General features: G+C 46.6%; 2 protein-coding genes across 2 annotated transcripts; both read right to left on the reverse strand.

Annotated features, from left to right (window-relative positions):
• Positions 1-23,907: 23,907 nt before the first annotated feature.
• Positions 23,908-54,429, reverse strand: NSG2 (neuronal vesicle trafficking associated 2). The gene is made up of 5 exons (XM_009099303.4): positions 54,296-54,429; positions 53,550-53,700; positions 41,431-41,550; positions 27,161-27,271; positions 23,908-25,715 (listed from the first exon to the last, which is right to left on the reverse strand). The coding sequence occupies exons 2-5, from the start codon at positions 53,676-53,678 to the stop codon at positions 25,524-25,526; spliced, it is 552 nt and encodes a 183-aa protein (XP_009097551.2). The 5' UTR covers positions 53,679-53,700; positions 54,296-54,429; the 3' UTR covers positions 23,908-25,523.
• A 9,798-nt stretch (positions 54,430-64,227) lies between these two features.
• On the reverse strand, positions 64,228-70,641 carry C13H5orf47 (chromosome 13 C5orf47 homolog). The gene is made up of 5 exons (XM_030229428.2): positions 69,923-70,641; positions 69,221-69,309; positions 67,624-67,726; positions 65,465-65,511; positions 64,228-65,087 (listed from the first exon to the last, which is right to left on the reverse strand). Exons 1-5 carry the CDS (start codon positions 70,194-70,196, stop codon positions 65,061-65,063), a joined length of 540 nt encoding a protein of 179 aa, XP_030085288.2. The 5' UTR covers positions 70,197-70,641; the 3' UTR covers positions 64,228-65,060.
• Positions 70,642-71,079: the final 438 nt, after the last annotated feature.

A 71,079-nucleotide genomic window follows, 5' to 3' on the forward strand; every position in this document is an offset into this window, starting at 1 on the left:
ATGAATAGAATTTCCCCCCGATCACACTGGCAGGTCAAGACTGACAGATTTGGCAGGATGAAGCCCCTGTGTGTCAGCCCAGCAGCAGGCAAGGAGGGAAGGGGGCTTCAGGAAGGCACTGCTGCATAAATCTGGCTGGGGAAGGCCAGGCAGGGTTTATCCCAACCAGCACTCCCTTGCCAGCCTGTGTTTAGCAGGAAGGAGTTTTGTTTTTCCTTCCATTCCCCATTGGAATCCCTCCCTTTTTCAACAATGAAAAGCCTTTTGCTGCTGTATCTGTGGCAGGATCTCAGTGCTTTGGTCCAGGAGCACCATTTGTTTCAGCTTCTCTTGTGTTTGCTCTGGCATCAGCTTGAGCACAACCTCGAGGCTCTCAGCTGACACAAATGCCCCCAAAATTCTCTCCATCTCCCTCATTTTGCCTTGCCAATTGTAATTCCTGTTTGAAAATAATTTTGTGCAGTCTCTAGCCCGGCTGCCTCCAGAGTACCAGTGAAGCACATCTGAGGTTTGCTGCCTGGTTCTGCTGCCTGCCCTGATCCCCATTTGGAGACTCTTCCAAAGCCTTGTTCCCCTCCCCATCCTCTCAGGAATGCTCTCATCCCTCCTGGAATCCACTTCCACTCCAGACCAAGATGCCAAGCAGGGGGAAAGAGCTGGGCCTGGGATGAGAGGATGATTTTGGAGCTCCAAACTCCAGCCCAGCATTGCCAATTCCCCTCAGCCAATAACTGGGGGAACTTTGTGGACTCTCTGGCTCTCACTGGAACTCTGTGGGCTCTCACTCTAGAAAGACACATCAGAAATACTGGGAATTCTTTCCCAGCTCAGTTTTTTACCCCTCTTAGCAGCTGATTATGAACAAGCAGGTTTAACTTGTGTGAGGGTCTCATTACAGACTCTTTTTAACCCTTTTTCCTTTGGGCTCTGCTGGGGAGACCCTTGATGTGGGATAGCTCAGGTGGAGCTTTGGAAGTCTAATAAACAGCTGCCCATTGCTGGAGGGAGGAACAGATCTGCAGGCATGGTATTTCCCTGCCTGAACAGAGTTTTGAGGGAGAATTGCCCCTCCTGGAGCTGCTCCAGGGAGTCTGTCCCAGCAGGAATGGACAGACAGACCCTGCCACACCAGCAGGACCCAGTGCAGGACAATGTTCTGGGAATGTGAGATGGGAGAAGGGTGTGGAAGGGCTTGACTTGGATGGAAATCATCACAATTTCCAGGGCATGAACCCAGCAGGGCAGAGAAGCTGAAAAGGCAGGAGGGGACTGAAAGGGAGGGAAGGAAGTCTGGGGGAAAAGGGCTGAGAAATGCAGGTCAGAGCAGGGGCATGCTGCTGCTGCAGGGGTCCCAGGAGGAGGGAAGAGATGAGAATCTTGACTCCATGTTTCACAAGGCTGATTTATTATTTTATGATATATATTATATTAAAGGAAAATTATATATTAAAACTACACTTATAGAATAGAAGAAAGGATTTCATCAGAAGGCTGGAAAGGAATAGAAAGAATAATAATAAAATCAGGTGACTGCTCACAGCCTCCACACAGGTGGCTGTCATTGGTCATCAAGTAAAAACAATTTCACGTGTTGGGTAAACAATTCTCCAAATCACATTCCAAAGCAGCAAAACATGGGGAAGCTGAAGCTTCCCAGCTTCTCAGGAGAAAAGATCCTATTGAAAGGATTTTTCATCAAATATGTCTGTGACATTCCCACAGGGACTCAGGGCTCAGCTGTGTGACAGGAAGGGACAGCAAACACCCTGTGTCCTGCCACTGTGCCCCTCCTTTGTGCAGAGGGGTCTGCACAGGAGCCCAAGCTCTGCACTCTGGGAGGAAATGACAGATGAGGTTGTGTGGAGCACACACAGTCCCTGCACACTCTGAGGAAGTGCAGAGTTTATCAGCTTGGCACTCTGTGATTCCTGGGTAAGGCCAGTGAAGTTTTCCCCACCATCACCCCTCTCACAAGTGCCATAAGTGCATAATAGACATCCTACAAGCACAGGAGCATCTCAGGAGCAATCTGCTCTGGAGCTTGCTTGAAAATTGCTGTTTGCTGTAACGGGGCCCAGGGGAGCACTGCTCTCTAATATTTGTTTAAAGCAGACTGGTAAAAGTAAAGTAATGCCCTGAGTCACTTCTCAAGGCAGGCTGCTCCCCGTGACATTGGGCAAAATTGAATTGCTGAGAGAGCAGCAGCAAATGGCTCTGCTCTGGAGTGAGGGCTCCTAATCCAATCCAAAGGTGCAGGTGGAGGAGCAGAGCCTCTGGAGGAGGCAAAGAACAGTTGGCATTTGCAGGATGCTGATAGCAGGGTTGCCTGCCTAAACATGAGCTCAGTCTGAGCTGGTTTTGTGCCTGGTTAGGATTTGGGGTTTCAAACACACTCGTGGGCTTATGAGAACCTCAGCAGAGGGGGAAGGTGAGCAGGGGAGCCTCAGGTTGTAAATGCCAGGGTGAGGCCACTGGGATTTCTGTGATGAAGCTGCAGGAGAAGCAGGAATGGGATTTCCTGAGAAGAGCCAGAGGCACCCAGCTCCCCATACCCAGAGCAGTGGGTTCCCACACTTCACTGAGAGGGTGAGGGGATGGCAGGGCTGCTCCACCACTCACACCTCCCAGGGAAGGGCTGGGAAAGCCTGGGCAGTCCCTGCTGCCCTTTACCCACCTCCCAGCTGCATCCAGAAAAGAATAAATAAATAAATAAATACACAACAACAACAACAACAACAACAACAACAACAACAACAACAACAACAACAACAACAACAACAACAACAACAACAACAACAATAATAATAATAATAGCAGCAATCCCCCATGCCTAAAGCACCCTGTGTCCTGCTGAGGCTGCTGCTGCTTTCCCACTTCCCAGCCCATCTGATGGATGTCCCAGCTCCTGGCACAGCAGTGGCTGCTCCTGGCCTTGAGTCAGCCTGTCCTTCTGTCCAGCTGCACACACTGATGCCTTTTGGGGCTACCTAAAAACACAGGCCAGACAAAATTAAGGGAATAAAAAGCATATTTATATTTATTGAAGGGTCTTCAGGTACATTTGAGGCAGACAAAGCCCCTCGGGTTTTCACACTTCTGTAAGTTTGGTCCATTTGCATATCAGGGTTTAATCTTCCAATTCCAGCTTCAGGTAATGAAGTCATTTACCCCAAGTTTGCTCCCCCAACTCACTTTTGTTTCCATCTCTGGGGCCTGAGGCAGTGAGGTGTCCTTGGTTCCCAGCCTGCAGAGCAATTGTTGTGTCTGCCCAAAATGGGAAAGCAGCAGCCCCCACTGAGTGTGGAGTTCAGAGTTACACACTAAAGAATAGATGGAAAATATAGAAGCTAAAATCCTGAGCCATCAGCAAACCTCTCACTGGGGCCTGGTGGGATTTCCCCTCTCTGATATCACATCCCCCTCTCTGATATCACATCCCCCCTCTCTGATATCACATCCCCCCTGTCTGATATCACATCCCTCTCTCTGATATCACATCCCCCTCTCTGATATCACATCCCCCCTGTCTGATATCACATCCCCCTGTCTGATATCACATCCCCTCTCTGATATCACATCCCCTTCTCTGATATCACATCCCCCCTCTCTGATATCACATCCCCCTCTCTGATATCACATCCCCCCTCTCTGATATCACATCCCCCTGTCTGATATCACATCCCCCTCTCTGATATCACATCCCCCTCTCTGATATCACATCCCCGTCTCTGATATCACATCCCCCTCTCTGATATCACATCCCCCTCTCTGATATCACATCCCCCTGTCTGATATCACATCCCCCCTCTCTGATATCACATCCCCCCTCTCTGATATCACATCCCCCTCTCTGATATCACATCCCCCTCTCTGATATCACATCCCCCCTGTCTGATATCACATCCCCCTGTCTGATATCACATCCCCCTCTCTCTGATATCACATCCCCCCTCTCTGATATCACATCCCCCTCTCTGATATCACATCCCCTCTGATATCACATCCCCCTCTCTGATATCACATCCCCCTCTCTGATATCACATCCCCCTCTCTGATATCACATCCCCCTCTCTGATATCACATCCCCCTCGTCTGATATCACATCCCCCTGTCTGATATCACATCCCCTCTCTGATATCACATCCCCCTGTCTGATATCACATCCCCCTGTCTGATATCACATCCCCCTCTCTGATATCACATCCCCCTCTCTGATATCACATCCCCCTCTCTGATATCACATCCCCCTCTCTGATATCACATCCCCCTCTCTGATATCACATCCCCCCTCTCTGATATCACATCCCCCTCTCTGATATCACATCCCCCCTCTCTGATATCACATCCCCCTGTCTGATATCACATCCCCCTGTCTGATATCACATCCCCCTCTCTGATATCACATCCCCCTCTCTGATATCACATCCCCCTGTCTGATATCACATCCCCCTGTCTGATATCACATCCCCCTCTCTGATATCACATCCCCCCTCTCTGATATCACATCCCCCTGTCTGATATCACATCCCCCTGTCTGATATCACATCCCCCTCTCTGATATCACATCCCCCCTCTCTGATATCACATCCCCCTCTCTGATATCACATCCCCTCTCTGATATCACATCCCCTCTCTGATATCACATCCCCCTCTCTGATATCACATCCCCCCTCTCTGATATCACATCCCCCTCTCTGATATCACATCCCCCTCTCTGATATCACATCCCCCTCTCTGATATCACATCCCCTCTCTGATATCACATCCCCCTCTCTGATATCACATCCCCCTGTCTGATATCACATCCCCCCTGTCTGATATCACATCCCCCCTGTCTGATATCACATCCCCCTGTCTGATATCACATCCCCCTGTCTGATATCACACCCCCCCTCTCTGACACCATGCCCAGCCTCTCTCCTGTCGTGTTCACCCTCTCTGGTCCCAAGTGCTGCCTCTCACAAGGTCCCTCAGTCCCTCCCTGCCTCTGGAACATCAGCAGAGCTCATCCCTGGCATTCCCCACAACCCTGTGTGCCTCTCAGCATTAATGTTTGCCAAGTGCTCAGAGATCCCAGCAGGGAAATTGCATTCCAGTGAAATATTAAACTACACAGATCCCTACAACCTTGCTGGTAATCGCTCAGTGACCTGAGAGGTTTTTGTCCCTCCCCAGCCTCCTGGTTTCTCTGTACAAGCCACGCTTCACTGGGCCCAGGATCATCTGCAGTTCAGGTGTAAGGAATATCTCCCTGCCACTTCCAGGCAGGGAGAGGGCAGATAATAGAATGTAATGCAAAATCTTTTCATTGCTCTGGTTGTATTTATCATCAATTCAACTCCTGATTGCAGATGCAAAGAGGGAACTCAAATAGCTCTCTTTAAAAAATAGATATTGGTGGAAACAATTCTGGGCATTGTTATTGCCATTGCTCTCTGCTGTGTTCCTTGTTCCCCAAATGTTTCTGTGGAACTGCTGTGGCTGTTCAGGGCCATTTCCATAATTCACTTTTGACACACTGCTGCTTTTGCAGTGGATTTTCCTCCTTTGGGTGGTGCATTGCTGTCTTGCTTTGAGCAGACAGGTGTCTGCTAAGGAAGGCAGGAGCCTCCCTTGAAATGGAGATTGTAAACCCCCTCCCTCTGAATTGTTATAATTTTGAAATTAAGGGGGGTTATCAGTCAAAGATATGGGAGCAGGAATAACAGTTCCTTATTAGGGAAAAAAAAAAAAAAAAAAACTAAAATAAAAATGCAGCAATACAGAATAACCCAGATAGTGTCAGAACAGGCCCTGGCAGCCTGTGGGTCAGGGTGGTGGCAGCAGAGCCATTAAATGGTGGCTGCAGCCCTCCTGCAGAATAGGAAAAACAGTTTTTTATTAGGAAAATTAAAAATACAAGTGCAATAGTACAAGAAAAGAAAACAAACCACTGCCAGAGTCAGAATACACCTGGCACCCTGTGGGTCAGGGTGGTGGCACAGTCCCATTGCAGGGTGGCTCAGCCCTCCTGCAGTGCCAGCTGTGGGCTCAGGAATTCTCAAGGAACACCGAGTCATCCCAAAAATGCTTCTTTCATGCATTTAGTGAGATGTGAAGGCTGTTTCTGTGCTGCCCTGAGGTCTCTGAGAGCTGAGGGTACCTGCTCAGGTAACCCTTGGGTTTTCCTGTGATCCCTGCAGAGCTGAGAGTTGTGTCCCCACAGCCAGAGTCAATCAGTGCTCTTTAATTCCAGAGCTGTTCCTTTTGTGTCCACCACTTCCTAACCTTCAATTATGTCTTCATGCTCCCTCTGTAATTGCCCACAAATTCAGTGGTGTGGCCCAAATCAAAGGCAAAGGCAGGGAGCTGTGGTAAGGTCAGTTATCTCCTGCAAAGTGAGCAGCTTCTGGTGAACTCTGTTATTAAACAGGAGCTTATTCCACACTCAGCTTGCCCTAGCTGTGCTTTCTCCTCCAAGGAGCACTGACAGGTCACCAGGATGCCAGAGGATTTCAGCCTTGGAGGGATCAGGGCAGCCCAACCCCATTGCTCAGGGCTGGGAGTTCATTAGAAAGGAAGAGCTGATGGTTTTATCTGCTTCACAGCCCCTTCTTCTGGAGGGTCTCACATCTGAGCCTATCAAAGGGCTGCAATATTAATTAAGCCATCTAATTCCCTGCCAAATTAGTGAGCGTTTCCCAAATGGAAATGGAGCTCTCCAAGTCCAGTTTGTCCAAAGCCACTCTGAACATCAGTGGGCAAAGATCATAAAAGCCAAGGGAGGGGAAAAGCCTGTGAGGACATGGAGTCACTCCCCTTTTCATGTAGGATTATCCTCCAAGAATAATGGGCTGCACTGCAGGCAGCAGAGGTTTTAAAACCCCTTTAAAAAAAAAAGCAAAACCCAAATTAAAAGCCTTTGGGTGATTTTTCTGTGCTGCCAAGTGAGAAATCAATCTGGACACTTATTTTATATCTAAAAAAATGCAAAACCTCCTCAGAAACTTGGGGGACTGTTGTGTGGTTAGGGAACTCCTAGATCTGTGAGTGACAAGTTCTCCCTTCTGGAGAGCAGCAGGGATTTCAGCAGGCAGCAGGGGATTCCTGCACTGCATCTCTGAATTGCACCAGGTTTCCATGAGATTCCCAAGGGAGACCCAAACTCGTGCTCCTCGTGTTGGACACAACACCCAACAACCCTAAACCCCCTGGGCTGGTGCTTTCCATCCCCAGCAAGCCCCAGGCAGGAGGAGGTTTGTGTGCACCCTGGATTTTGGGGCAATGAGTGGTCAGGGAGGTGCTGGAGCAGCCAAGTGATGGTTTCTGTCTGAGCTGGGATCAGTTTGCACCTATCACAGATATTCCTCATCTCTGCTGTGTTCCCAGCCTGGTATTTGGAGTTCCAGATGATTCTCCTGCATGTGAAAACCTCTTGCTGTGTGTGGCCAGGCAGTGGGGTTTATTTATCAGCTGGAAGCACCTGCAGGGAGCAGCTGCATTTCCCATTCTGCTGTGCTGGGAAGTGTCCCTCAGATTGATTCTTTTTAATAAACATCACACAGATGGGGGGAAATCCACATGGAAAACGCTGCTGTTTTCATTTACACAGCCCAGTGCAGCAACTTTTAAGAGGGAGATAAGGAAATTGTACCACTGTGTCAAAATCTACTTGGAAACGGAATCAGAAAATAATCACAGTTTAAGGGAGAACTGCATCAAATTCCAGGAATAAAGGGCACCTTGTTATGAGCTGGAGCTTTCTGAATAATCCATTATCTGGAATCTGCAGAGGATTCAATAGGAGAGCCATTGCTGTATTTCCTTTATACTTACTGGAATTCAATTTCAGTTTGTATTCTTCTTTGACATTAAAATATTGATGTTTACATCACTGCTACACCTCGGTGCCGAAGCTGGGAATGGGAAGACAGTGGGCTGCAGATAACATGGAAATTAGGGGGGAAATAAGTTCTCTTCTGGGAGATTTATGGCTCCCAGTGGTTTGCACTGCTCAGAAAAGGAATCTCCTGTTTTTACAGCTCAGGATGGGAATCTGGTTAGGATTTCAGACCTTGGCTGAAAGAGCCTTGCACTTTCTTTTTAATTTCCTTGCAGTCAATGTTTCTGGTCAGGATAATCCTTGAACTGACAGGGCTGGAGAATGTCATCTCTCTGACAGAATAATTCAGGTTCTGTGTGATACACATCAAACCTCCCCACCAGCTCCCCCAGGCTCTTCAGAGCGAGCCTGGATTCAGGATTCAGGTCCCATCATTCCAAAGCACAGCCTGGGAGAGTGGAAGGTGTCCCTGCCCAAGGGGGGATTTTTGGGGTCCCTCCCACCCAAACCACTCTGGGATTCCATGTCCCACAGTCAGCACTTCCCAACCCTAACCCTGAGCAACTCTGGGAAAGCAGCACACCAGCTCACCTCAGCCTGATCTAAATCAGGATTTCCTGACTGTCTTAATCACTTTTACAATGGGAAAGTGCCCTGGTTAAAAAAAAAAAAAAAAAATCTCATTTAATTTTGCTAAATTCAGCTGGTAACTCAATGCCTTTGCTTGTTAAAGACTGCTCTTGTATCAAATGTTCTCCCTGTGTAGCTACTCACAAACTGGGATTAAATTGTCTCTTAATCTTCTTTCAATGAGCTTAATTGAACATTGTAATATCAGTTGAATCTTGCCCAAAAAAGCCACCTCTTGATAACTGATTTTCCAAAGAACCTTAAAGCCACAAGAGCAAGGAAAGTGTCCCAATTCCTCCCTTTTCTCTTTTTTATTTCTGGCCTCTGCTAAATAAACCCAAAAGATTTGGCAAGGAATAGCTCTCATTTCCAAGGCAGGTTGATGATGTGAGGAGTCAAACATTTGGAAGTCCCCCATGGAGCCAAGGCTGGCACTGAATTCAGAATTAATAGGAATAATGAAAGGAATTGAATAAATTCGGAGAAATGTGGATAGGAGAGATCCTCAGAGATCTCTGGGAGGAGCCATTAAATGCTGGCTGGTTCTCTATTAGCACTTTCACACTTTGTAATTGCTTTTCCCTCTTTGGGGCTGTTTAGGGGATCTCTGGCTCCCATTCCTGCCAGGTTCCCTCTCCTGTCAGAGTGGGAAAATCCTTCCTGAGTGCCTCTGAGTCCCTCCCCTGGGATTCCCTGGGGCAGGAATTGCTCTGCTGGCTGTGCCAGAGCGGGGCTGAGTCTGGAATCACAGTTTAATCAGAGTTCTGTGGTGTGGCAGGAGCCTGGTCTTTCATGTTCCATTTCCTCTGGGACTCACAGGTGCTTTTGCTTCTTTTTATTTTTTCTCCCTCTTTTTCCCTCTGAGGTCTTTGCAATGTCTCTCTTTTTCTGTTTGCACTTGTAAGAGACTCCAAGGCATCAAGGCTGGGTGTTGCTGCCTCTGTAATTCCAGGTTAAACCCATGAAGGGATGGGATGTAAACATCAGGAGAGGTTTCATTCCCCAGGGAGGTTTCATTCCCCAAAGCTCAGCAGAGCTCAGCTCCCAGGCAGCTTGGTCAGGTGTTTTACTGGCACCTGGCAAAGAGGAGAGCCTGCTGGCCTCTTCCACTGCTCAAAGCACAGGATCCCAGCATCACTGAGGATGGAAAAGAGCTCCAAGGCCATCCAGTCCCTGCTGTGTCCAACCCACCTTGTCCCCAGCCCTTCCTTGGGCACCTCCAGGGATGGGCACTCCAAACCTCCCTGGGCAGCCCCTGCCAACCCTTTCCAGGGAGAAATTCTTCCTGAGGAAGAATGAACCCTTCAGGGAATCCCCAGCCTGGCTGCAGGGCTGGCAGCTCACTGGGCATGAACAGACATCTTCCTGCCCTCTTAGAAGAGGGGTTTAGTTTTAAATTTTCCCTGGTTTTGGGAGCTGGGAGGGCTCAGGTCAGCAGAACAGGGGTGAGTGGGCAGTGCCCTGTGGAAGGAGGCTCGTGGGGATGTTCCCTGTCCAGGCTGGAGCTGGGGCATGCAGGTGGTGGAGCAGCAGGGGAGCCAAGCCCATCCTGCCCTCCTGCAGGATCCTCTCAGGCTAAGGCAGGCAAGGACACAGGGACACAGGGACACAGGGACACAGGGACACAGCCATCACCAGGGACCTTCCCTCCACACCAACCTGATCCTCCTGGACACCAAAACCCAGCTGGGACAGCAGCAATCAAAGCATGAGGAGCTGATCCAGAAGTCTGAAGCCCCACTCAGGGCAGGCAAACTCCCACCAGGGCTCTTTGCCCCGGGGGAAGGAGCAGAGAAGGACAAGGAAAATGTTCCTCTCAGCCAAGAATTTAATTACCTGCCATCTTTTGAGCCTGTCCCGTGCCCTGCACCCTCAGGGGCTTTGCTGGTTTCTTTCCTCTTTGAAACCAATCCCAATCACTTTGTTTGCATGGTTGAACTCCTTGGCTGGCCCAGATGGCTCCTGCTCCTGCCAAGAGGCTGCTGCATCCTAAAATTCATGTTCATGGCAGGAGAATCCTGGTGGTGCAGATGATTTTTCTCAATAGACCAGGAGGAGCCAGCAACAGAAAGAGCAGTGCCAGATGGTTTGGAGGGTGGCCTGGCCATGGATGTCTCTTTTTCCAGAGGGCAAATACAGCTGTTAAACAGAAAGTGATGTTCAGGGTGTTTCCCTTCCTTTCCTGGGGATTTGTTCTCATCCTTGCACAGCTGAGCAGCTGCCAGCAGTGCCACCCTGCCCTGGCAGCACAGGGACACCAGGGATGTGGGTAAAGCTGCCCAGGTAACCTTTGGTGTGAGAGCAGGTCAGGGAGATCTTTGGTGCTGGCCCACAGGCTGGGATCTGGGGCTGGCCCCAGGGAAGGACAGGGAATTCCTGCTCCTGTGCTGCTGCTGTGGGGAGGCAGCTGATCCCAAGGGGCTCAGAGAGAATCACAGAATCACAGAGAATCACACAGAATCACACCCAGAATCACGCACAGAATCACACAGAATCACACAGAATCACACCCAGAATCACAGAGAATCACCCAGAATCACACACAGAATCACACCCAGAATCACACCCAGAATCACACCCAGAATCACGCACAGAATCACGCACAGAATCACACACAGAATCACACCCAGAATCACACAGAATCACACACAGAATCACACACAGAATCACACCCAGAATCACACTCAGAATCACACAGAATCACACAGAACACACCCAGAATCACACCCAGAATCACACCCAGAATCCACAGAATCACACCCAGAATCACACAGAATCACACCCAGAATCACACCCAGAATCACACCAGAACACAAGAATCACACCCAGAATCACACAGAATCACACACAGAATCACACCCAGAATCCACCCAGAATCACGCACAGAATCACCACAGAATCACACCAGAATCACACCCAGAATCACACACAGAATCACACACAGAATCACACCCAGAATCACACCCAGAATCACACCCAGAATCACACAGAATCACACCCAGAATCACCAGAATCACACCAGAATCACACACCAGAATCACACGCCCAGAATCACACCAGAATCACACAGAATCACCAGATCACACAGAATCACACACAGAATCACACACAGAATCACACCAGAATCACACACAGAATCACACCCAGAATCACACCCAGAATCACGCACAGAATCACGCACAGAATCACACACAGAATCACACCCAGAATCACACAGAATCACACAGAATCACACACAGAATCACACAGAATCACACCCAGAATCACACAGAATCACACACAGAATCACACACAGAATCACACCCAGAATCACACACAGAATCACACACAGAATCACACCCAGAATCACACCCAGAATAACACAGAATCACACACAGAATCACACTCAGAATCACACAGAATCACACACAGAATCACACAGAATCACACCCAGAATCACACAGAATCACACAGAATCACACCCAGAATAACACAGAATCACACCCAGAATCACACACAGAATCACACACAGAATCACAGCCAGAATCACACAGAATCACAGAGAATCACAGAGAATCACACACATGTTCATTATTGTGTGGCTTCCTCTGGCCCTCCCAGCTCTGTCCTGGCTGTCCCCACACTCATCCCCTGCTCAGCCAGAGCAGAGCTCTCATTACAGCTCTGGCCTGGGCTCCGGGTTTTGCTGGAATATGGGAAGGCAGACACCAAAACTGATATCCATGGGCCAGGGAATGTGTGTGACCTCTGCATTTGTCACAGCTGCTTGGAGAAGGGGCTGCAGTTTGCTCAGAGCTGTGGCAATCTCCTGCACAGGTGGCCAAAGCCTTCCACCAGCACAGGAAAGAATAATTGGATAGTCCCTTTTTTAAACTGTATGTAACCAACCATATCGAATTTATCACTAAATGTCACATTTTATCATAATCTAATCACCAGAGAGCAAGAAAAATGAGCAGACTTGTCTCCATCAATAAACAAATGATTACTCAGACAATAACCAGGTTTATTTTCTTTATTTCTGTAAATGTTTGAAGTCTTATGAAGATGCTCTGGAGAAAGGATTATTATTTATTTTGGCATCCAGACAGTTCAGTGATGGGAGGCTTAGAAAAGCTGAAGCTGTTGATTTAGAAAGGATCCTAAAAGTCTTGCTCATTTTCATTCTGCAGGAGGAATCTGGGACAGGAGATTATTTATCAGATTAAAAATGCACTGCCTGTTCCATCTTGCAGCACGCAAGTCCTGTGCAGAATGGCATCCCTGGAAAGCCAAATTTTCTACTTTTGCTTTAATTTTTAAGCTCACCCAGCTGTTCTCCTGCCAACTGGCCCCTCTTCCAGGGCCCATTTTTGGGACATCAGATGCTGATGTTGCAAAAGGCAACCCCTCCACTCACAATAGGAGAAATAGATTTGATCAGCATCAGGAAAAATAAAAACAATTATAAAATATAGCTGTGGGAAATGGATTTGTGGAGAATTTTTAAAGCTTGATAGAAGATTTACATGGTGTGTATTTGTATTTGTGAGCTTTCCATCCAGTTTGGAAATTCTCTACAAATCCATTTCCCACATTTGGCCCCAGGTCCTGAGGATGTTCTGGCAGGGGGGAAGGCCTGGCTGGTCCCCAGGGGGGTGACAAGGGGCAGCCCTGGTGGCAGAGCAGACCTGAGGCTCCTCTGCTGTGGGATTTCAGGTGTCCCACACTGTCCCCATCCAGGCTCTCTGAGCCTCTCCTGGAAATGGAGATGTCAGGGAAGGAAAAGCATTTCCCAGTGATCTGTGTGCCTTCAAAACCTAAAAAAGATCAATAAAATAACTAAAACCATAAAACCTCTCCAACCTAAACTTCCTTCTTTATCAGTAATCCCCAAATCCTCCAATTTTAACAATTCCCACACCCTCAGGGCCATTCCCCACACCCCAGGGAGCCCCTGAGGCCATCAGGAGGCTCTGGGGGTGTTTGAGGAGGGATTTTTGTGGCCAGAAGAGGAATTCTTTGCCCTTTGGCTGGGATGAGTGATGGAAGAGCAGGACTTGTTTTTCTGGCTCAGGTAGAGACAGCAGTGACAGCAGCCCAGGGAAAATTGGCCAAATTCAGCTCCCAGAGTGCTGGCAGGGCATTGCTGGTTAATCAGAGAGTCAGGGCATGGCTGGGCTTGGAATGACCTTAAATCTGAGAGCATTTCCCCTCCTTTTCCTGGGAAACCCAGGGGAAATCCCAGGGGCTGCCCAGCCCTCTCCACTGGGAGTTCAGGGGGACAGAGTGAAAACCCTTCAATGTTTCCCTCTCCCTCCACAATTCCCTCTCTCCTGCCCTGAAGTTTGAAGCCTCTCTAGGCACAAGATCCCAGCTCAGTGATGGGGAAGAGCCAAAATGGCTCCTCCCTGCCCCTGCTCCATTTTTTTCCTATTTCAAATCTAAGGAGTTCTTAACAACAACAACAGCACAAAAATGTTCTTTTCAGTGCTGCTCTGACATAACAAGACTGCTCTGTGTATCTCCTCCTAAGGTCTTCTGCAATTTTCTGTGACTCTGGTTTTCCTGGAAGCACTTGAGCTGGAAAATAGAGCCATTAGTCCTTAGAAAAAGTTAAATTAGGACTGAGGGAAGTTGAAATCTGGGTCTAGATTCATGGCTTGGGTCTGCAGCTGCTGGAGACCTTTGAAAATGACCTTTAATCCCTCTAAAACATTCATTTTAAAGCTTCTGCTACCTGACATTTCTGTGATACCATCACTGCAAAATTTCTTCTAAACAGCTGCTGGCTGCTCAGGGGGTCTTGGTGACCTAAAAGCTGTTTTTGAGCAGCACTGACCTGCAAACACCAAATGCTCTGGATTATTTTACACTTCCCACAGTAAAAGAAGGTAAAATAAGCAGTTGGGAAGAGGGGAAGGGGAACAGAAGAGGGGACAGGAGGCATTTCTGTCCCAAGAAGCAGAGTGTGCCCCTCACCTGGGCCAGCAGAACAAAGACCAAGAGGTTTCTGCTTTCTTCTTTTTAATTCTTCATGCAAAGTGAGCTGCATGTCCATTTGATCTTGCCAGGGAACAATGCTTTTTAAAAAGGCAGACACTGCTTTCTTCTTGCCTTTTTCAATTAAGTTTACAACTATTTTCTACTGCATTTACAATCTCCTTCAAAAGCTTGGAATTCATTCACCCCAGAGTCGTTTGGCTGTGGTACAAAACAAGAAAAAGAGAAAAAAAAAGTGCAGTGAAAAAATAATTAAAAAACCCTCGACAACTTGCAGGTTAATAAGATTTCAGATGGTAGAAAAAAGCAATAGCTCAGAGCTGCTGTGTGAGAGACTTTGGGCCTTTTTATTTCTGTTCTCTCCCTTATTTTAATGCAGCAGAGCTGAATTAGCCTGGGCAGAATTTAGAGCCCTTTTGGTTGGCTGGGTCTGTAATGGCCCAAGTGGTTCTGGTTCTGTTCCTTGAGCTCTCTGGGGCTGCTTCCCTCCAAGAGTTCTGTGTCAGGATCAGGGGAAAGGGGCTCAGCCTGGAGAAAAGGAGGCTCAGGGGGGACTCTGCACAACTCCCTGCCAGGAGGGGACAGCCAGGTGGGCATCCAGCATGAGAGGAACAGTGGGTTTGTCTTTCCAAAGCAGCTGTGGGGCTGCTGGGAGATAAAACCAGCTCTGGGAGAGAAAAGAAACAATGGGAAGGATTCCACTGAGTGATGAATGGGAAAAGAGATTTGCTTTTAGAAATAAACTTTAGGTTTGCTGATAAATGAAATTGGACATTGAGAGATGAAAGAAACAATGGGGAAGAAAAACCTTTAAATTCCATAGGAATTAACAATGAAAAGGGAGGGTTGTACATTAGAGGGGAATCTTTGGGATCAGGTGTTTGGGGAAGTCTGAACCTCTCAAGTACCTCAGAAATGGGGAAAGAGAGAAGGGAAATGTGGCTGGAAATTGGGATAAAAAGGAGGCTGAGTCCCCCAAAAATCTGAGAGCCCCCAGGGGATGCCCCATGGCCTCTGCCTTGATTGGAATAAAGCCAAAGGGCTCCTCTGTCTCCTTTTTGGACATCAACCTCTGGTGTTTGGGGATTGATTTTCCTAACAAGGATGAGAGGGAACAGCCTCAGGCTGGGCCAGGGCAGGCTCAGGGTGGGCACAGCAGGAATTTCCCCATGGAAAGGGAGCTCAGGCACTGGAACTGCCCAGGGAGGGTTGGATCCCCATCCCTGGATGTCCCAGGAAGGGCTCTCCCACCCCAGTCCAAGCCCAGGCTGTTCCTGCCCATCCCTGTCCATCAGGGGGGTTCAACAGGAGGGACCAGGGGGCATTTGGGGCATCCCCCATAAAAGAGAAGCACCGATGCTTTTCAAATCTCCTGGATCTCATCCTGGTATTTATCAGGGCTCACACAAGGCAGAACAGGCTGGAACAAAAGGCAACCACAAAAAAAAAAACCCTCAAAAAACCTCTCTTTTTCCTAACCCCCCGCTGGGAGTGGGTGGAAGCGCTAAACTTTCCGGCACTGGGAGAAAAGGGAGAAGGGTGATGTGAAAAGGAAAGTGTCAGAGAAACATCCTCCATCCCCAGCTCCTCCCCCGACTTTGTACCTCCTTCCACCCCACCGCCTCCTCCCGCTGTGGAATCGCGCAGAACTTTCAGACTTGAAAAATATTTTAAAATGAGCTGTTCTTCTGAAAAAGAACGGGGAAAAAATGTAGTGGGAGGTTTTCCCGCAGAATTTCCCAGAGTGCTGGGACTGCACATCCTGGTTTGCTATGGCAAAGAGGGAGAAATTCCATAAAATTCCATAAAGTTGGAATTTTCACAACTCAATTGGAGACTCCCGTGGCTGGAGCAAACAGAGCAAGGTCAGAGGAAATGTGTCATTTCAGGCCTCATCAGAAATCCCTTCAGCTTTTTCCCTCTGGAATGCCAGAGGTTTAACCTTGAGCATTAACTCAATTAATATGGGATCAAAGTGTTTGCTCTGCTACCTCGTGTTGGTGTTTTCACAAAATGCAGGTGCTGGGAGCAGAGAATAAAAAGACTTTAATGAACAGGAGGAATAATTGCTCTTTATTGAAAACCTCTCCAAGTTAAATCATTTCCTTTCAGTTTTCTCAGCTCTCGAGCAGGAAGATTGCAGAAAATGGACAAAACTATTACAGAGAGTTATGGCTGGCATAAAGGGACCTTGGAGGGCAGAAATGATGGGGCTGTATTAGGAAAATAGATCTGAGTGCAGCCCAGTTTGGGTTTACATTATAATTTGCAAAAGCTGCAGGTGACTGCAGGAATACAGACAGGGGGAAAAATCAATGGTGTGAATTATTAAAAACCAGAGGGCCTGTTCCTCTGTTAATGTGAATTCACTTGATCCTCAGCATTGCTAGGATACACAGGGAGCTACAAGGAGATTTAGCAAGCCAATTTTGAAGGGCAATACAGGAATGAGTAAAAAACCTGCCTGGTTGTATCTGGGATGAGCACAGAATTCATTAGCAGGGAAGCTGGGAGTAAATCACCCTGACTCTTACAAGAAGCTGAAAATTTCCTCCAGCCACTCTGCTTCATCACAGACATTGTGAGTGGCACCAAAAACAAATTAGAAAAATGTTTTGTAAAAGCAAAAATAAATCCTTTGTGCAATTTGCCCCTGAAGCCTGCAGCAAGGTTTCTCAGCATCAGGCAGGAGCCCAAGACAAGCATTTGAAACACCTGAAACTACTTAAAAATACTCATTCTATACCTGAAAATCAGGCAGGAAGAAATCTGGGGGGTTTCAGTCAATGGAGGATTTTCTGCTGATCTCAACACATCCAAGAGCTGCCTCTCTGTCCTAGAGCAGGACAAAAGCTCTCCTACACTTCCCCCTCCTCCTGCCAGCCAGTCAGTGTGAAATTATGGGGGTTAAATAGGATTTTTTTTTTAAATTTTTTTTCAATTCTGGAGCCAAACCTTGTTCTTATGGCGTTCCCAGTCCAGGTGGATGAGATCCTGGGATGAAAGAAAAAGGAAAGAAAAAGGAAGGGATGCTTCTCCTTCAGCTTCCTGCTGTGAGCAGCCCTGAGAACTAAAGGGATGCATCTGGTGGCCTGGGGTTAAATGGGGATGGAAATGGTCATTCTGTGTCTCACAAATATTCCAAAGTTCAGTCAAAACTAAGAAAATCCAGTGTCAGGTGAGAGCTTTCAGCAGGCTGGGCCTGGTCTGCAGCAGGGAAAGGAGAGTGTGGCTGTGCCTGGTTTAGGAAAATCCCTGCTCAGGGCACCCAGCCCTCAGGGAATGGGTTTGGGGCATCACAGACATTGAGTTTGTGATTTCTCATCCCCCTGTGTCCAAAGGAATTAGGACTGGGACCAAAAGGGGCTCTTTGCCTTCTATTCCTTGGGCTGGTTTTAAATCCTGATCCCTTGCAAAACAAGGGGAAGGCAGAAGTGATTTCTGTCAGAGCAAGTGGAACTGTGCAGCAGCAGGGGAGGAAAACAAACTGGAAAGAAAAGGAAGGAAAAGAAAATAAACCAAAACCGACGGAGCATTTAATCTCAATTCCAGTGTGCTTCTTGCCAGTGCAAGCTGAAGTGAGCGGTCCTCAAACAGCCCAGAGAAATAGAATTCCAAATGAAATTTTCCATCCCCTGCTCCAGGCTGCTGTGGATGCAGGGGCTGTGCCAGCCACCCTCTGCTGCTCCTGCTCCCAAACCAGCCCTTCCAAGGCTCCTTCAGCCCCTGGGAGCCGCAATCCCCCGGCACCCAGCCCCGACCTGTCCCTTTAACCTCGGGCTGTGCAATGTGCAGCCCCAGGCTGCTCTCCCAATCCCGGCTTTATTTCTCTTTATTGCAATTCCCAGCGCAAGGCGCATCCCAGGCAATCAGGGATGCAGGACCAGCAGCATCCCCGCCCCAGCTCCCCCCTGCCATCCCCTGCCCAATTACAGCCTGTGAAATGCCCTCCCCGAAGGTAATTAGCTTGTCTTGTGTAGTCCCTGCACAAGTGATTACAGCCAGATCCTCCCTCCTGTGAGCGCTGAAATTACCCTCGGCAGATCCAGATGAAAGCGCCCTCGGCCGAGCCTTGGTGCGTTTTGAGGCTTTATTGGCACTGCTTGATTTTAAATAGACACCAGAGCTCGGGCTGGTGGCACTTCACTGTCCCCAGGGACCCCTCCCTGCCCGAGCAGCAGAGAGCAAGAGCCTTTCAGGGGAAAAAAAAAAGGAGAAAAAGGGGTAAAAAAGCATCAAAATTGAAAACAACATCATTTAAATTTCTGTAATTCCAGGGGAGCCAGCAAAGCTGACTTCAGGAGTCATGAGGAGTTCAACTGGGCAGCCTGGATGGGTGGGGGCAGCTGGGGTGAGGCTCCCAGGGGCACAGCCCATGGGATTCCTCGGGAATTCCTCTGGAATTCCATCCAGCAGAGGCTGGCACAGCCCCAGCTCACCTCAGCTCAGGGATCAGGGCAGGGACCCAGGCTCACTTTTGGGTCCCAAATTAATCCCAGCTTTGGATCCAGCCCTGTCTCTGCTTTGCTTCTGCTTTTTGGAAGAGTCTCCCCAAGTCCTGAACCCAGCACAAGCTCATAAATCCTGAAATGGGGACAAAAAGGTGCCAGTCTGTGAGTGAGACAGCAGGAACACTCTGACCCCCCAGATGTTGCTGGATGACTCCTGCAGCCACGGCTGTGCTGTGCAGCTTGGATGCAGCAGGGAAAAGCAATAAACCCAGAGCTGGGGAAGGCGTGGAAGAGATTCTTCTCCCCTTTTTTTGTTTATTTACCTTGGGCAGGTTAAAGTGGCATGTCTTAGCTGGTTTTTATTTTCAGAAAAAGCTTCATTGGTATTTTTCTGAAGCGTGGCCAAGGCCCAGAAGGGAGCAGATCGTGGGGTGGGCTGCAGGGAGGGGTGACACAGATCAATGCAATTCGTATGAGCCAAAGGCTTTAATGGCTTAATTCCTCATCTGAAGGTCTCAGTGATTATGCCAATTGATCAAAACCACCAGAAAAATTCCTTCTCAAGGGATGGCATGGAGCAGGGAGGGAATGCTGCATCTTTAAACATGAAGTGGCTGCAGCACCTCGGAGAACTGAGCCTGAGTCAGCTGAGCTGAGCCCCACGGGACCCTCTGCTGCTGCCAGAGCCTTTTCCTCTGCAAAACCCCAAAGCTGCTTCTCTCCCTCTGCTGGGCTCCTCCAGCCCAGGAGGAGATGGGGAAATAGGAATCCTGTGGAATCCCCTTTACTCCAGGCACTAAAAATCTGCCCCAGTGAGTTTGTGCCACCTGAAACCTGCCCAGAGCCCTCAGCCCCTGCCTGTGCAGGCTGGGTTTGAGTCCTGGCCCCAAATCGCTGCTCACAGGCTCCCCAAGGATCCCCCCAGGGCAGGAGTGCAGGGACAGCCCTGGCACCCCCAGGCTCAGTCACCAGCAGCAGCTGGGGGGACCTGGCTCAATGTCCTGGGTTGACTATGTGATGGTTTTATAGTCAATAAAATAAATAATGAAATAAAATAAAATATAAAATAAAATATATTTATTCCTAAATATAAATATATTTTATATTTAGGAATAAATTTATTTATTTATTTATTTATTTATTTATTTATTTATTTATTTATTTATTTATTTATTTTTATTTATAAATTAAAATAAAAACATCATACAGTCAACCCAGGACATTCATTTACACCCCTGGCTGGGTGAGGCAGCTGGGATTTGCTGAAGGTAAAGGGGGAAAAGTGTTGGGAATGTTGGTGCTTCAAATGCTTTTGGGAAAAGCCAGGTTCAACTTCCCCTTCATATGAATTTATGAAAACATATCTGAAAAAATAGGTGGGTGTTTTTCCTCACTGTTTAGGTACTTTCATTCCTACCACTATCATTTCAAAATTCCCTTCATCTTTTATTTTTTTTTCCTCAGCATTTATACTTGTAAATTCCCAAAGATTTTTCAGCTCTACCACAAAAATCCTATTTTTAACAGGAGAAATCTTCCTCCCCACTGCAACAATTCCTTATTTTTTTTTTTATTGATGGTAGGCAGAAGTTGTTTTTCCAGCAGGCCAGAACTCCATAATTCACCCAGTAATTCTGCTATAAAAGTAGCCCCATCTTCCCATGGATTGAGCTCTCTTGCACACCAGACCAGCAGTCCTGCCTGCTGCCAAATGCTATATTTACATTTCCAAACTAAAATCTGTTTCTAATACATTTTTATGGGGAGTTGTGACCCTTTATATTTATTGTTAATGAGCTTTCATCTCTATAATAGCCTTTCATCCCAAAGGATCCTGAAGAGTAATTGTAATAACCTGGCATACAAAATATACCCAGAAATCAATTTAGCCAGCACTGAAATGTGGCCATGGCTGGTGGGGCTGGCAGGGAGGGCTCAGCAGAGCCAGGTGACAGGGACAGCTCCTGGCCTGGGCTGGCTCTGCTCCCCCAGGCCTGCAGAGTGTGGGGAAGGAATTTCACAGAATTCCCAGAATCACCAGGTTGGAAGAGACCTTCAAGATCATCGAGTCCAACCCAGCCCCAACAGCTCAACTCAACCCTGGCACCCAGTGCCACATCCAGCACACAGAGCCCTGCAGTGGGATTGGGATCAGGATTGGGATTGGGATCAGGATTGGGATTGGGACCAGGATTGGGACCAGGTGATGCCATTGGGCAGGGCAGGGCACTGGCTGTGCCAGGATGAACTGTGTGCCCTGCTGCTAAGAGGCTTTTCCATGTCCTCTCTCTCTCTGTTTTTCCCCATCACCATCTGCCTGCTGCAGGACAAATCCTAATCCTGATCCTAACCCTAATCCTGCCCAGCCTTCCCCAGCAACAGCAATTCAGCCACAGTGGAGCTGCACTGCACAAACCCTCCTGGGCTTCCCGTGGATTATTTCCCGTGAGGAAGCAACCCACAACCTCTCAAATGGCTTGTCATCCACCTCCCCAGTGAAAAACTCATTTTACCCTTTTAATCAAAAGGATTTGATTTGTTTTGCCCCCCTCAAAGGGCACCAGTGCAGGTGAGAAGGAGAACTGAGTGCCAGAGACCCCAGCCCTGCCCCAGTGCTCCCAGTGGGATCCCTGTAGTGCCCCTGCCACTGCTGGCATTTTAAAAAAGCAAAGGCCAAAGAGATGGAAGGAAAGAGCCTTTCCTTCCCCCATCTCCTCCAGTAAGTCATTTTTTCCCTGGCCTATTTTACAGGAACTGAAAATCTATTAGAGGAATGGCTTAATCCGGTTTGACTGTAATAATTAGGGTGCTTTAAAAACCCCTGACTAATCGTATCAAATGTGATTGTAGACAGCTCAGTGCACGACCCTTACACTTATCACTGGAGGTATTATTACAAACCAGAAACAGCTGGCAAGCACGGGGGAGGATAAAGGGAATAAAAAATCACATGCAAAGGGACAGGGCCTGCTCCTTTTCTGATCTCAGGGCAGCGCCTTGAGCTGTCTCTGGAAGCCAGAGTCACCTCCAGTACCCCGACAGACACAGCTCAGCTCTTTGTGCCACTGTCCCCTGTCAGCCCTGGGGGCACCTCTTTTCCTCTTTGCCCTGGTTTTGCAGGCAGTCCAAGAGGACTGGAGTCAGTCATTCCCCTCAGGGCACTGCAGGTGCTTGGAGAGGCTTTTCCCAAGCAAGGCAGGCTCTGTCAGGGAGGAGGATGCAGTGGTTCAGGGTCATGGGCTACAGCACGAAAGCAGCTCCTGCTTCCACGCCTGCCTGGTGCCAATCTCCTTTTCTCTTGCTCTCCATCTTCCTCAAGCTCCAGCAGTTTCTCTCTCCCCTTCTCTTTCTGGGTCTGGGCTCAGTTGAGTTCCCACCATGCCACCACCACACCTTAGGAGTTATTTTTTCCCACCTGTCCTGCCCAGGGTGCCTGGTCCTGCCAGCTGAGCTCATTGCTGTGCTGCCAGTTCTCCTTTCCCCCTTCCCCCTGCTCCAGGGGGGCAGACACAGCCCAGCACCCACCCTGCAGCACTGACAGCTCCTCCAGGCCCAGGGACCCACCAGGGAATTTTGGGGGGAGTTCAAACTCTGCCATAAGGGAGATCACCCAAAGAGTTCCCTGCTGCATCAGGGTCAGGACAGGGTGGGAAGCTGGGGCTGATGGACTGGGCCAGCAGAGAGGCACAGGGAGGGCTCTTGTTCTTCACTCAGGTCAGCCAGGGCTGAGGCTGAGCCCCCACCAGGCACAGCTCAGGAGAACATTGCTCTCCAGAGCCCCTCAAGGCTGCACAGAGAGCCCACAGCCCTGATGAGCCCGGGCTGTCACCAACACACTCTTTAATCAGAGCTGAAAACTCACCATCAACCTTGAAGGAGGCTTTTAAAGACTGAAATAATAAGATGATGCACTACAATTCCAATTTTCTCCCCGTTCCTGTGATTAAAATATGTGGCTGAATCTTGGAAGCTCAACTGCAGCTTGTACAGGAGCTGTGATAACAATATTCACAGTGGTGGCACTTGCAGCAGGAGTTTGGTTTCTTTTACTTTCCCCCCGAGTCTTTCTTGGTTGTTCTTTTTTATCCTGCTCTCCACAGATTTTGATCTTTCCCTTATTAAATAGGAATGGTTATCCCCACTGACTCACTTATCTAGTAATAGCTAGAACCCTTTTAATTCAAGTGATTTGATTCCTGGGTTTTTCTGATTCAAGTAAACACACAGAGTATTTCTGGGAGCCTGGCAATAGAATTGCATGGTTAAATTATCCCCTGACTCAATCCTGCACAGCACTGGATCCTTTCAATATATTTCACAAGTACTCAGTGCTGACCTCTAACACCAGAGTGGTTTCTCTCCCGTGGTAGCTCAATTTCACAACTCTGAATACACTTTTTTTTTTTTTGAAGGAAAGCTATCCGAAGGTTTTACAAAATGTTCTTTAGCCTTTGGGAATGAGTCAATTTAATGCCAGGCTATCATTCCATTTCAAAGAGCCAAAGGATTTGAGGCAACACAATCTGCTTGCTGAAGCATGTGAGATGAATACAGCTGTGGGTTTGTTACAAATCAAGCTCTGGAGTTTGGGTACAGAGCTCAACTTTCCCAAAGTTCAGCTGTGGCCCTTGGTTTGCCAGCTGGATTTCCTTGAACCCCCCATTCCAAGGAATGCCTGCATCAGGAAAAGATGGCAAGGGGGGCATTGCTGCCAGGAAAAGTTCCTGTAATCACTGGTTTTAAAATGGGAAGGGAGTCCATGGAAAGGAATTCCCATTAAAATGGAATGGAGCTCCACTGTAAAGCAGTAGAAGATGAGCTGCAATTTAATTATTATTTTCCTATTGGAAATGGGTGAGAACACGGAATAAAATCCAGGCATTAGAAGGGGAAAATGGGAAGTTCTGGAAATGCCTCCTGAAATCCAGAGTCACCTTGGGGCTGGTGCAAGGTGCAGCCTCTGCCTGGCAGCAGCACACAAATGCCACCCATCACCTGCAAGAAAACCCACGGGAGCCACTCTCAGTCACATCGAACTTTATTTTAATCCCGTCAGAAAAGTTCAAGAATTACACCAAAAAATACTTCAGTCTCTGCTACCTACTGACAAAAAATACACCACAAAATTATAAACTGTTCAGTGGTTTTGCTGGAGTTGGGGGTGTTGGTGGAGGGGGCGGTTTGTACATTTTGAGTGAGAAATGAATTTACAGGTGGAAAGGGAAGGGAGGAGAGGGAGTCAGACAATGGTGTTTGGCACTACAGTTTTAGCTACACTATACAGTTATTTATCATGATGCCTGCAGGACTGAGGAGTTCTGCCCTCACACACTGCCCAGAGTCTCTGACACGGAGGACAAAACTGCCCAATGCGAGGGAAGAAGGGGCCAGTTCCTAATTTCCATCCCAGTCTAGCCAAAAGTCTGAAAAAGCAGCTCAGACAAGGTGAGCCTTGCCCTGCCTGGGCACTCTGCTCTTGCAGCTCTGGGAAAAGAGAATCCTTGGGGGTGTTTTAAATCCCACCAGCCTGCACTAATCTCAAGTGCCATTTGTGGGGAGAGGATGTGTTACTCTGGGCAGGACTGGATTAAGCTTGGGGTCTGCTCTGGGTTTACAAGCAGAGACTTGATTTTTACCTGTCTCTAGTGACCTGGAATTATAGGAAATGCTGAAGGTGCTGAAGCTGAAGGAGGGAAGCAGGAGCATCCCATTTCATGGGAAAATCAGGGGCTGAAAATTAGAGGCTCCATATTATCAGAATTTTTGAGGTGCTCTTCTGATCATAATGGCATTTCATTGAGTTTTGGTGACCCTCAGGAGAGAGGTCCCAAAGGATGAAGCCCCATGGAAGCTGCCAAAGCTCATGCAGGGAATCTATGCCAGAAGCAGAATAGAGTCCTGAACTCCTGAGTCCTGTGCTCAAAAGTTTATTCAAGATTTCACTGCAGCAGCCTCTGCCTGGCCCCATCCTGCTCCTTCTCCAAGCAGCAGCCTGGATTTCAGCCCAGAGCCTGGCCAGGAGCAGCAGCACTCTGGTGGCTCACTAGGAACACCAGGAACTCTCTGGGTTTCCTTGGGGCACTGTGCAGGGTTTGTGTTTGCACGTGAGCATGTCTGGGGAAGGAGGGCATGCCTGTATTCTCTGTCAGTGAATGAACACTGACACTGGATTCAATCTGACAGCAAAATATCTCCCCTTTGGCAAATCAAACAGCACCACAATGTTGCTGTACCAGCTTCTCTCTACCCTTCCTGAAAGGATTCCAGCTCTCCCTTCACTGCATGTGGAGCCTCTGTCACAGCTTTCCAGCGCTGACAAAACTTGGTGGGATTCTCTTTGCTGCTTTTATCCTCTCTGGCTGTTTACCTAACTTGCTTTTTTTGTTTTTTAATTTATTTTTCTAACAAATAGTTAAGCAATGATTTAAAAATATTTTTACATCGTTAAGGTACAGTCAACATCAAACATGCCTTTGTACAAGAGCTCGACTCGGTTACAAATCAACGAGAACAACGCACAAAAAGAAATATCCATGAAGCTGCTCCTGCCCTCGGGTCGGATTCCCTCCTGCCCTGCAGGGCACGCTCGGGTGTTGTCCCCCCGCCCTCCCGCTCCAGCTCCACCCAGCTCGTTCCCTTTAATGCCCTTCTGTCTTGGCAGCCTTGTTGTCGTGGCTGGCCGAGCCCGAGGGCAGCCAGGGGGACACGGCCCGGGAGCTGGTCTGCTTGGCCATGCTGTAGTGGCTGATGACGGTGTAGAACCTGCCCCGGGAGTTGGAATCCTGTGCCGAGTAGTAGGCGTCCAGCGAGGCGGGGATGCAGCGCTTGTGCTGGGAGGGGAGAGCACAAAGAGAAGCAGAGTGATGGCACCAGCGATGCTCTCAGGGCTCCTGTTGCTCTCACACTGCTGCAGCTGCCCTGGGGAGCACCAAGCCGGGCTCGGCCTTCCAAACCCGTTGCTATTGGCAACAGATCTCAGAGATGGGGCTGTGGAATGAGGGAGGGACCAAACTGGGCTGGGCTGAGCTGCTCTGCTCACCTGCTGGTCCCAGGCCAGAATTCATCCCCAGGCAGGCAGGGGACAGGCAGAGGCAGCAAAAGCTGCTTTGTGCTGCTCTGTCAGAGAGTGTTACCTTGCCTGTGGGATGAGCACCTGGCTGGGGATGGCAGGAGGCACAGCCCAATGGGGCAGCTCTTTTCACAAGTTCAGGCTTGGATTTGATTCTGAAATTCATGACTCTATGAAGGGACCTCAAAACTCATCTCATTCCAAGCCTCTGCCATGGGCAGGGACACCTTCCACTGTCCCAGGCTGCTCCAAGCTCTGTCCAGCCTGGCCCTGGGCATTTCCTGGGATCCAGGGGCAGCCCCAGCTGCTCAGGGCACCCTGTGCCAAGGCCTGCCCACCTTCTCCAGGAAGGATTTGCTCCCAATATCCAACTAAACCTTCTCTCTGTCACTTTGAAGCCATTCCCCCTTGTGAAGAGTCTCTCTCCATCTTTCTTGTAGCTCCTTCAGATAGTGGAGGCCACAATTAGATCACCCCAAAGCCTTTTCTTTTCCAAGCTGAACAATCCCAATTCTCCCTTTTTATATAACCTAAGAGAATAATTCACAATGATTAATACACCAATCTTACTCTGTTTTCCAGCTCACATATTATCCCCAGTGTGGTCAAGACTCCTGTGAATTTATGAGTTAATTCACAGTGAGAAGTCAGTGAATTATTTTGCAAAATATATATATATTTTTTTATCTCAGCGGACCAGGCAAACAGTTCTGTGAATATTCAGTACAAAATCACGGGGTTTTAGCAATTGTTACAGGGGTTTGCTCTTGATAAAGGCTCAAGAGCACCTAGAAGTGAACTACTAGGGCAAATTTGGATTTCTTTCACAAAGGACAGAGTGTCAGCACTGCAGCAGTTTGCTTTGCATTACAATGCATGCCAGTAAACATCAGTTACTTGGGAGTGTGGGAAGCAAATGCAGGATCCCAGCTGCAATAAATCCATTCACAAATATGAGGGATTGTTGCTGAACATCTGTCTGTAGTGTTCACCAAATGCTAATCCCAACAATTACACTGTAACAGTAGCTGATGGAGGCAGATGCATGTCCACATTTCCCAGAACACTTTTTCCATTTCAACACATTCCTGCCAAATGTTCCGTTTGGCCTGGTCAAAATAAAAAAAAAGCAGCCTGGGCTGTAACCATGCAGGCAATTAGAGCCTGTCATTAGCTCAGGCAATTCATCCTTCTGAAGTTCCTTACCTTATAAACAAATCCATCTGGGCAACTGTGGTCGTAAGTGAAGGCTTTGTACACCACAAGGAACACTATGCAGGCAAGGAATGCCAGAGCCAGGCTTATGAGGATGGTGACCTAGAAAAGAGGGATAATGTTACTGTACATATGTTAAAATGGCATGTGAGCAACCTCATAATTAAATGACTTATAGGAGCAGACATTCTAACAGACTGCAGCCTTCACTCCACCGTGCAGTACTTAACTAAGCATGGTAATTGACTGAATGCTGGATCCAATATCCTGGATACCCACATCATTCCCATCCCCCACAGACTTTCAACATTCTTGTGTTTAACCCCTTGCAAATGTATAGATTTTGCTGTAGTATTCGGTGCTCTCAGCTGTGGCCCAGCAGGCCCCTGCAGCAGCCAGAATTCCCATTCCAGGTCTGATGGGTGTGGATGAAGTGCCCTGTGGCCAGGGCAGATCCCATTTTTCTGGGAGCAGAGCAGGTGAGCAGGGAGGAGCAAGGAGATCTTTGTAGCTCACATCCCTTTGTGCCTCCTGGGCAATTCCACCAGGATGAATTGTGCCCTGCAGGAGGAAGAGGATCCTCCTCTGTTTCTCCAAGCTGTAAAAGGACAATATCCCAACTACTGACAAAACCCCACAGCATGTCCAAGAGCAGATGCTGGGGCTGGAGGTACCAGACACAATTCCCTCTTTGGGGCTCAAATATTTCCCCTCTCCTCACTGCCCAGCAGGTCACCCTGTCTGTTTCTTTGCTGGACCTCCCTTCTCCCCAGCCCTTCCAGGTCCCTCCTAAATAGTTCATCCAACAGCAAGTTTTCTGTCCCTACTCCATGTCTGGGATGGAGGCTCTGGGGGGATCACTGATTTTTGCTCAGTCTGCTCCTCAAGGACTGAGCAAGGAGCTGTAAAACACTCCCATCCTTCCCTTTGCCAAAGCTTTCTTGGTCCCATAATTCCACAAAAACCCATCACATCCAACACCCAGGCAAGAGAGAGCTGTGGAGACCTATCTAGCAGGAGAGATTCCTGAATTTATTGTTTAATCTGAATATTTTAGAATAAAAGGTAAAAAGGTAAGGCTGGGGCTATGAGGCTTTGCCAAGGACAAAGAGTTCACTGAAGGCCAGACCTGCCTTTTAATGTTCCTGCTTGGTTTAACCTCTCCTTGGGGCCTCATCTGCTGCAAAATGGGTCAATTAAGCCAAAGGCAGCAACAGAGGGAGCAGAATTTACTGCTGGAGTTAGGAGAACACTGTTAGGGAGTCCTGGAGTGCTGCAGAGGATCTGGCACTAAAGGAGTGCAGTTGTATGAATTGCACCAATCTAGCCAAGAAAATTTGGGATCCATCTCCTCTCAGAGCCCCCTCAGAGGGGTGGATAGAAATATTTCAGAGCAGCTTTATGGCAGCCCTTGGGTTCCCAACCTGGGGGAGTCTGTCCCTTTTCCTGGGGAGAAAGGCTCAGCTGGATTCAAGGCAGATGCAAATGGAATTTGACATGATTTGTTTCCCCAAAAAAAAGTTGTATTACACATGGAAAAAAAAATTAAGTCCCCTTGGTGTGGTAAAAAAGAGAGACTTCCTGGATTAAATATACTCTACTTTTTCCAACAGGAGACTTGGGAAAACCAGATCCCTCCCCATAAAGAGCCACCACAATCCTGCTGGCAGGTCAGTGTGGAGGAGCTTTCCCCTGGAGAACACAGGTCCATCACCTCCTCCCCATTTAAAAGAGGAGCCTGCTAGGCCTGGTTCTCCCTCTAATTCCAGTACTAAACCACGATGACAGTGACACAAGTGTCCTTTGAGGTTAATTTGAAGGCATTAGAGCAAATGTTCATCTTGTTCTACCAAAGCCAATGCTGAGGGGCAGCCCTGGCTGGAAATTCAGAAATAAGAAATGCTCAGCTCTCCAGTCTGGCTACTGTGCCCCAAATTAAATGTACAATGAGAAAATAAATGTTGCTTGAAACTCAGCCTCCAGAAGCAGAAAGAACTGAGCTGTCTGCAGTGAGAATAAATGTCTCTTCATGGCTCTTCTGCTCAATCCCACGTGCATGCACAGCCTATGGAAATAACCATTAGAACTGCAATTTGAGGGGTTCTTTCCTCTTGTCCTCCCACTGAGTCCCCAAAAATAACAAATCCCTCTCTGTTCTGGCCAAGTGCTGACACCCAGTTGATCTGTGCTGAGCTCTCCCCTCCCTCCTGAGCCCATTTTCACCCTCCTGCCTTTCCTGCACTCACAGAATTGCAGTAACAATATTACACCTGCTGATAAATGGTGGAAAATTGCTCCAGATGAAATGTCATGTAAGATGTTAAAACCCAAAGGGAAGAGAAATCCACCCCCAGATATTCTGCCATGCCAGAGCTAAGATCCACCTCTCCAACTACTCCAGAGCATACAAAGCTTCATTAACATTCAAACACCAAAGAATCACAGAGCTGCAATACCTAATAAACCTCCACTTTTTTTTTTTATGATTAACACGAACCTTGGCAGTCTCTAAGCAATATAAACACTCACAGAGGGGAAATAAAATTTAGTGAGCAGATAAAACCTAGAAGTGCTGCAGGCATGAATCTGTCACATGTGACTGCTCGAGTGGGTGAGAGAAGGGGGGGATTTGCCTTCCCTCTCCTCAAAATCTCACATGATTCCCAAAGGTTCCCTTAAGAGGGAGCAGAGAAGAGAGAACATCATTACCAAAACATTCCCTCCATCCTCCAAAAAATGTGGGAGAGGCCCTTAACATCCATGAAGGATGATGTTGAGCTCCCATCAACAGCAGCACACTTGGGATGGTTCTCCCTTTTCCCACAGATAAAGAACATTTTTTTGCATTTTCACACAGCACAGATGAATGAAAGGATCCATCCTCATCAGGCAGCAGGAGATCAGGTGCCAGCAGGTTTTGTGCCAGGCAGAGGATGCCTAATTGCAGTGGTGTTCCAGCTAACCTGGCTTTCATGCAGCCCATGGAAGCATCCTCCCTGCTCTCTTTGATTTCATCAGCTGCCCAGGATCTCCTTTTTCATCAAAAATTCCCTTTTTCCCTCTCTCACTCCAGTACAAAGCCTTGTTTAAAAGGCAGCCAGAGAACAATGGCACATCCAAACAGCAGGGCATTTATTTAACAGCTTTTTTCCATTGCAAGGTTTTTACAGTTTTATTCCTTATTAATCCAATATATAATCATGGAAAGGCTTGGCTGGGAAGGGACCTCAAAGATCATCTCATTCCATGGGCAGGGACCCCTTCCACTCCCAGCCCTGTCCATCCTGGCCTTGAACACTTCCAGGGATCCAGGGGCACCCTGTGCCAGGGCCTGCCCACCCCCACAAGGAAGAATTTCTTGCCAGCATCCAACCTAAATTTCCCCTCATTCAGAGTGGGTGGCACTTCTTAGATACCAGGCGTGATTTTATTTCTAAATTTCTGGTAAATCAGTGTTTGACTCTGGACACTTTTCTCCCTGCTTATACACTAAAAGCAGGAGCAGAGCCAAGAAGATGCCAACCAAGAAAAGCCTTGCTGCCTACAGGAAAAGCAGCCAGGCCCAGAGAAGAGATAAAAATCATTTATCACAGAAAAATCCCTACAAAATTCTGCACCATTTTCCTACTCTCTACAGCTGTAAAGTGAATTAGGGATCTCAGAAGCCTCTGCTGCCTGTTTTCGTTCCTGCACTCTTCTCAGCCTCTTCACAAAATTCCAGTTTCTCAGGAAAGGATCCTTCTGCTGCTGCCATGTCTGGTTCTACAAGATACCTTCAGTGTTGCTGGGTATTGGGAAATTTTCTGACCTTTAATAGGCAACTCAGCTGAGGAAGTTCTCTTGGTTTTAATTTTAGTCTTTGTAGAAGAAGAAAGGCAAAGAACAAGGCAAAATTTGTTATGAACAAAACTGGCAGAAATTCTGTCAAGGTTATTTCAGAGAGGAGCTTAAGAGCTGGGCTTGGAGAGGCAGCAAAGCTTTTCCTGTAGTTTATGGCAATTCCATTGCACCTAAAAACCCATCAGTCCCTGACAACCCAGTTAACTTGCAGAAAAAAAACCACAAAATCATCTAAGGGCATCCAAATACATCCATGCACTCCTGAATCCATTATTAGGATTTCTGCTCGACAATGAAAAATTCAGGAGGGCAATTTTTTCCCCTTCATGCCATAACTTGTTCAGCTGATAATGAGATGGAAGATTGACACCACCATATTTCCACATGGAAGGTGCAGTTAAAGGACCAGGAGCTCCTGGATCCAGCTAGCCTGGTGGCCTCTGTGTATTCCAGGATGGAATCCAAGAGCAAACACCCAAATCCAGGTTGTTATTGCAAGGAAACTCTGGTGTGTCAGCAGGGAGGGAGCCAGGACACTGAGATGGATCAGGTATGATGAGGTACCCCCAAACTCACGCCAGGAAGAGCTGCCCCACTGCTCAAAGTCTGCACCACAGAACTGCTGTGGTGCCTTGCCCAGCACCCAGACACCCTGATCTACCCTGGCAGTGAAAATGATCTGACTGCACTTCTTCAAAAATGTCATTTTACTTCCCACTGTTAAAAATATTTTTGTAATAAGTTGCTGATTTTGCTGATCTTGTGGCAACAGCTTCGCCTCCGAAATTTTGAAAGGCTAACTGCAAAAAAGAGTGACACAATTGGGTCTTCAGATTTGCTTAGTACTGCTCAAGGAGATGTAGGATTTGCTCTTTATTATTACAGCACAGCTTTATTCCAGATGGTGTCCAGATTCTTAAGAAGAATTGTTTAGGAGATGCTTTGTAAGAGGAAAATATCCTTAGTCATGTCTCTTCATTTTCAGGGCTATAGGAAAATATTCCTTAGTGCTGTGAGGTTTCTTAATGAAGTTTTAAGGTGGGTGGGAGTTTTTGGTACTTTAACTTATAGTTCATGACCATAAACCAACCCAGCCCCAGCTCTCATAAGAACAGATGAGGATGGGATCATCCTGGGGGCCAGGAACTTCTCCCATCTGCTCCAGGGCTGATCCCCAGTGGGCAGCAAAGGGGCTGGGATTGTTCCCACTCAGGTGAGACCCCACCTGCAGAGCTGCCCCAGCCCTGGCCCAGCACAGGAGGGACCTGGAGCTGCTGGAGAGATCCAGAGGAGGCACCAGGGGATCAGAGGGATGGAGCAGCTCTGCTGGGAGAGCTGGGATTGTTCTCCTGGACAGGAGAAGCTTTGGAGTGACTTCATTGTGGCCTTTTTGTACCTGGAGAAGCTACAAGGAAGATGGAGAGAGACTTTACAAGAGCCTGGAGTGACAGGACAAGGGGGAATGGCTCCATACCGACAGAGAGTAGGGTTAGATTGGATTTTAGGGGAAAAAAAATTGCTGTGAGGTTGGGCACAGAGTGCAGGGTGCCCAGAGCAGCTGTGGCAGCCCCTGGATCTCTGGCAGTGCCCAAGGCCAGGCTGGACAGGGCTGGAGCCACCTGGGACAGTGGCAGGTGTCCCTGCCCATGGCAGGGGGTGGCACTGGATGATTTTTAAGGTCTCTTCCAAGCCAAACCATTCTGTGAGTCTCTGCTCCACTGTTCCATGGGTTCCTTTCAGCCCACACAGCCCAGCAATGAAATCCCAAAACTCACAGAGTGCAGAGAGGCTCATTTATCCAAGTAGCCCAAAGCCTCAGAAGAGTGCACTTGAAACAGCACTGGCTGTCTCTGAGCCAATTTCCCCTCCCAGCCATGTCCCCCTGGGCTCTCCCCATCTCTGCACACCCCAGCCCACCGTGACAACCCCAGAGAACCTCTCCAAGTCTGCAAATGTTAAAAAAGAAACATCTCTTTTCCAGGACAGCCAGCAGCAATTCCTCTGCTCTGCGCCTCCTAAAGCTGTGAGAGCAGCACGAGTGTGGAAGGAGCACACCGTGTTTCTAAGCAATTTGTCAAATAATTAAATTATGCACACAATAACTAGCTGGCTCAATTATATTAGCCAGTCTCCATCATGTAATATAATTTCTAGTGGCTGTTTAGGCACTAATAGCCTCAGATCTTTTTAACAGTGTCTGGTGCCAGCTGCGGGCTGCGTGACATCTCCCTGTGCCAAGTCAAACCCCTTGGATGGAAAATTCATGGCTCTGTTTCCAAGCCCCCGTTCCTTATGGAAGTTCTAAATGCCATTTTAAATAAAGCTCCTGCACCAATGAGTATCAGTGAATTTCCATTTAGGTAAATAAAAAGCTCTGCTGGGTTTGCTTTCTCTTTTCTGCTATTTAATGCCATAAAAAATTCCTTCATCAAGCAGGCAGGTATAGTGAGATGGGGTGATGTTGTTTCTAGGAACACCAAATAAATACATGGCCATTTTAGCAGACCAGACAGGTTTTTAAAGGTGTTTTTCCCCTCCTCCTATAAGAATATTTTCTTTCTTTTTCAATTGTTAGAAGCCTTCCCTCTGGAACTAGGTGATCTTTCAGGTCCCTCTTGCCCAGCCCAGGCCATTCAATGATTCTGTGTCTGTTACCTCCAAAAGAAATGGAGCAGAGCCCCCAAATTAAACAAGGGGGTGACTCAAGAGCTGCTCAGAAAGGAGCTTTTCTTCCCAAAGCCACATCCTGAGAACACCTGGCAGCCCATTTCAGGAGCTGAGCAATGCTGGAAGAGGCTTCCTTCCAGATCCCCAATTTGAGGTGTTTTTTCAATTAGGGGGACTGCAGCAGACAGAAACATCCTCTCCAAGCCTTCCTGACGTGCAGCCCTTCCCTGCTGCCCTGGCACAGCCTTGGCTGTGACATTTCCTCTGGTCACTCCACGTGGGACATGGCAATGGATGCCTCAGTTCATCACAGGCCCTTCTTAAATGCATTAACAGGAACACAGGATAAATCAAGTCATCAATAAACTGTCTCCTTGCCTGCCAAGACTCAACCTCTGCAGAGTCTCATGAATGCAAAAAATCGTCCCCTCTCACTCCTCCCTGATGTTGGATTTGGTGCAGGGAAAGCTTTGGGAGCCCTGAGCAAGAATGGATTCAGGGATTAGCTCCTGGCAACACACCTGGAACTGCAGGTTGTGTTCCCTGCTCTGTTGCTGCCTTTTTCTGACACCTGACATCCCTCCAAACCCAGCTCCAGAGCTCCCTCCCCACTCAGACAACCCCAGCCAGAGCCACCCACAGCTGCAAACATCTAATTTCCCCAAATCTTGGCTTTTTCTGAGACAAAACCACTCAAAGACCACCACCACACCACAGCCAAGGATCTGGCTGGCTCTAGGGAAAAGCTGAGGTGCATTTGCTTTGTGAAATTACCTTCTTCCAAAGGTCAGGCTTGCATGAATTAAAGCACCTCTGTTCAGTGCACTCTTGTGCTTGAAGAAAATAATCACTTGGAAGTTGTTCCTTCAAGAAGGGCAACAAATTCACCTGTATTTCAGCATTTATGTCTCCCATCATGAGCAGGAAATAATATTTCTGCATTCATGGCTCAGTGCACCCATTTCTCCTTAAAAACTTATTATGTGGGTGCTTTATAGGAGAACAAAGTGAGGGCTTGGTGAGCAAAGTGTCCCCTGGGTAACTTAAGAATTAAAAGCCTTTCCATTTTGAATTAAAAAGATGAGGCTTTATTGCTGCAAATGACTTACAAGAGCTACTCTTTTAAAAGCAAACAAGAGAAATGAGTAATCGAGGTGATTATGCTGCCTCCAAAGGCACCAGGCCAGTTCCATTAGCTGTGGATCCGACCCAACAGGCTTTAATACATCTGCAAGTACCAACAAGAGGCAGCTCAGCTCTGCTTAACATTCAACCACAGCCTCTGCTGCTTTAGAGAGAGTGAAACATTGCATGGAGAAATTTGTGTCACTGAAGCTTTGCACTTCCTTGATTATTATTATTTTTTTTTAGTATTCAGTGGTCTGGCTACAAGACTCCAAATGCACTTCCCAACAGGCAATAAACTTTGCTTTGGTTTCACTCAGCTGAAAATTCTTTCCTGCTCCTCCATCCTGCTTGGTCTCTTTTGCTACAGTGGCCACACCAGCATTAAATATCTTTCATTTCACCTCAAATGCTGACAGGAAAATTGCCCAACACGCAGATTTCCTGTGGGGTGCCAGAGGTACGTGCAGAGTGGTGTTGGAGACAGAGATGCAGTGTAAGAAATCCTCCAGGCCCAATGGGAAATGCAATTACATCCTGGAATTAGCACCAGGGGTATCTCCATGTGGTCACTTATGGAAATATTTTCCAGCATTTTGCTCCAAAGCCAAGAGTCAATTGAGGTTTCTGCTCTGTAAATCTTTTTCCTTCCATATATCCTGGTTTGAAGAATGAACTTTCAACAAGGGTAGCCCACAAAAATTTAGGCATGTGAATACTCTCTGTGACTTCCACTTTTAGAGATTTTCTGCAGAACAATTCACTTTCTTCTTCTCTCCAAAAATCAATTAAATGGAAAAAAAACCAAACCAAGACTGAACAAATCTTTTCAGCTGACTATTCTGTTAGTGCTTACAGATGGCAAAAATAGTCAAGGCTTTTCCTGACTTTGTGAAAGAGTGTCTATGTGTGTAAAACTAACATAAAACAAGAATGCACTGTAAGGAATGGTCCATTTCCTATTAAAAAATCATAGTTGTTTTTTTTTTCTTTGCTTTGTTAAGTGGTCCCTAAGCCAGTAGAGAGCATTCCAGTTAAATCAAAATAGATTTTTCTTGCGTGTTTTAGACACAGACATGACATTTTTGGGCCCTTGCCTGTATAAAACAATTAAGGAATTAGCTGGGAGTACTTACAAAACCCCCAGACTCCTACCCAGACAGAGAAAACCCTGCAGGGTTTATAGCAATACCTGGGGCTGTGATCAGACAGATCTGTTCCCTGGCAGCTGAGCCACAAATCCCCACTCAGTTCATCCTCACAGCTCCTGATTGTCACTGATGATCACAAACGGCTCCATCAATCTGCCTCCTGCAGCCTGGGAGAGCCACTGGGACAGATGTGACCTGTCCTCTTCTCAGAAATCCTCACAGGAATGATTTCTGAGCTCAGGCAGAAAGATGAGGAGCACCATTTCTCACCTGCTTGCATGCACACCACGAGTGAGAGCCTGGAACCACACAGGTGAGACTTTGCATCAAGGCCAGGCAGAGCTGGGCAGTGGTTTTTGGGAAATGAGAACCTGGGACCTTCTGAATGCGCTGGAAATATTCAGCCTCCACAGAGGCAGCTTTGACTCCACACTCAGATCATCCACCACAGTCTGGAGAACACTTAGGAGCAATGAGAGCTGCCTGAAACCCCTGCAGGAACTCACCCACTGCATCCACAGGGAGAGGAGATTGCCTGGAGACAGCTGGGAGCTCCCAAAGGGAGGGAATATTCCTCCAAATCAAGCCCTTCCTGCTGACACTCTCTGAGTGCAAGGTCCCAGAGAAAACCCCGATGCCAGTGGCTGCTCCCTGTGCCTGCCACATCTCTGCTTTGTGCCTTGCTCTCCTGGATCCTGAAAACAGCATCTGAGCCCCAGCAGAGGGAGAAATCCCTGCGTACAGCCCCTGCACCGCTGCCATTAGTCAGGGTAATGGGATCCTCCAGGGCCTAACGATGGGATGTGGCAGTTGCCATGGTAACGCTGGTACTGATAGAAAAGCAGAGTCCTTTCACCAGGAGTTCCTCCTGCCCCCTGGGAACTCAACAATTAAAGGAGAGGTTAAAATTTATTTACCTGTGAATGGGTACAATGAAAAGCCCCAGCCATTTTCCTGGGATTTCTTTGCAGGTTAGAGGAAAAACTAACAGCATAAAGCAACAGCCTACAGGTGAAAGAAGAACATCCCAGGAGGAGTCTGAAGGATCCATGGCATGGATGGGAATTTTGGGAAGGGGGAGCAGGAATAGCACATTTGGGGCTCCGTGTGTGTAGCAAAATGTGAATTCCCTGGGGATTTGATGGCTCGCCTTCCAGAGGGGGCACCAGGGGAGCATCTTCCATTTAGCAAAGCTGTTACCAACAGGAAATTATTCCCTGGCCCAGAAAAATCTTTGTTAATTAGGAGCCAAGCATTTCAGGTATTGCCTTGGGTTTGATCATGAACAATTCTTGCATCATTGTTTTGTAGGGTGGGGCTGGAGACAAAGAGATTTTGTTCTAAATCTTTCAAAATAAGTCAGAGAAAAAGAATTGTTCCAGTATGAGCACTTCAACAGAGGCACTTGAATGAGTTCCACTACATTTTAAGGATCTGATGAAAAGTGTGGGCAAGAATTACGTCCATTGGTCCTGGATCTGTGTGTGCCAGAGCAGTTTCAGGGTGGAGGGAGGAGAGGGGTGATCTAATGATAAGAAATCATTGTCATTGCACACTCAACAGGGACAGATGACACAGCCAGTGACTCTGAAAATGCATCTTGCCAAATTGCAGCAAGAAGAATGAAGTTCTCACTCTCGATCAATACTGGCAGATGATTTCTCCAGGTAGATAAATTGCTTGCAAAAAACATCTTAAATATATCGACTTCTCCCCCGTACACCCACTCCCAACTTGTTCTGTTAAAGACAAGTACAGAGTTTAATTATTCCAACTCTGAAAACATAAACTTTTTAAAGAAACTGATCCATGAAAAGGAAAGATCTGTAGAAGATCTGAGAAGTCAGATAACTATGGGAGGTAACTATCACCCAGCTAACAGTCAATAAATCATTACCTTCCTGAAAATATTTAATAGTTCTGTGGCAGTGGTGAGGAACGGCTCAGACTGGTGCAACAAAGAGACCAGTTTGTGTAAAACCAGTAAGGGGCCAGCAGTTCCAGGTGTCCACCCAATGCTCTGTAGACCTACACAGAAGGGCCACTCCAGATCTCCTCTGGTCTATCCAAATAAATCAATGCTGCTGGATGATTTCTGGGCTATCTGGGCTGGTTGGAAGAGAAAAGGAGTCAGTGAAACCCTGTTCTCCAGAAGTAACAAGACTCCATTTGGTGGGGAATCTGCCCAAAAAGCAAAAGGGATTTAATCTCTTCTCAGTACTGATAGACTAAGGGCAGAATGATTACTCACATATGAGAGATTGTTCTTTAAAGATGCACGATGGGGTATCACTGGTGAGGAGGAGCAGGAAGCCTCAGAGGCAGAGGGTCAGAGCTGTCACCCCACAGAGGAATCAGAGCCACATTTACAAACCCTCTCTAAGGCACCTCAGTGTTGTCACAGGATGGCAAAGCCCAGGAACAGGAGCTCCCTTCAAAGCACTGCAAATGAAAGGCAAACAGCAGCCACCCTTCCCCCTCAGCCTGGGAAACCTCAGCTCACAGAGCTACTGCAGAACAAGATCTCTGCAGCTCAAAAACCCTCCTAGAGGAACACACTCATAAGGCAGAAGCAGTCTGGAGAAGGCAAGGTCTATAAATCACTGCCTGTCAGCTTAGAAAAATGTTCTCTTTGCTTCTCTGTGGAGGAGTAAAATGAGAAAAGAAATTTCTTTTCCGTATAGATGGCTCAACCATAAGGTTATTTTAACATCATTTTCTCATAACCCATCTATACACAACTATTTAAGCAGTTTTATAAAGGAGGTATGGGCTGACTCATGCAGCTAAGAATCAGCCTAATTGGTCAAACTTCCAGGACAGTGTGTGCTGAGCTGGAGAGAATCATAATCTCATCTATTAGGGGATGTGACAAGAGGCAGGAGCTAGCTCAGATTCCTGGAAGAGCTGGTGTGAAATAAGAACCGTTGCCTAGGGACAGTCTCCTCTTTATGATAATTAAAGAGCTCAGATCTGGGCTATTCTGCATGGATGAAAAATATGCAAGCATAAGCTTAAATTCTGGCTTGGGCTTGTTCATGTGAGAAAGTTGTCTAATAATTCATTAGTTTCTTCAATAAAAGATACCCAAAAGGCAGGGAAAAGGGCATCTGTGGACTTGGCTTGCAGGTTCACGTCGTCTCCAAACTTTTTCCAGATCTCTTGATCTTCTGTAGCACAAAACCACAGAATTGCAGCCTCTTTTCCCTGGCAGCCAGCCCCAGGACAGGAGGAAATGGCCTCAGGCTGGGCCAGGGCAGGCTCAGAGTGGACACAGCAGGAATTTCCCCATGGAAAGGCTGCTCAGGCACTGGAACTGCCCAGGGAAGGTTGGATCCCCATCCCTGGAGTGTCCCAGGAAGGGCTGGAGGTGGCACTCGGTGCTCTGGGCTGGGGACAAGGTGGGGACTGGGCACAGCTTGGGCTTGATGGTCTTGGAGGGCTTTTCCAGCCTCAAAAGAACAGAGAATATGATGATCACAGTTATATCATCTTTTTTAAAGCTTTTAAAAACCTAGCCAAAGTGAGATCATAAAAGTTAAGTATTTACTGTGATTTGCTCTTACAAAAAACAAATGTAAGATGATTTCATCAGTACCAGATAATAGGGCAGCTTATAACCAGAGGGCAGGGTTTTTAATAACTTCACTAAAAATATGCACTGAGACAAAAATGTGGTGCAATAAAAAGTACAAAAGGTAATAAATATTAGCTATTATCTCAGCTCATTTTGTCAGGAAATAATACTACAAATTTAATGGGATACATGGAAGCCTTATGAAAAGCAGGCAGGGAGAGGCTTAGAGTCTTATCCAGTATTAGAGCAGAGGCTGCCTGATGAATAAGTTGACATTGAAGAGCAGAGAATGAAAATCATATGGATTTCAGGGAAAGGAAATAGCTCAAAAATGAAACTGTGATGCTGCCAGGCTCTATAGGAAGAGGTCCAGCTCTCACCTCTGCCAGGGCTCCCAGCTGAAGCTGTGAAATGGGAAAACTGCACCAAAAACAGGATGGGAAGAGGAAAAATGCATGGAAGGTTTGAATGCAACAGCAAGTTGGGAATTTAAATAGGAAAAACGAGATACTCAGTAGAAGGAGCAGATGAAATAGGATTTATCCATGAGCTATAGGTGTGCAAGCAGGAGACGTTCCTGAGTGCTTTTTAAAAATAACAAAGCCAGATCTTTCCTGGTTTTACTCTGCCTTTCACACCCTTCAGGGCTGCAGGATTGAGTGTGAAATACCCAGTGAGGCACCAGAATTTACAACACCAACAAGGCCATTTACTGCGGGTTAAAGCCACCACATCAGTGCAAGAGACTCTCAATTTATTGCTGGCTCTCAGGCACATCGTGTCCGGTTCAGATTTGTGTGGGACACTGGAAATGTTTCCAAGACTGGGATTTAACCGTGGTTAATTCACTTCACTCTGGTACAATAGAGAGTTACCACTGGTGGTAAATGGTTACTACACACAATAAACTCAGGGAAGAATTCAGTAAGTACCAAGAGCAGGTAAGAAATTTTAGATCAAATTGTGATGTCCATGGAAAAATAACACAGCCAAGAACCATAAACATTTAATCCCACAACTTTTAAGAGTAAATGAAGCTTTGGAAGGAGCAGGAGTGTCACTGGGCACTGCTCACTTTCTCTGCTCTCTACTCAAAATCATTGATATTTCCTCTGCCTTTGAAAATGAGCAATCAGAGCTCCCATTTCTACCACTGCCATGCTCTGTGGTTTAGAAAAAGCACCAGGTCTTCCCAGTGCAAAGGGAGGAAAAACTGGCAGCTACACATTTGGAGTCTAATTTTAGGAGGAACTGAGCCATTCTAATGTGCTGCAGTCAACAGGAACCGACAGCACTCAATAATTCATGAGTTTCTTTCCATGTTTGAGTAGAGCCTGTTGAAAATTTCCCAAGGAAATATTTTCCACCAGAAAATTCCAATTCCTGTGGAGCAAAACTGCTTACAGGACAGGATATGCTTGGATTCTTCTCTAATACCTTTTTTCCTATGCATTTTGAAGTAGTTTTTAACTGTAGTAATATAATAATGATAACAAAGTATTTTAAACATGAAAAGGGTTGACTGGCTATGAGACAAAAGGAATTTTAAAAGGTTAAACAAAATGTTTCAACCAATCTTCACTCGGATTTTTAAAAATTATTTTTAAACACCAGTGTTTGGGAAGAAAAAGGATTCAAACTTGGTTTATTTTCAGTTTGGGCTGGAATATATTTTCATCATTTTCTTGGGAAAGAAAAGCATTTTCTACTTGAGATGTAGCTAAGAAGGTATTTTCATGCCTGTCCTAAAAAAACTCTTTACACTCATGCAGATAAACCTCTCTTTGACCCTGGTGATGAGTGAAGTGTTAAATTTGTAATGTCTTCTCTGTCACTTTGATTCAGTCATTATAAAATGGATGGAATTTGCATCAGAAGGCAGCAGAACAACCATTTCTTACCTTTAGTCTTTCTGTTACCCCATCAGTGAAACTGACTGTGAATTCAGCAATTTTGGGCACTCTGAGTTTTCCTTTGTTCTTCTGGTCAGGCTGATATTCTGTTCTTGTTTTCACAATTACCTGGAAAATAACAACACTTTTGAGGCTTCTGCCCACAGCAGAGGTTTTTGAGTTGTTATCAAAGCTTTTCTATATAAACCATGCCCTGGACCTACACAAGCACCATAAATGAACACAAGCCATCACCCCCTCAGGAATAAGAGAGGCAGATAAATCAGCAGATACACAGAACTAGGACAGTGAGCTTATCACACTGAGCCTTAAAATAGCTGACAGCAAAATGTTTGACACCCACTTTTGTTTAGGAGTATTTAATTTTTATATCCTGCTCAACAGGCAGAAGAACAGCCCATCCTAAAGAAGAGCCTCACTAATTAAAAGCTCTGTCCAAACAATTTCTGCTGAAGCCAATTTAAATTTAGGCCATTTGGTGTCTCATTCATTCATTCAGGCTCCAGATTATCAATATTTATCTTGTATTATCACCTTGGCTTTTCCCCTAAGATTGAGTCTGATTAATCCAGGTCCTACTAATCTTATAAAATGAGGTGGTTTACAGCAGTGCAGAAGACCCTTCCACTTTCTGGCTCTCCATTCTGAGCTGCAGCCTGGTGGAAATGAGAAACTCCAGGAGTGGAGGCTGCTCCAGATCAGAGTGACAAGAGTGATCCTAAAGCTCTTAGTTAGAAACAAAACCATGGTGAAGGATTGGAACAGATTAGGTGATGCACAGGGTTGAGTTCCCAGCTAATCAAGGACTTATTTCCAAATGGAGACAGCAAAGTCTGCTTTGGACCAAAGAGAACCCCAGGTATTTAATCCTCCTGCATTTAATGCATGTGGAAATCAGAGGCAGAGAAAAGCACTGAGGAGTCATAAGCCAATTTTCTGGATTCAAATGCAAATCATTAAAGACTGATGAATATTTACATCCTCCAGTGAATCCCTCTCAATAGTATTTATTACAGGAGCATTTGCAATATTAATATTTGGTGAGAAGAAGAGACAAAAAGCCACACAAATATGTTTCTGTGAGCAGCTGGGAGCTCAGGATCTCTGATGACACAATGTTAGAGTTCTAGATCCTAAATATTTTAAACTTTCTGTACTGACAGACTCTAACTCCCAAGGGAACATTACATTTAATCTGAGGCCATAAAAAAACCCCACCAAAATTGATTGATGATACTAAGATTACAAGTGTGCAGTTAATTAGAAGTGTGCAGTATCACAAGGTAAAAAATGTAGAATTTGAAGTTTTAGAATATAGCAATATAAATTGTTAAAAATAGGTCAGAAATCTATTGTTGTAAACCTATTTGTTGTAAAATAGTTGATAGATTGTTAACATATATGAAACAAGATAGAAATTTTAGCGTGGAGGCAAGTTGTTCTTTACCTTCTTCCTTCTTCCTAAGTTTAAGTAATATTTTGTAATTAGACAGAAAAGTCTGCACTGCAGACTTCAAGTAATTAGTTACTGAGTTAAAAGAAAAAATAATTGAAGTGTCATTTCTTAATTAGACAGTTTAGCCTTAAAAAACCTTATAACAAAAACCAGTTAACCATTTTGCACTTTATTAATGAACAACTACAGCAACTCAACACAGAAGAGGGGAAATGACTAACGGGGAAAAGCCTGGGCAGGTTTGGGGTGAATCCTGACCCTGCTCTGAACCCCCTGTTGAATCAAACCCCATTTTACCCACCCTGCCCTGCACATTGTGGGCGAAATAAAGCAAAGCTCCCTCTGCAGCCAGGACAAAGTGCTCAGGTCAGCTCTGAGCTCCAAACAAGCAATGACCTCATTTTCTCCCTCCAAAGGAGGCAAACGCACCCAGTGCAGCTGGCCAGCCCTCAGTCTGCTCCCTGGCCTTTTGTACACCCAGTACAGTAAATTATAGAGCATCAGCCAGCAGCACCTGCCAGCCAGTGTCTAGAAATTGCTCTCTTTCTGTTTTCAGACAATATCCAATTCTCCCAAATTCAGGCTTCCTGCTTGATATAAATCTTAGCTGCAGACAATTTTTGAAATTTATATGAGAGCTTTTCCACAAATTGTAATGCTGGGTCTTAACGAAAGGCAGAATATAAGAAAAAAATCAAATTAAAAACTTTCCTTGTTTCTAGCTATAATTTAATTTTCTTCATCATCAACACCAAATTTGTTATGGCTATTTTTAATTGTTCCATTGCACCAATAAGCAGGAAAGTTTGACTCATGCTGTCTGCAGGGTTACAGAGTCTGAAAATGAACCCACACAGCCCTTCCTTCACCAGGCATCAGATCCAGGTCCAGCAGCAATTCTGTCACATCTGGGAATAAATCAGCAAGCTCAGGCCCCAGCCAGATCAGAAGGTACCTGAAACACAATTTGCTGACTGTGCCAGCAGTGAAATGAGTGTGCACAGAGCCAGAGTCACCCTGGGCAGTGTTTTGCAAAGGGATCAAACAGCTGTGGTAGAAGAGGGAAGAAGCACCTTTGCTGAAGGGCTTTTAGCAGGCAGAAGTTAAAAACCTGCTCTCCAGAAGTGTCTTTGTCAGACACCCACTGGAATTACTCAGCAGCAGAAAGGGCAGGCAGTGAAGTCTCGTTTTCAGAGGAGAGCACAGAACTCAAATGACAAAGGTCAAACAGAAAACTGAAAACCTGCAGTGGGGGGGACCATTCAATATTGTGGCAGCAATGATAAAAATGCAATTTTGCTAAGGGCATGGGGTGTACATTGAGAAGAACAGAGCTCCTTCTTGCTCAGTCCCCCACAGGCTAAATAAATCAGCCTGAGCGTGGATCCCACTCTTGCAGAGTTAAAAGTGCAAATTTAGAAAAGAATAATCAATCTTCTAAAGAAACCTTTCTGCATTTTTTTTTTTTATTTTCCAGCCTTCTGATTTGAGTTGGGTGGGAAAGATTTGCCTCCCCCCATTCCCTGCCATCACTCCTTTTCCACCTTCTTTTTCCATTTTGTCAGCGAGAAAAAAAAAAAAAAATCGTGGCAGTGAAGTCTTCCAGAAATTCTACCCAAATTGCTGCTGAACGTCGAGTAATAAAAGGCTCCTGACTCCGCAGTCGGGGCAGTGCTCAGAGCTCGTTTGTCAGCGGCTGCCCCCGAGCAGCTGCAGCCAGCCCGGATCCCACTGCTCCCATGCAAACAAGGAACATCCATCTCACACCAGGACAGCTTTCCTGGGAGAGCTGCTGCCCTTCATTACAGCCCACAGCACCAGAATCACCCCCAGCCCCTCTCCTTGGCTGCTCTCTGCTGGCTTGGGAATTGCTCTGGATTGAAATCAGGGAAAGGGAGGGGAAAATTGGGGTCCTGGGGAGCTGCAATTCCAGGGAAACTGAAGGGAATGAAATGCCATCTCCTTCCCTCCTCTGGGATGTTGGAAAAGAGCTGCTCTAAGGGGGGACTTCCAGATGGATTTAGCTCAGGGGATCTCCCTGCAGATTATCTCGCTCCTGTGATCTGTTCTTAAAGTTTTCACACCATTTCCCAGCACCTTCAAGTTGCAGGAACGGAGCTGTTCATTGCTATGCAGTAAAGGGGACACCAATAAACTACATGGGACTTTCTTCATCTTACATCCAAAATAAAGTTGTTCAAAGTTGCTTCCTAGGTGGGGTTATTGTGAGAATATGAGCAGAGAGAAAAGGGTTATGGACCAGCAAAAAGTCACATCTAATTCTGGAAACCCTCACTGCAGTCCTTGCAGCTTCCTCCTTAACCAGGTTTGTTTAGAATTTCAGCTAATTAACCACCAATTCAGCAAAGCACTTAAGCATGCAAGTAGTCCTATTAACATCAGCAGGATGAGGGATATTTTGAGTTAAGTGTGCATTTAAGGGCTTTGGCCTATGGAGCTGGCTTCAGGCTCTGTCCCAAAGCCACTTCCAACAGGATGCTTGGGGATCCTGGGGAATTCTTCATCAATGGCTCAGGGGCTCTGCACACAGCACGACCCCAGCATCCCATATTACTCATGGAGGAGTAGGGAAAAAAGACCAAAAAAAGAATCTCAGTGATGTGCTGAGTCCCACTTGGTGGCTGAGGCAGGCGTTCACACCAGGGTTGGTCCACTGCTCACAATGCACTGTTTTCTCAGACCTTCATTAATGAGAGAGAATGGCAGCTCCAGCAGATTCTCCATCTAAATGTGACATTTTTGGGATTAGGGGCTAGCAAAGGGTGATGGGGTGGGAAGGCAGTCAGACAACCTATGGAAAATGGCAGCTCTGCAGAATTGTCCCCCTCAGCCATCTCAGGCCAGCAGATGCAGCAACATTCCATGTCTGGAAAGGTTTTGACATTCTGTTCTCTTCCTTGGATCTTCTGGTTCCTCATTCCAGTCCCTCAAACACTCCTGAAGAGCTCAGAGCAGCCTGCAGGGAATGGCCTGGAAATTGTGAAACCCCACCACAACAGGACCACGGGCCACATCCATCACCCTGCTCCACACAAAATGTTTCTAATGATGCTGTTTGCTAATACATTTATTGAGTTCCAAACCTAAACACTCTCATTATTCCAGGCTTAATGCCAGTGCCACGACTGGGATCAATAGGAAATCTTTCCTCAGCTTTAATGGATGCAGGACCATGCACCCTCTCTGTAGTGATGCTATGGAAAATTATTGGTGTGCTGAGGTGAGAAACAACAGATGAGAGTCTGCCTACACCAGCAGGAAATCCATCATCGACAACCTTGAGAAGGTAAACAGTGGGAGAGTGCTGGGAAATCCAGGGATTTGGGCTGCTGAAAGGGAAAAGAAAGCAAGCTTCTAACCAAGTGGGCTATATTAAAAGCATTTGCTGTGAGGAGGAAGGAGCAGAGTAGATGTGAAATGTGACAAATTGAAAAATATCCCATTAAGCATGGAACCTTGAAAAGGATTTTCCAGCAAAGGGATGAAGTAAGTGTTTCAGAAAATGAACTGATATGAATTCTAAGCCTTGTCTCCAACTGGCTAAATGTAACATCATTTATTGCCACTTTATATTTGCATTTGAGCTCTATGGTTTTCCCTGAAGAAATGAGTAATAATATTTAACATAACTGGCATTGTGAAAACTTTAAATTATTCATTTGGAAAAGGACATGCAGCCCTGCTGTAATTCCCACTCCACTGCCTTGGTGCATGTAATATATTGTGGTTCAGGTGCTGCAAAGCGCAAACCATAAAAATTTAAAATACTACTTCCTGGGATTATTAATAATGAAGAGTCTCTCAGTCAGAGTAGCTGTCAGATTGACAGAGGTGATAAACAAAATGTGTTGCTGCTACCAAGGAGAAAGGTTCCCTGCAAGTTCAAAGCTGGACTTTGTAGTCCCACAAAATGGTTGTAACACCCCCACCCATTTCCAGGTGGATTAGTCAGGCTCACTTTCAAATGAAAATGAGACCCAGCTTCCTTCCTTTCCATACCTTTCTCCATTCCTTGCAGAAACAGAAGGGGAAATATCAACTTCTCACTGGCACCAATGTCGTGGTTTCCTTTGCCTTTGCTACCCAACAAAGCACCAGTAGCTGAGCAGGACCTCAGGGTGCAGCAGGGGCCAGGTGACAGCAAAAGGTGTCCCCAGCCTAAAGCTGGCACTAAACCTGCTGGCACTGGGACAGGTTCTCCTCTTGTGTGCTCCAAGCCAAGCAATGGCCAGAACACACACAATTCTCCAGCTTAATCCTCACCCAGAGCCAGCTCCAAAGAGCAAATGAGATGTGCACATTGCCAACAGCAGCTGAAGTTAACAACAGCAGTTAAAATACTTAGCACTAAAAGAATAGAGGATAGAGATGGGAAAATCATGTTTCAGGGCTTAAAACAATCTCTGGCCTTGCAGGCTTAGGATGAAACATTGATAGGTATGAGTAGTTCCCTGCAGCATCTCCTGTACCTCCTCCTGATTGTTGCCCTGGCTACTGCCAGAAACTAGATGAAGTGAACAGAACTCAGATTACCTGGCTGCAAATTCCTAGATTTTTAGAGAATTAGGTCTTTAAAGCTTCCCCAAATGGTTATGGCTATGACCCATCCTACAGGAATGGCAGCCATGCTTCCAAATCTACAGGATGGACACATCTCAACAGGCAGGCTTCCCAAAGGCTGATATTAAAATTGGCATTTGGGATGTAGGTAATGGCATCCTAGTCATTTTTAAATACATAAATTGCCTGAGATATCAAGCAACAAACAAAGTAAAAATAAAAAAAATAGGAAAAAGATGCCTTGGATCAAATCCATAGTCCCTGAAGAAAGCCAGGGTCAGTACTGGTCTATTTTTTTACCCTGTATCAGCTCATCTAATGGGTGTTGTGCTGGAAATGAGTTTCACAGAGGGTGGTAGGAAAAGAGTGCTCTCCTGACTCGGTGCCAGGAGGATATTCCAGGCATAAGGAACATCGCAAAAGGACAAAGACAGCAAATGTAATCAGCCCTGGCATCACCAGTGAAAGGCAGCACAGAATGCAAAGGCTGCACTGGGAGCTGAAAGCAGCTGAGAAGGGCAAGGCACAGCCCCAAGAACAAAAGTGGCTCAGAATTTATTCAGCCAAGTCTCCCTACAAATCCCTGCGTGCCCACAGCCACCAGGAACCCATAGGAGGTGGGGTGAGAAAAACTGATTTCAGTAGGTTCATCCAGGAGAGGGTTTAGCAAAGCAGACAAAAGAATCAATCACAAATTGGCCAGGCTGAATTAGCAGAGCTCCACTGATTTCCCTTCAGCTGCCCTGATTTACAGCAGCCAAGATTCCTGCCCAGTTGTCCCTTCCAGACCAGTAAGGAACTGGGATGTGGGGTTCCTTTGGCAGTCTTGTTAAATCACTTCCACCCTCAGCAGTGGGCTTTCATGGTAGAAAAAAGCACAGGCTCAGCCAAGCCTCCATAGCCCAACAGCCATTCCCTGAGTTCATTCCTGCCGTTTCTGCAGGATGCAGCTCAAGGAATTGCAGTGCAGACATAGCTGGGCTTAAGAGAGGTAATGGAGCTCACAAACCCAGGCAGCTTTAAAGCCCCTAATTCAGACACTGATGGCAGAGCAGTTAAGGAGGGAGATTTCTGCCCAGGCTACACAAATCCTGGGATGTTCAGAGTGAAGCTCTGCTGCTGCAGCACATTCTCTGGGTGATGGGAGGCTGCTGGAAGCTGCTCCAGGTCCCTGTGAGCACCCTGTGAACAGCCCTAGTGGAAGGGTTGGTGTGTGAGAGGAAGGCCAGCACAGAGTGACATCCAAACAGGAGTAGGAACTGCCAAGGACACGAGCAGGGCTGTCCAAAATGTGCAAAGAACATCAAGGAGGTTCCCCAAAGGCTGCAAGGATTTATTACAGCCTAATGAGCAGGGGTGGTGCTCAGTACTAATGCACACCCAGAGGACAAAGGAATTTGCACAGTGTAGGAAGGGGGACACGAGAGGAAGGCTCAGACTTTGCTATTTATGAGGATGAGGCAGAGTATCCCAAGCGGAGAGAGGAAAGGATGGAGAAAGGCAAGACAGTCTTTATTCCTAGTTATTCCCTTCCTTTGTTTTAGCCTTGCTTTCTTTCCCTTTGCATCCTCCTCCTCCTCCCTCTTCCTTCCTCCCCCTGCCTCATCACTATCCCTGCCCCATCCCTCCTTTTGTTGCACCCCACCAGCCTCACCAGCTGAGGAGCAGGAGCTGCCTGTTCCCGGCTCCTGCAGAGCTCCGGCAGCTTCCCAGGAATGCTCAGCCGGGAATGCTGAGCTGCCTGCAGCCCCAGCTCCCCAAAGCAGCCCCACGCTGCCCTGGAAGCTCGTGCCTTCAGGCTGCACAGAGGGCAGGCTGACACTGCTACCCAGGACTGAGCTCCAAGCAGTCCCCGAGGTACAGGAGCACTCATCCAGCTACTCTGAATTATTCCTGCTCAGCTGGCCAGGACCAAACGTTATTTTCTGTTAAACCAACAGGGACAGGCTGTGAACACCAGGGACCCTCCTGATCGCCAGGAACTCTGTAAATGAATGGCCTCAGCCACTCAGCGAGGGATGTGGCCAGGGGCAGGAACAGAGGGTGGGGAAAGCAGGGAAAGCATTTGAAGAGAGCTGTTACATTTTTTTTTTTTTTTTTTTTGCTTCCCTGGGCTGGTGGCAGGAATTTGCCACTAGAGAAATTAATTCTCGAGCCTCCTGATGCATTCAAAATAAAGAACAATGGATCACATGATAAGCCTTCTGCAGCCTTCACCACAAAAGAGGTGCCGGATGTTTTTTACAGCCTGACAAGAGCTTTCATGCACTTTTGTGTTATGTAAAATTAGGATTTTACTGTCAGAGCAGAGGTATTTCCTGATGGATTATACTGAAGCGAGCGAAGAGACCAAGGGGTCCCCATTTGTTGGTTTCGTTTCACATTTCAGTGAACATAATGGTCCCTGAAAAGCTGCACATCTTTCAGCATTATCATTGCCAGGATACAATCACAACTGAAGCTGTTTGTCTATGCCTTGGAAAACAAGGCAATAGCTCCTCTTTTTCCCTTTGGTCCGAAAAGATAAAAGACTTCTGTTGGGTTTTTTTTTTTTTTGCTTTCTAAATCAGAAGAAATGAAATTCAGAGACATAAAAAGCCAGGTCAAGGGCTTATCATTGTTGATGGGGCTATTATTGCTGTTACATGGATGGATTTCACCAAAAAGGACATGCAAAAATGATTTAGGAGCACCTGACTTTGCCTTCTGCTCCAGCAAGGGAACAGGGGCAAGGGAAATGCTTGAAGATTGTCAATAAATATAAATGCACAGCAGGCTTAGCACCTTAGGGGGACAATTCCTGTCCTGGGTTCGTTTGTCTTCCTGCAGCCACACAAGTGCTGACAGAAGATGAGAATGCTGATGCTGCAGGAGGAGCAGCACAAGGAGGGGACATCCTCCTTTGGTGAGAGGAGGCAGAAGAAATTCCAGTGGCCTGCAATTTTAAAAAAGAAAGGTTGCCACATTGGAGCCTCCTGAAATCCTGCCTGCATTTTTCCAACAGCAGCAAGGTGGAAGTCAGAGGGAGCTGCTAAGCTCTCAGTGCTTTGGAGAACAAGCCTGTTAGGAAAGCACCCCCAAAAGGACACACAGGAAATTAGAACACACCTTTAAGAGTTTTCCTTTCTCACCCCCCATTTGATTTCTTCAAGGAACTATCTGAAAAGAGCAGGCTTTACATCACATCAGTAAAAGCCTCATTCTTATATTCTATCTCTGTATCCTTTCTCTGACAGAGGAACCAGACACAAAAAACACTTGGCAAGAGGCGATAGAAGCTCCTTAAAATAAAGAAAAAACCCCAGGAATCCGAGGTCCTTAAACCACAATTTTCAGTCTGTAGATTCCACAGGCTTTGTGGGGTGCTTTTAAGGATCCAACAAACAACAACATTCAACTTGCATGCAGGTATCTAAGACTCAACTACAACAAAAAGCCTATAAAGGAACAGAACTTGCAAATACACACCAGGTGAAAGCATTATCACAGCGACAGCAGCTGGGCTGGCCAGCACAAGCCTTGTACACTCTTGGATCGCTCTCCAAAGCTGTTACTACTCCTCCTCCAGACAGAGCCCTGAGCTGCACCCAAACCTCCCTGCCCTGGTTTTAACGCACCCTGGATTGCCTTGACCCCAGGGTTAGATCCAGGTCAAAAGCTCAGAATTTCCTAAATGAAGATCCCTTCTGACAGCGAAGAGAAGCCCAGAAAGGGAAATACACAGCAGGGTTGGATTTTTTTTAGGCTTCACTTGCAGGGGCTGCCAGGACAATGCACGCTGTCTGTGGATGTGATGCAGGAGCTGGCCGGCAGCATTGCCTCCCTGGGGATCGCAGGAAAGCCCCGAGGCTGGAGAGCCCTGCGGAGCTGTGTCTCACAGGGGACACCGGAGCTGTCCCTCACAGCCGCGGGGGCTCGTCGGGCTCTGCTGGCTCCTGCAGCATCCCATGCACCAGGCACAGGAACCCTCATGATCTCATTCTCCCAGGCTAAAAATCAACTGCTCGAGAGAAAAGTCAACTTTAGGTGTTTTCTTAACCCAGTCTCCTAAGAGCAAGGCAAGTCCAAACAAAAATATACCCTGAAAGACTTGAAGTCCATGTCCACTCCTCCTCAAGGGGACAGCCTGCCTGAATTCAGCAGCAGCAGCAGCTTTGCTTTCTCAAGAACAAAGCTGCAATTTGCCCCTCTCACTTAACCTCTGCCCAAGCTTTTCACCCGAGGCTCAGCTCCTTATTAGCAGCTCTTTAAACAGCCCCTCTGCCCCGGGGTGAACTCACCCCACCGGAACCCCTTCTACTGAGAGCAAAGGAAACAGGTCGTGAATTATTTTGCTTTTATCATAAATAACCTCTCCTCCTGGTGAAGGGATTTCCAGCCCGTTAACTGCGGGCCTGCTGCACGGAGGAGATGAACCACAGCCTGCAGAAATCAATAGCTCTGACTCTAATGAGTTCTGAATCATGCTCAGCACGCCCGGAGATACATCCCACACTTCCAGCAAAGAAAAATATGGATGTTGGTAGATGCATTGGCAGTAATATATGCTAATGAAGGTAATGTAACCTAACAACACGTGAATTATTGATGTGGGCATGTTTAAACAGAAAAATCAGCAAGGAATCACACCACACTGATCCACGCCAGTGTTTGCTCACCAACAGGCAACTGGAACTGTGGTGGTCCTGAGAACACTCCTTACCACTCGATCAGCTTGGAAAGATCTTTCTTGGGTAATCCACGTCTCACCTGCTCCACAAGTCATTTAAATTCCACATTGCCATGTGACACTCGGTGATCTCAACAACCCTTTGTATTGGCATCAAAGGAGCGACTTTTACACACCTACGGTTCCCCTAAACTTTTCAGACATTTATGACAAATCATATTGCTTTGCCCGAATTATTTTGCTTAATCTTATTTATCAGAGTCACAAATAAGGGCTGGCTTAGCCTCTGTTTCACAACAATTCACAGAAGTCCAACTCTCCTGAAAGCAGCCAAGTTGCTCCTGACTGCCCTGAGGCACGTGGAGAATGGGATCAGTTCCTTTGTGTGGCACAGCTCTGGTTCCCAGGATGTCAAGGCAGTTGACTCAGCTCCATCCTAAAATAAACACGGTTTGTCTACCTAGACAGGTTTATCCCATCCATCACCATGTTCTCCTAATGTATTTAGGGAAAATTCATTTTGTACCACGGTAAAAGCAGGATACATGTTCAATAACCATCAGTGTTAATTTTGCTGTTATTCCATTTTCCTGCGAGATCTAATCATTCTGTCTCTACTTTGGGGTGGGCTGGCTCCACCTCTGTGGTATCTGGGAACTACATTGCAGACAGGCTTTGTTTTGGTGAGGGCTGTTGGGGAATACGGATTTTTACAGTCTCATCATGTCCTCACCAGGTTATAGTGATATGCATCATCCCCACGGGGATGTAGACAAAAGATTTCCTAGTTCAAGCTGCAGCCAAAAATCCCAACACAACCGGCAGCCAATCGCACATTCCTGGGGGTTTTAGTGCTGCATTCAGGTGAGAGAGACTTGAGAGGCCAGGGGAGAACAATGTCCCCTGCCCGGGGCCAAACGAGTCCCTGGGATGTCCCCCAGGAGCTCAGCCACTCTCCCCAGAGAAATCAGCATCCTCAGTGCCCAAATCAGCTTTACAAAGCCACAGAGAAGAAAACAGAGCTTAACTGAGATAATTAAAACAGCTGCTTATTTCGGCAGAGTTATCACATTACCTCCTCTCAAAGCAGGCCATTAATCTTACTGATAATAACATATTGCACACTGCTCCTCAGTTTCCCCAGCTTGCAAGAGAAACACAGCAAGCTTTTTTTTCCAGTTGTATTTAGGAATATTTGGGGTTCTTTTTTGAGGAGGGAGGGCACTGGGGGACTGCTGCGTGCTTATTTGCCATGTTTAAACAGATAAACACACAGTGAAAGATAACCCCTGTTTATTTATTGAATAAATGAGCCACGATTCCATCACCAGAGCCCAGTGACAGCCAAGGGGCACGTCCGTGTGCGCAACCATGCAGGAGCACATTCTGATTTTGTTTTACCTTTTCCGGAGCCGGGAACTGCAGGTGATTTACTTCCAAAGGCGTGATCAAAGGAACTGTCTGAAAACCATCTTCGTTGGATGGCTGTTTGTTGTTCTTGTCGTTCAAATTACTCCCCAGCTTCACCATCCTTGCACCCGGCTTTCCAGACCTGAAACCGGGGGAGATGAGCAATGTCACCGGGGCAGGGGGAAGGGGACAATTCCTGCCTTGCCCTGCTCGCTTTGGCTTCGGGTTTCGGTGTCTGGGTTTCAGGGAATGTCACTTCACTACGCCAAAGCATTCGCCTTACACAGACACCCCACAAACAGCCTCTAAACCCCACAAGCACCTTCTAAACGCCACAAACACCCTCTAAACGCCACAATCAGACTTTAAACCCCTCGCTGTCAGCCCAAACACGGCGGACCCCAAAGCGTCGGGAGAGCCACCGGCACTGGTGGGAATGCCACCAACACGACTGGGAATGTCACCAGCATCACCGGGAATGTCACCAGCATCACCGGGAGCGCCACCAGCACCGCCACCACCGCGGACACGCAGCGGGACAAGGGGACACGGCGCGTTTCCCACTGACCCCAGGAGAGTTTTTGATAGCCCTCTCCCATTTTTGCAGCCTCTTTGAGGGTTCGGAACCCCCTCCCCTGCACATCCCGGAGCGCTCCAGGGTCCCCCTTCCCAATTCCCGAGAGCGGTAGCGCCGGCGGTCAGGCGGGGGGTTCTGCGGGCACGGCTGCGTTACTTACTGCCAAGCAGGCGGCGAGAGGCGGCGGCGGTGCCGGTGTGGAGCCCGCGGTGTCCGCGGGGGGAGCGGTGCTGAAGGGACAGCGCTGCGCTCGCTGCGGCTCCGCCGGTGACTGAAGCGGGCGGGGCGGCGGCTCCTTCCCCCCCCACCCTCCGCCCTCAGCGCCATGGCCGCAGCCCCGAGCGCCCCCTGGCGGCCGCGCCGCGTGCACAGCGCCCCCTGCAGGCCGCGCTGTGAGGGAGCGGCCGTGCCGCCATGGCCGGGGAGGGGACACCGCCACCCGCGACACTTGCACGGCACTGCCCGGGCACGGACAGCACCACGGCACTGCCCGGGCACGGACAGCTCCACGGCACTGCCCGGGCACGGACAGCTCCACGGCACTGCCCGGGCACGGACAGCACCACGGCACTGCCCGGGCACGGACAGCTCCACGGCACTGCCCGGGCACGGACAGCACCGCGGCGGAGGGGATCCTAGGCGGCTTCACGGCCACAGGAGCCCTGCTGTCACCGTCTGGTCCTCGATGGTGTTGACTGTGTCCCATTGTGTGTGTCACACACAATGTGGGATTGTGGAATGGTTTGGGTTGGAAGGGACCTGAAAGATCCCTCTCTGCCATCGGCAGGGACACCTTCGACTGTCGCAGGCTGCTCTGAGCCCTGTCCAGCCTGGCCCTGGACACCTGCAGGGATCCAGGGGCACCCACAGCTTCTCTGGGCACCCTGTGCCAGGGCATCCCCATCCTCACAGGGAACAATTTCTTCCCAGTATCCGAACCTAAATTTTCCCTCTCTCAGTGTGAAACCATTCCCCCTTGTCCTGTCACTCCAGTTCCTGATGCAGAATCCCTCTCCTTGCAGCCCCTTCAGACACTGGAAGGTGTTCTGGGGTCTCTACAAACCTTCTCCAGGCTGAACATCCCTAATTTTCTCACCCTGTCCCCACAGGGAAGGTTTCCCAAACTCCTTTTCAGCTTCCTGGCCCTCAGGCACTCTCCCCCAGTGACCCTCAATACCTGACAGGAGGTTGGAGCCAGCTGGGGTCAGTCACTTCTCCCAGCCTCAGGCTGCAGCAAGGCAGGTTGAGATTGGATATTAGGAAGAGAATGGATATTAGGAAGAATTTCTTCACTGAAAGGGTGGCCAGGGAGAAGCTGCTCAGGGCAGCAGTGGAATCACCATCCCTGGAGTTATTAAAAAACCATTTGGTGTGGCATTTACAGTTTAACAGACCTGGCAGCACTGAGTTAATGGCTGGATTCAATGATCTTGGAGGTCTTTTCCAGCCTTGGGGATTCTGTGATTCTCAAATGCTGGGATGGCAGGACAGGACCACAGCCACCATCTCCTGCAGTGGGAGGCTGAGCACTCCTCTTGGAGACACGGGATACTTTGGGATGACTTCAGCCTGATTTGTTTATAAATTTAGAATTTGCCTCCAGAGCTCGCAACTTGGCATTTTTCACGAGACCTAAATATACTCCTTGAAGGCGTGAACTGTTTCCATAATAAAGCCTTTTAGAATTGACTTGTGAAAACTAATTTAAAGCTGTATTTTGGCAGAGTGAGGGGAAGTGCTGACTGCAGTGGTAGAGCTTGTTCACAGTACAGAGGGAAGAGCTGAGAGGAAGGGAGTAGACAAGGGCAGCTAAAACTACCTGCTACTAACATCACCTTGCACGGCCCATTAAAGATCCTGTTTCCAACAGTTTCCCCAGTTTTTCATGCTTGGGTTGGAATTTTCTCTATCACATTTCTGGATCAGGCCAAACTTCTACAGTAAATTTCACCCAAGAGGTTTTTTTTTCTGGGTTTAAGAATAAAGTTGTGCCACAGATACAATTTAACCTTGAACAACTTTTGCTTGGAGTGTTACAAATTTTTGGCAGGTAGTTTTTTGAAGGTCTCAGAATATCTGGGGGAAAAAAAAATCAGTCACATCAGAAGGTTTGGCGAGTTCACATTCAGGAAATTCAGGAACGATTTCTTAAGCACGGATCCCGTTAGATCTGATCCATCAGAGGTTTGTTCAGCTCACGACTGAACAAGATTTCCACTGAAATTACAGCTCCAGGCTGCTGCAGAGCAGACCAGGGAGAGATGCCCGCAAGGAAAGCTGGCATCCCACAGATAGGGAAAGTGTAGGATTTAGGCTCTAGAGGTCTGAGGAAGCACATAAAAAAACCCATTCACTAAGGATTGTTGATTAAATTACTGTGATATAATGTTTAAATATTGCAGTAATACCAGAAATCAGCCATCCATGCCCACCTGGGATAGGATCTGTGCAGAGATGCAGTAAGTTACACACCCTGCAAAGTCCTTTTCTCATGTCCCTGTGCTGGCTTGGCCCAGGAAGATCATTAGACCTTCAAAATGTGCAGGCTGCAAGAAAACCCAAGAGCACACACTTTGCCAGTGATGCCAGAAGTTTGGTCTCATCCTAGACCCTGAGCCAAAGCCCCAAAGGCTCCAGTCAGAGCATTTGGTGCTCCTTGTGCCCAGCATCACTGAGGTTGGAGGGAGCCCTGGAGCCCAGGCAGTGCCCAAGGCAGGGACAGCAAGGGCAGGAGGCTCAGGGCTATTTCCAGTTGGGCTCTGAATAACTCTCATGGGTGGAGACACAAGTGCTCTGGGAAACCTGTTCCAGTGTTTAGTCACCCTTACAGTAAAGTTGATTTTCTCATGCTTAAATGAAATTTCCTGTATTTCAGTCTGGCCCTTTGTCCCTTTTGCTGTCACTGGGCACAGCTGAGAAGAGGCTTCCCCAGCTAGAGCAATCCCAGCTCCATCAGTCTCTCCCAGAGGGGCAGATGCTCCATCCATGAGAGCAACTCCTTCTCCAAATTCCAGTATATTACATTATAGGATCTGAAGTGATTTCACCATCCACAGAGGTTAACAGATCTATACTTACCTCCAATTATACATATGGATTTGAACTACTCTAGCTCCTCTGTCAGCAAAATGGCTATTTTTAATGGAGGCAACAGGAAATATTATTAAATAATGCAAAGAAACATTGCATTGCAACTCCATGAAAATGGCATTGGGCTTTCCCACCTTTATCTGGTAATTACCAACTTGAGGGCTCTGATGAAATGCAAAGTGATGTCTTTCATAGCTTTCAAATGCATCCTGTGATCTAAAAGACAAATAATTTTCATCCACGTCAACACTGGCAATGAATATCCTGCTTAGCCAAAATATTACATTAATGACACCTAAGCTGGTGCTCTGACTTCAGAGAGGTCTTAAGCAACACCTTACAAACACAGTGATGTGAAATCTCCAGAGCCACCCGTGCAAACCTATGGAAACTGGGGTTGCATCATGAAAAAATAAGATTGCAAATAAGGTTACCTGCTTGTTCCACAGCTCTACTCAGTTGAACTCACAGAGTTTAACATACTAACTCTTTTTTGTAACAAACCTAAGGGGCAATGAGAGGAATCCCCTTCCTTCTTGTGCATTGCTCCCACTGTAAAACACCTTTCCTGTAGCTGCACATCTCCTGATAACTAAAACCAGAGCTCAGCTCTGCTGGAGATATTCCATGTGACCCAGAGAACCCAGCTCAGCATGGCCAGCACTCCAGCACTGGCACCAGGAACGACTTTTCCCCCAAAAGCCTTCCACTTCTGAGTGCCAGCAGCAAGAACCTGTGAAAAATGAGCAGATGCTGCTTTTACCTTTTGACTTTTCAGGCTGGAAGAACATTTTAAGCAACCTTTTTCAGTGGCACCATCTGAGAATTTTGGCAGTGTGGTGGAGGGAGATGAGCAGAGAGATATCCAAAGCCTCTCTTGGAATTACATCCAGTAACTTCCATTTCCTTCACGAGACTGAACCAGCCCTGTGACTGCTTTGGGTCAGTGTGGCCCATTCCAGTTTGAAAATACTTCTTTGCAAAATCCCTCTCTCACAAACAAACAAATAAACAAAGACACTACCAGGAGTAAATTTACTTAGCAGGATGCTTCATGGCAGAAATAGATGTCTGAAGATGCCAGCAAGATGCTAAAAGGGAACATTCTGTAGGGACAACATTAAAGCAAGCCCAAGTGAGTATGAGAAATCAGAGTAACACACAGATTTTCTTACAGAGCCAATTCAGAGCCTGACATTTCCGCCCACACAGCACAGCTCAGTGACAGGCAATAAGACACAGCAGCAATATGAGCAACAGGAGACTCCAGAGGAATAAACAATATATTTCTTCTGTCAACAAAAATATATGCCTCTCTTTATTCCTTTCATAAGTCTCCCACAATTATTAATGCTCTGGGTTTGTGGGTGTGTGTGGCAGGGGGGCTGCAGGGGTGTCTTCTGTGAGAAGCTGCTGGAAGCTTCCCCCATGTCCCACAGAGTGGGTCCAAGGGGGTAACACCTCTGGAAAACAGATTTAAGAATGGAAAGTAGAACTGCACAGCTGCAGGCAGGAGAGAGGAGTGAGAATGTGTGAGAGGAACAGCTCTGCAGACACCCAGGATGAGGGGAAGGAGATGCTCCAGGTGCCAAAGCTGAGATCCCCCTGAAGCCCAAGGTGAAGCCCAAGTGAAGCTGAGCCCAGGAAGAAAGGAGGGCAACATGGCTTGGGTATAAACATTTCCTTTTGTTGCAGCTTGTAAACAAAACATCAGTCACAGCACAGTTCAGCCTCTCCCCACTTCAAGCCTGAACACATAAATTAACTTCTCTTCAATGTTAATGAATATTATTCTACTCACTTGCTCCTTGATCTATGAAACACTTATTGTCTCACTTCATAAAATACATTTCCTGCACACCAAGCATTTTTCTCTGTAATGTTTCTGCTCATTAGTATAAGGAACAATATTTTATCTAGTTTCATATATTGAAAATTTGGGAGCAGGCTTTCAATGAAAGCACTGGAAATTGTGTGAACAGGAAGTAGAGGTTACTAAGAAGAGAAACTACAAAACTTAAAGGTGCTGAGTGAGGACAAATTTTCAGGAAGTCACAAGAGTCATGATTGGGCAATCCTAGGAGTAACATCACCCATCTCAGACTGTTCTACCAAAAGATTGTGTTTGTTTCTCAAACTTTCACCTGAGTTCATGTCAAAATTAGTCCAATACAGCAGTGCAAACCAGTACAGTGTTCTCCTTGGGAGATCACAGGCAACTTAGCATCATACTCAAAATTTTCATCCTTTCTGTAGCTGAAGGAATTTAAATACAAGGAAGTGTAAAAAAATGACCATGTCTGTTCTGAGCTGGGTTTAACTACTCCTAGTCACTGCTGTGAGTTCATCCATTCCACAGAGCTCTACCAGCACCACTGACTTCCTGTCACACACAGTAGGAACCAGAAAACCATCATACAGAACAGGGGAAAAAACTAAAAGCCATGATAGTTTATTATTAATTTCAAAATCCAGGAGGTTACAAAGATTCTGGAAGAGAGAGAACATTTGTCAGTGCCACCCTGAGCCTTCCTGCACAGCTCTTTCAATCTGCCTCTATTCCTTCTCAAACAGGACTGTCAGGAGTGCAATAAATCTCACACATTCCCAGCATGGAGGGATCCTGTCCTGACCCCTGGGAGATGACAGAGATCAGATTTGTTCACAGCCCAGCCCAGCAACATCCACGACTCAGCTGAGCGCCTCGGATGAGACACAAATGTGTAGTCCCAATTTAGAGAAAGAAGAAGAGATCCTCTCTTAACCTGCTCCACATATTCAGCTCAAGAGACAGATAAAAGAGGTGCCACAGTTACTGGGAGGTCAAAGCACTCAGCACCTTCCAGGAGGTGATCACCTCCCTGGATCAAGGCATATTCCTTTTTCCCTTAGAGGCCTCCATAATTTTCCCCCAATAAAATGAAACTGCAGCTACCCACATTAATTTTCCCTAGGCTGAAGCTTTCAAATGTGAATTTTTCTGCCTCAGATCAGAGGGCCCTGATGCCGTCACTAATGAGTGAGAAACTTCCAGTGAATATTTATTAAAAATCCACAGTGGCTTTATATACTTCAATAAAACTTCTTCTTTTCTTCCTAAAGTAAAACTCCTCTTAAGCCTTAGGTTCTCCTGCTGCTTGAGTTTGCTGGAAAGCCCATGATGTTAAACCCATCCATGGCTGCTTTGGTTATTATGCAAATTCCAACCATCAGAGTTATGTAAGTGCTTATGCAATGAAAAGAAACATAATACACAAACCTGCCCATGTCACTGAGAGTTATTTACAAGAGCTATAAATCTAAGTTCTGCTTTGCTTTATATTTAAGGGCCTACTGCACAGGCAAAATGTCATATATGCCCAAAATTTGCTTTCACTCACTTCCCCCTTCCAAAGAAAAAGGAAACTACAATTCAGCTGCCTGCTGAAGGCTATTCCTTAGTCAGAGTCCATGCAAAATTGTATTAGAAGCTTTGAAGTTAAAACATGAACATTGACTACCAGGGAGGGCCCTAAAGACAAAGACATTTACTGGATGTAAATGTTCAGTGAAGATAAAGGTCACCTTCTACTTTCCCAAAATCAAACCATGTTGGAAACTCCACATCCTGCTCTCAAGTTTTGCTTCAGAGCTGAAATCTTTTCATGGAAGGAATCAGCAGTGCACAAATATTATTAACCTTGGTGATTGATTGTGTTGTAATGGCCAAGTTATGATAACCTCAGAGGCCATGAGACTCTAAGCAGAGTTGGTGAGACACAGGAATCTGATTCATCCCAGCTCCAGAGCAGATGGGGCATGAGCAGAGGAGCTGCTGGGCAAGCCAAGCCTCCAGCCTGCAGGAAATGAGGTTTTATCTCAACTGGTGGCTTTGGGCCAAATCAAGCAGGAAACAAACCCTTTTGAAAATGCCCACAAACTGGAAATTCCCAGAAGGGTCACTTCAGAAACATCAAAACACCATTCCCAAGTTCCCAAGGCTGCAGCTGATTGGTGACATCGTCCCCAGCAGCAGCACACAGCAGTGAGGGAGCTCCCAAAGCTCCCTGGCTCCTGTGCTGAGGACACTCTGGCAAGGCTGCTCAGGGCCACAGCTCCACAGCAGGGAGTGCAGGAGCCCTGCCGCGCTGCTGCGTCGAGTGCACTCTACTCCCCTGAGAGCGGGGAGGAGGCGGCGCCGGCTAGCTGGGAGCACAGCAGCAGCCAGCAGCGGGGGGGCACTGCCTTAATGCGCCGGGGCGTCAGGCAGCACCTTCGACAGGGCAGCAATATCGAGAGGAGCGGCAAAAGTGGAGAAGCTTAAGAGAAAAGAGGACCTTAACTCGCTTGGTGCAGTCCAGAGATTTATTATCTCGAGGGGATCCAGGCGGGAAAAGGCAGAGAACAAAGAGTAACAGCAATATATAAAGGGGGTGGAACATAGGTACAAGAACCAATGGGGGAAACCAAGGAGGGGAATCGGACATAACTGACACGGGCGAGAACTAATGATATAAGAGCTAGAAAGGGGCCCGGAGCACCTGCCCAATCAGTCTGTGAGGAAGGGAGAAGTTTCTGGAGAAATGGGCAGGGCCCCGGGAGATGGACAGGGCCCGGGAGGAGGAGAAAAGCAACAAGGGGGTGGTAACCATAGAAACAGGGGTGGAGACAAGGGCTTGGCAGTATGCCCAGACTGGGAGGGAACCATTTCAGGGAGAGGGGGAAACCAGGGCTAAACCATCAACACAGGCTTAGGGATGCAAAATGGGGAGAACATTATAAGATGGGGAGAACAACACAAACAGGGAAGAGAACACAACTGGAAATTGGATGCGCACCACAAGAGAGCCCCAGCAGTCCAGCTTCAGCCAAGCTCTCAGTGCTTCCAGACATGGAATCACTGTGGAGCTCAGGCTCCCAGCATGCCCCTGCTTTCAGCTTCAAGGCTTTGGAAGTGGTAGCCCAGGGCCACCAGCTGGAGTTTCGAGCCCCCAGGCCCTGGACTGGGGAGAGAGAACTCCAGGGCAGAGTTCCCTGGGTTGAGCTGCCTCAGGAACCAGGCAAGAACTCCTCAAATGGGATAACTTCAACCAAAACATGCCAGGATGTGCTATTTCCAGCTGAACTTGGACCAGTTAATCTCCAGCTAGCATGGAACAGTGACACAAACCCCAAAGGCTTTACTCTCCACTGCTTACCTTCATCCAAAGTCTTTTGTATTTATGACACACAGGGAGTAGAGCTTACCCAGACCCGCTTTTGGATCATGAGATGAGTGTCTGACACCATTATTTACAAATAACAGAAATTCAGCAGCAATGCCTTTGGCTATTCTGTGTGCCCTGGCTGTTCCCTTCCAGCTCTGCACCACAAGGAGCCTCCTCAGATCTCCTGGCAACTGTTCACAGAGTTGAGATGAAGAAATGTCAAACTTTGGGAATAAGCTGGAGTTTGTGTTCTCTATAGAAAGGTAAATTATGCACTGAGAGCAAGGCAAAGCAAAGACAAAGTGTGACCTCTGTATTTGCACATCTGCTTCAGTTCACACTCCAAGGGAGATTTGTTATTAAAAACTTCAGGTAACTGATCTGCATTTTGAAGAATATGAAGGCAAAGCAGTGCTGCCCAGGAGCTACAGCAGGACAGTGTGACACTTGCTCTTGGCTCTGCAGTGAAGATCAAAGTCTTCAGAGAAGAATCTGTTCTGAATCTCTACTCTGTGATCCAGTGCCCTGAAGGTCCCTCGTTTACTTCTCACCCCTTCTAACAGAGAGGGTTTCAATGAAGTTTTTCATGTTTATCCAACCCTTTTTCTCCTTGTTGAGCACATTACTTACTTGGAAATATTTTACTCCAACACTGCAATTACCATTTCTTTTGCATTTTACACTTAAATGATCACATGAATTAAAAAGGAATGCACAGAGGCCTGAGTGGATTGGGGTGGTGATCTGGTTTGCAGAGCTTGAGCTGGGTTCTTCTCCAGGCCCCTTTTTCAGTAGTTTAACTGCTCTGATGACCTTTGTTCCCAACTGTACCTTTGAAATCTGGTCACTACAGCAGAAAGACAGACTTCCTTACCCAAAAAGTCAAAAACTGAACCTGAATCAGCAGTTTTTCCCCACTGCAGCAGCTGTTCTGGCCCAAAGTGATTTGAAAAATGTAAGAGCCTTTCAAAGTACAGCCAAATGAAAGTTCTGGTTCAGTAGATCCCAACCAATTAATTATCTCATCATCACCACACAGACCCTTTAGACTGAAGGAGGTACATAGGGATGATTTAAGGCCATACTTATCTTTTATAATTTCTTTTAAAACAGCCCCACAGACAGAGGTCTGTATTTATCCAAAGAATCTTAATGTGTTGGCTAAACTTCAGGCAGAGATTTAGGTTAATGCACCTCATCTATCCTGTTAAAGTAGCAATTATGCATCTGGAAGAAAAGTGTTTCCAGGGCCCCTGAAGTCCGTGCCAGTAAAGTACCAACTGCAGCTGCAATTTACAAGAAAAGAAAAGTCAGAGCAACAACTCTACAATTCACAAACAAGTATTATAAACTAAATACTCACAATACAAACATGGCATTGATAGAACTGTGGGGACAGGGAGATCATCACATTTAGTAAAAAAAACCCTCCATCCCCCCCAATCCCCCCCAAAAATCCCACGTGTGACTAAACATGTGTTTTGAAAATACCAAAGAACTATGACATTTTTGTTCTGCCAGAAAAATGATCACATCTTGATTGAATACTTTGCCTTCTCATTTCCTTTTCCAAGCTGAAATGTCAACTATTTTAAGTAAAATCCAAATATTACCCAACCACAAACCAGAGGAGAGCCTTGCTGTCGCAGCTGTCCCTGAAAAGGTGCATTCCAGTTCCACACTTGCAGGTTTACCATGAAGAAAAGAGAGATGAAACCTTTCCAAGTGCTTTGCTGCCTAATGACACCATCACCAGCATGTTATTAAAGCTCAACACTCTGACACTGCAGTCATTATATCTGCAAACACCAAGACATTATGGCAGGAGAAAACAATCCTTTTATTGAAAGCAAGGAGGTCTCATTGTGACAGGTGAATGTTTTCCTCCTGAGATGAACCCCATATACATAACTATTTTTATGCAGTTTTCATGTTCCATTTACACAATTTGCTGGCTTAAAAGGCTTTAACAGTCAATCAAGGGTTCAAGTATTAAGCTGCAGAACAGAAGAAAATGATATTGTGTTTTTGAAGTCAGGTAGATAAACAACACCTCCTGATTGTGATGGTACCATTATGTGCCTCGGGATGAACAGAGAGAGAAAACATTCACCTGGTTTCATATTCCAGATCCTTGCTGAGATTCATGTATAAATGGATGAAAGAACAGAGAGGGTTATTTTGTAATATTTTAATATCATAAAGTCAAATTTATGCAAACCAGGAAAAAAGGAAAGTGGGGTTTATGTCTTGTGTGGAGTTCTGCCTTACTGAATTTGTGTTTATTGTTCTGACAAGCTACAAAAATAAAAGATATAAATACAGAGACAACAGTAAATGTCTATCTCTTCTTTTGCAAGAAAACTGTCACAATATTATACTCATTAAAAAGCTTTCTAAAACTAATAGCTCAGTGAAACACTAGACTTAATGGCTTGAGATAAATATCTTGCAACAGAGCTGTTTAAGCCACTGTAAAAACAAACATCTTAAATAGCAGAAGCACAAACACCAGGCAAACAACAGAGAACCTGTGTTCCCTGAAGTCACTTTGCAGTCTTGCACTGACTCCAGGAAGAACTAGATCAAAATAAAAGCTTTCACTTTGTTTATATTTCCTTTGGGGCTGAATCTTCCTTTATTTCCTTGCTACACCCAGCCAAAGATGGACTCATCCTAGAGGAAAAAAGTAATAAAACTGAGTTGGTACATTCCCATTAATAGTAAAAAAAAAGTCTCTATATCAAGTGGGGCAAATAAAGACTGTTCAGATTCTTCAGATTGTACTTTAGACCACCAGGGAAGGATTTAGCTCAAAAAGAAGGCAAAAACCCTCCCTTTGCCCTGGCAAAGCACAGAGCCCTCCCTGTGAGGAGGGAGCTGCTCTGGCCCCAAATCTGAAATCTTGAAAATATTTGAGTTCAATGTCACTAATGCTTTAGAATATAACTGGCACTCATTATAGTAACATTAAACAAGGTCAGTGTATGTTTTTGATATTATTAATTTAATATTTTAGGGTTTTTTTTGCCTTTAATAGGCTGTCTACATACCCTGTCCAGGTATGCCCCATTCTGTGACCTCTGGATCCTGTCAGAGCCTGCAGGAGAACATCAGGTGGAGGAAAATCATCATTTGCAGTCACATGGAATCTAATCTTAATTGCAACATTCCAAGGAGTAAATAGGTAGCATTAAAATTCAAGTAGACTTTTGTTCTCTCAGAAAAACCTATTTATAGAGGCAATAAAATGCAGCATTAATTTTCTAGATTTATTAATCTAGGGAGAATAAAAAAGAAGATAAAAATGAACCCAGTTTATTCAGACTTGTTGATCCCTATCTAAATAGCTTCTAGAATTATTCCATTTGCTTCTTGATTAATGAAAAATTCAGATCAATAGGAGACTTATCTCCTAGATTTGATGTTGAGCAAAATCTGCTAATTAGAAAGAAGGTATTAGAATTGATGGTTTTCATTGAAATAGGACTTAATAGGAGATTCTCAGTTAAAGCTCCTGAGAAAGGGGGTAAAATTACAATTAAGGATAGAGGTAGAGGGGAGGGAGGAGGAGGGATTGGTTGGCTGGTGAGGTTTTCCAAGTCACTGGAAATTGTATATAAAGAAAATGTTCTTTCTCTAAAAGAAATGAGTGGCTTAAAAGGGGATAGGCCCTGTCCATAAATCCAAGGTTAAACACATGGTGATCCAAGGTTAAGCACATGGCGATCCATAACAAACAGAAAAGCAGCCATTAGGGTAAGATGGTAAATCCACCCAGGAAATCATAAATAAGCAGAATTTGGAGTTTTTTTCTTACAATAACTTGAAATTTAATAACCTATTAAAGATTTCTCCTCCTTTTTTCTCAATACTTGTTCTTTTTCTTGAAATCCAACACACAAATCCAGGAAGATTTTCTTTTTAAAAATTCACTGTCCTATATATCCACATAGATGTATGTCCAACATATACATGAATAGCTTTGCACACACACTTCTGCAATGATCTCAGCTATGGGAGCAAGCACATGGAACAGCTTCCATGGGAGGAGAGATTTATTAGGTTGGAACTTCTTAGCACAGAAATATGACAGAGGCCAATGGAAGCTTGAATATGAATATGAATAGCACATGATGAATAATTAATATCATGTCATAATTCCAGAATTAATCAGGAATTGGGTTTAAAGCCAACAGAAGTGTTTTTGCACACAATGCAGAATATCTGCACAATAATTGCAGAAGAAGTTGTTGAAGCATATTGCAGTAGAATTTCTCCTATTCAATAACATCCACTGGGGTAGAGATTTCTGTTCTGAACCAGAACTGCACTTCTTTTGTTCTCATGAAGAAGAGTTTTGAGGGTGTATTTTCTTGCCATGTGTGTGGAAATCTAATTCAACATTTTACCAAACAAGACACTGCCTGGAATGGTCCTACATTTTTGGGATACATCCCAACATGTCCCCATGTGGAAAACTTCCATCAGCACCAATGCAAGGGGAGAAAAAGTGCTGTGGCTGAAAGTGGCATTTTAAACTTGCCTGGTAGCTCTTCATGGATTAGTATATTCTTTTTCCTAATAATTCATCCAACTGTGAAGCCAGAAATTCCAATTCCATTTGTAAGCATACACTGTATTATCTTAAATTGTGCAGCAGCTACAATGCCTCTAATTGAAATTGGCTGAATGCAGAGCACCAGTTTTAATTCCCAAGTCATTTTCCAGTAATGAAAGAGCTGCATTCAGGGCACAGAGTGAGAACATGTTCCATGGTTTTGTTAAATTGTGTTACAGCAACCTTTGGGGAGCATCTAATTTATTTATTGTATGTATGAAATCAACCACTATTTTCCTACAGAAAAAATAAATTATTATTCATACAACTACTGCCTTGGACCCATCTGTGAATAAGTTTAATTACGTATTTCACATGTTCAGAAAAACTTGCAGATGTTTGATGTGCATGTCTCTAATGTCAGGCTGCAGCAAACACTTCCACCATCCTTCCTCCAAATTAAAACACACAAGACCCTCCATGAAACAAAAGGGTTTTTCCCAAAAAAGCTGGAAGTGCCTAAAGCATGGAATGAATTCCATTTGTGAGTTGTAAAACCTACTACCCAAAACCCAGCTGAATGGACCTTAAACCTTGGGAACTTCACTTGGTTTCCTTAGTAAAATAAAGCATTAGCAGTTAATTTCCTACCTTCTCCATCAAACTGGCTGCAGGTCAACAGTCGACTTCTGAACCTTTCATTTTCCTCAAGCATTTTTGAAATCACTTTCCAGACTTTGTGCCAGACTTTGGACTGAAATATAAAATGTGAAGCATATAAAAAGTTTGCATTAAAACATCTATAGGGCAGAACTTTGAACTCCCCACAATGACTATGAAGTCCAGCTGGGTTTTTCTGTTGAGGACTGGGAAAGAAGGGAAGAAGGGATGTGGGATATATGGAAGAATTGCCTCTATTTAAAGGTCAGAACCATAAATTCCATAAATTCATCCATGATTTTTCACATGAGACCTCCACCTCCTTTCTTGCCCAGAACTCTTGTGTTTACCCAGGACTTGAGTAGTGCCCTTCTAGATAAGCAAAGCTCATGAGAACGTGTATAGAGCCATTAAGCTTTTTCAAAGTCATCCAAAATGGGGGGCAAAAAAGATTGTGTAGTTTTCCAGGAGCAAAAAGTTTCCCATGTGGGAAACAGGTGTCTCTGCACATGGCAGGGAACGGAACTGGATGGTGATTAAGGTTTCTCCCAACCCAAGCAGCAGCACAACTGAGGCCCAAACTCAGATTCCAGAATAGCAATGCTCTTGCCTATCTCATATCAAATCCATATTAATTAGTTTTATAGATGTTGTAAACGTTTATGTTAGAGGCATAAAGGTCTGTCTGTAGTGGGCAGGTTTCAAACTTGTGCATTGGAAAGATTAAATCGGAATTGTGGACAAAAGCATTCAGGCAGAGGTGGCCTAACAAATATTAGGCTGTTGACATGCTGATATTTGGACTTTTGCTGGACTTCATTTGAGAAACTTGTTTAAATCTAAAGATAATTCCTTTCTCCAGGACATTTATTGCTAAAATGTTCTGTATATTCCTCATTATTTTTGAAGACTGTTCAATGCACCAGAAGAGCCATATTCCAGGATGTTATTAGCTGCTCCTCTGCAGTTGGTAACATTTTGCTGTTTTTAAATCAAGTATCTACGACATGGCTCTGTTCTTGTCCAGCTGATTACTTGTACTTCACACATTACAGAATCTCATAATGAGTTACTGCTTAACAAATGTTCCTCTTAAAATTTCAAGCATTTGTCGAACTAGTGAACAGGAACAGAAACACATTTGTGAAGCAGAAAGTAATTCTGCATTGCTCCAAGGATGGCGTTAATAGCTCGGGTTCATGCCTTTGCTTATTTGTAACTCGTGGGATTTTTTTGTTTAAAACATGAGAGGAAGAGGAGCTGCAGAGCTTTTTCCTGCTGGGTTTCAACCCAAGGTGTGCTGCACCCTGGCCCCAATCCAGCAAAGCATTTCAGTACAGACTTTTTAAGTCAACAGCATACTCTCATTTTTCAAGGTAAGCACACACTTAAGTGCTTTATTGAATAAGAGCCAGAATTTTAAAGCCTCCAGAGAGGGAAGATAATACCATTTTCTCTTTTCTGTAAGTAAGGTTTTCAGTAACAGGCTACCAATTCCATCTTTTAATCTCCCTCCTGCTCCCACACACAGAGAACAGGCAGCTTTCTCAAATGCCAAGGCAGCTAATTGAGCTGCCACACTTAATACCTTTTTCTTCTTTCGTTTAATGACTTTATCAACGTTTCTTGAAGGGATGGGAAAGTCAAAGGTGTCAGTCTTAGCCTCTCGAGGGTCACCTGGAAAGAGTTCAGAAAGCATTTTTTTAGTATTTAGAATATGTTCCTAAGGAAGATGTTGATCACTGGCATGGGTTGCCCTGTGAAGCTGTGGCTGTCCCATCCCTGGAAGTGTCCAAGACAGGTTGGATGGAGCTCTGAACAGCCTGGTCTAGTGGAAGGTGTCCCTAGGAAGGGGGTGGAACTGGATGGTCTTTAAGGTCCCTCCCAACCCAAACCACTCTATGATTCCACAGAAATCCTTAATTCTGGTCAATTTACAGGGTATCAATCCTTTCATCCTGCAGCTTGTTCCCTTCTACTTTACTCTGTTATAACCATAGGGCAAATGAGCGTCTCTCAAACACCACAAAACAGATTTCAAAACTACACAGCACCCACACATCAGACAACAGGCTTCTGGGAGCGTTTCATTCCCTCTTTCCCAGAACTGGACACAGCAATCGAGGTGTGACCTCGCCAGGGCCCAGAGCAGGGGAAGAATCACTCCCCCCCACCCCCACCCCCGGGTTTTGCTGTTCCCGCTATTCCTGGTACAATTAAGACAACACTTGAACCATCTCCGGCCCTCGGAGAGCCCGACACAAGAGGGCTGTCCCGGGGTCTCACGTACCGCTGCTGCTGCGGCTGCCGGCTCTCGCCTCGCCGCCGCTCCCCGCTCGCCTCCCGCTGCCGCCCGGCCCGGCACTGCGCCCGGCCCGCGGCTCCGGGGCGGCCCTCGGGGCCCCGGCCCGGCCCTCGGGGCTCTGCCCGGGGCTCTGCCGCCAGCCCCGGCCCAGGCGGATCACGGTGCCGCAGCGGTGCGAGCCGAAGCTGTTCACGTACACCAGCGGCACGGGCGGGCGGGCACGGCGGCCGCGCTCCATCTGCGGCGGGACCGCGGGCATGAGGGGAACCGGGGCTGGGGGCTGTGAGGGTAACCGGGGATTGAGGCTTAGTGAGGAGAGACGAGGGGACCGGGAGCTGAGGGTAACTGGGGGCTGAAAGGAGCCGCAGCTGAGGGGGCAGCGAGGGGAGCGGGGGACAGAGGGGTCGGTGAGAGGAACGGGGGCTGAGGGGCGGTGAGGGGAATTCAGGGGTCAATGAGGGGAACCGGGGACTGAGGGGAGCCGGGCTGGGCCTCTGTGAGGGGACCCGGGGATAGGTCAGTGAAAGGAGCCCAGGGTTTGTGAGACCAGCCGGGTCTGAGTGGGCAGCGAGGGGCTGGTGAGGGGAGCCAGGGGTCGGTGAGTGGAGCCAAGGACTGAGACTGAGGGGCTGCGTGTCCCCCTGTCCCTGGGTCAGTGCTAGAGTTTAGCACACATTGCCGCTGCCCGAAGCCATGTATTGATATATTTCATGCAAGTTATTGATCTGTTTGTACCAGTGGTAAGGGGACTCTGGGCTGAAGGTTGTTTGATGTCTTTTTTGTCTCTACAGCAGGGAAACCCTGGCATCCCTTTGGTGCAGGTGCTGCTGCAGTGCCTGCACTGATACAAGGATTTCCTCTCCAAGCAGTGCACCAACTCCAGCCACGTGCAAAACAGTAATGAAACATCAAATACCTTTTTGTCCTTCAGGCAGCAACAGATGTGTGACACTGACAGGATGCCTGGCGGGTCAGTCTAGCCCATGCAGGTGCTCGGGGTCCCGTTGCAGCCATGGGTTTGTTGGTGACAACTGGCATTCTCAAACCACTGAAGAGCTCAAGTCATAGAATCATGGAATGGTTTGGGTTGGAAGAAACCTTAAACACCATCCAGTTCCACCCCTGCCATGTGCAGGGACACT

Source organism: Serinus canaria, chromosome 13 (genome assembly GCF_022539315.1).
Source record: "Serinus canaria isolate serCan28SL12 chromosome 13, serCan2020, whole genome shotgun sequence".
NCBI classification, from domain to species: domain Eukaryota; kingdom Metazoa; phylum Chordata; class Aves; order Passeriformes; family Fringillidae; genus Serinus; species Serinus canaria.

What these genes read in the sequence shown, in the direction of transcription:
- NSG2 (XM_009099303.4), bottom strand. Translation starts at nt 53,678, where the DNA reads ATGGTGAAGCTGGGGAGTAATTTGAACGACAAGAACAACAAACAGCCA. An exon ending in GGGTAACAGAAAGACTAAAG is followed by an intron (nt 27,272 to 41,430) that starts GTAAGAAATGGT and finishes CCTCTTTTCTAG; the next exon opens with GTCACCATCCTCATAAGCCT. An exon ending in CAGATGGATTTGTTTATAAG is followed by an intron (nt 25,716 to 27,160) that starts GTAAGGAACTTC and finishes CTCCCCTCCCAG; the next exon opens with CACAAGCGCTGCATCCCCGC.
- C13H5orf47 (XM_030229428.2), bottom strand. Translation starts at nt 70,196, where the DNA reads ATGCCCGCGGTCCCGCCGCAGATGGAGCGCGGCCGCCGTGCCCGCCCG. An exon ending in TTAAACGAAAGAAGAAAAAG is followed by an intron (nt 67,727 to 69,220) that starts GTATTAAGTGTG and finishes TTTATATTTCAG; the next exon opens with TCCAAAGTCTGGCACAAAGT. An exon ending in ATGGGGCATACCTGGACAGG is followed by an intron (nt 65,088 to 65,464) that starts GTATGTAGACAG and finishes TTTTTCCTCTAG; the next exon opens with GATGAGTCCATCTTTGGCTG.